Source organism: Oppia nitens, unplaced genomic scaffold (genome assembly GCF_028296485.1).
Source record: "Oppia nitens isolate AA-2021 unplaced genomic scaffold, nextdenovo-longstitch-racon4-pilon3 scaffold1_pilon_pilon_pilon, whole genome shotgun sequence".
Taxonomy (NCBI): Eukaryota; Metazoa; Arthropoda; class Arachnida; order Sarcoptiformes; family Oppiidae; genus Oppia; species Oppia nitens.
In genome coordinates this window covers 583,170-655,258 of record NW_026533199.1, presented here as the reverse complement: position 1 = coordinate 655,258, position 72,089 = coordinate 583,170, and the positions used below count along the sequence as shown (strand labels likewise).

At 25.6% G+C, this 72,089-nt stretch overlaps 7 protein-coding genes across 10 annotated transcripts; 4 read left to right on the top strand and 3 right to left on the bottom strand.

Annotated features, from left to right (window-relative positions):
• Nucleotides 1-25,547: 25,547 nt before the first annotated feature.
• Nucleotides 25,548-27,292, bottom strand: LOC128952602 (pantetheinase-like; the record flags this gene model as incomplete). Its single annotated transcript, XM_054298020.1, has 3 exons — nucleotides 25,548-26,367; nucleotides 26,434-27,043; nucleotides 27,143-27,292. Coding segments are annotated over 3 exons (1,491 nt in total), but the record flags the coding sequence as incomplete, so codon positions are not given.
• Nucleotides 27,293-28,285: 993 nt separating this feature from the next.
• LOC128952457 (myelin gene regulatory factor-like A) lies at nucleotides 28,286-29,789 on the top strand. The gene is made up of 3 exons (XM_054297858.1): nucleotides 28,286-28,383; nucleotides 28,509-28,859; nucleotides 29,725-29,789. Exons 1-3 carry the CDS (start codon nucleotides 28,311-28,313, stop codon nucleotides 29,766-29,768), a joined length of 468 nt encoding a protein of 155 aa, XP_054153833.1. The 5' UTR covers nucleotides 28,286-28,310; the 3' UTR covers nucleotides 29,769-29,789.
• A 5,405-nt stretch (nucleotides 29,790-35,194) lies between these two features.
• LOC128952338 (3'(2'),5'-bisphosphate nucleotidase 1-like) lies at nucleotides 35,195-38,050 on the bottom strand. Its single transcript, XM_054297720.1, has 6 exons — nucleotides 37,635-38,050; nucleotides 37,435-37,536; nucleotides 36,205-36,321; nucleotides 36,017-36,059; nucleotides 35,802-35,893; nucleotides 35,195-35,718 (listed from the first exon to the last, which is right to left on the bottom strand). The coding sequence occupies exons 1-6, from the start codon at nucleotides 37,761-37,763 to the stop codon at nucleotides 35,230-35,232; spliced, it is 972 nt and encodes a 323-aa protein (XP_054153695.1). The 5' UTR covers nucleotides 37,764-38,050; the 3' UTR covers nucleotides 35,195-35,229.
• A 1,266-nt stretch (nucleotides 38,051-39,316) lies between these two features.
• On the top strand, nucleotides 39,317-43,006 carry LOC128952335 (N-terminal kinase-like protein). The gene is made up of 11 exons (XM_054297715.1): nucleotides 39,317-39,544; nucleotides 39,620-39,766; nucleotides 39,893-40,018; nucleotides 40,152-40,384; nucleotides 40,481-40,571; nucleotides 40,640-40,795; nucleotides 40,877-41,035; nucleotides 41,168-41,275; nucleotides 41,393-41,506; nucleotides 41,575-41,995; nucleotides 42,101-43,006. Exons 1-11 carry the CDS (start codon nucleotides 39,434-39,436, stop codon nucleotides 42,949-42,951), a joined length of 2,517 nt encoding a protein of 838 aa, XP_054153690.1. The 5' UTR covers nucleotides 39,317-39,433; the 3' UTR covers nucleotides 42,952-43,006.
• Nucleotides 43,007-44,590: 1,584 nt separating this feature from the next.
• LOC128952334 (pyruvate carboxylase, mitochondrial-like) lies at nucleotides 44,591-51,200 on the top strand. Its single transcript, XM_054297714.1, has 6 exons — nucleotides 44,591-44,795; nucleotides 47,015-47,303; nucleotides 47,395-47,865; nucleotides 47,975-50,541; nucleotides 50,607-50,750; nucleotides 50,809-51,200. Exons 2-6 carry the CDS (start codon nucleotides 47,144-47,146, stop codon nucleotides 51,061-51,063), a joined length of 3,597 nt encoding a protein of 1,198 aa, XP_054153689.1. The 5' UTR covers nucleotides 44,591-44,795; nucleotides 47,015-47,143; the 3' UTR covers nucleotides 51,064-51,200.
• Nucleotides 51,201-54,334: 3,134 nt separating this feature from the next.
• On the bottom strand, nucleotides 54,335-55,906 carry LOC128952339 (replication termination factor 2-like). The gene is made up of 3 exons (XM_054297721.1): nucleotides 55,748-55,906; nucleotides 55,016-55,662; nucleotides 54,335-54,915 (listed from the first exon to the last, which is right to left on the bottom strand). Exons 2-3 carry the CDS (start codon nucleotides 55,395-55,397, stop codon nucleotides 54,335-54,337), a joined length of 963 nt encoding a protein of 320 aa, XP_054153696.1. The 5' UTR covers nucleotides 55,398-55,662; nucleotides 55,748-55,906.
• A 3,821-nt stretch (nucleotides 55,907-59,727) lies between these two features.
• On the top strand, nucleotides 59,728-68,074 carry LOC128952336 (RNA-binding protein Pasilla-like). 4 transcript variants are annotated; one of them, XM_054297718.1, is made up of 7 exons: nucleotides 59,728-59,835; nucleotides 60,521-60,697; nucleotides 60,835-61,617; nucleotides 64,929-64,991; nucleotides 65,818-65,970; nucleotides 66,061-66,215; nucleotides 66,315-68,074. In XM_054297718.1, the coding sequence occupies exons 3-7, from the start codon at nucleotides 61,227-61,229 to the stop codon at nucleotides 67,743-67,745; spliced, it is 2,193 nt and encodes a 730-aa protein (XP_054153693.1). In that variant the 5' UTR covers nucleotides 59,728-59,835; nucleotides 60,521-60,697; nucleotides 60,835-61,226; the 3' UTR covers nucleotides 67,746-68,074. The 4 variants fall into 4 exon arrangements, with proteins under 4 accessions (XP_054153693.1, XP_054153692.1, XP_054153694.1 ...); XM_054297717.1 differs by having other exon boundaries at nucleotides 59,728-59,859; XM_054297719.1 differs by lacking the exon at nucleotides 59,728-59,835 and having other exon boundaries at nucleotides 60,436-60,697; nucleotides 60,838-61,617.
• The last annotated feature ends 4,015 nt before the right edge of the window (nucleotides 68,075-72,089 follow it).

Below are 72,089 nucleotides of genomic sequence, written 5' to 3'. Positions count from 1 at the left end.
TATTTAACGATAATAATAATAATAATAATAAGATATACTTTAAAGCGTGTCCGACAGTTAATATCCAACGTTCATTGAGTATAATACCAGTGCCACGACTACCACTTGAATCATATATTAATATATATATAAAAAATTAATTAATTTTTTCCCAACAATAACAACAACAACAAAATCAGTTAAATAATAAATATAAGAAAAACCAACTAATTTCCGATTTGTATAAATGCAATGAACGGCACTTCACCCGGTTGTGCGTTACGACCCAAATGTATATCCATTGTTGTTGTATTGGATAACCATTTAAAGCACTTTCCACTCGACATCAGTGACTGCCGTCCGATACCACATCCCTTGAGTGTTACATTTGGATAGTGTTTATGGTATAAATGGGACAGACATATAATCGACAAACTGTTGAGACCTATTTGGTTTATATTTATTAATAATAATATTTTATTTAATTATTATTAATTATTATTTAACTTACTTATTAACACAATAATTTTATAATACATTTTAAACAATTTATATTTTAGTAATTATATAAATTATTTTTTTTAATAAAAATATACAGTATTATTTATTTAATAAAATATATTAGCAATTTTGTTGTAATAATACGGTATATTATTACAAAATTTTGTATTACATAATCTTAAATTACATAAGATTTTTTGTTTTTGTGAAAAATAAGTGATTTATGGAAATTATATTTTAATAATATATTTTTTAAATAATTTATTTGTCATCAAATGCAATAAAAAACCAAATTAAACAAATCTTAAAATTTATATATGTTTTAATAATTATTGTAAAATTATTTTTTAAAATAAATTAATTTAAAATAAACTAAAATTGTTGAGTTTGGATAAGTTATGCTTATATGAATTAATTTATTTTTTACCTCAAATATTTATTACTAAATTTTTTATCTATTCATATAATTAATTATATTATTTTTTATAATTAATTATGATTAATTTGTAACATATAATTGATAACAATAAACAAAAAAAAAACAATATATTTTATTTTCATCAACATAAATTAAATTATTATTATTATTATTTACGGCTTAATGTGTTTAAAATTTAATAAATATATAAATAATAAAAAATACTACTGATCATACTTTAATAAGTTTAATAACATTAAATTTTTTTTGCTGTATAAATTATCAAAATTACAAATAACAATAAATTAAAATTAATAATAAAAATAGTACTATTTTTTATTAATATTTATTTTATAAATATATTTCGCAAAAACAAAAAAATTATCATAATTAATGTATTAATAATAGAAAATTAATGAAATAATAAAATTTATTACCATGATAATTATAAAAAAATAAATAAATAGTCTATTAAATTGTCAATGTGTAAATAAACTTATTAATCTCTAACAACATTAATATATATATATATATATAATATAACAATTAAATGTAAAGTTATTGAATTAACATGTTTCCCTTGTAATTAAATAAATTAATAATTAAATAATTTATTAAATTATAAATTTCTAATTTGATTTTTTTAAATGTTTAAAAAATATAAAAATTTATACACGTAACATTTATAGACATGTAAACTTTAGTACCCTTATATAAATATATATTTTAAAAAAAATCTAATTTACAGTTTAAAACTCATAAATCGGTGAGCCTAGATTTTCATAGAATTTTAATTTATTAATAAAAAAAAATGTATAAATATTGCTGCAATTTTCAATTTTTATAGCAATTAGTTAGTTATTACTAATAATATTATATTGAATTAAAAATAAAGTAATTTTATAGTTTTTAGCAAATTTAAAAAAAATACAATTACAAGTTTACAACAATGAGTTCAATTTCGGTAACTATAATGTTTGCATTAGCTATATTGACCATAATTATGACCATGGTTAATTTAAGTGAAGCTATTACTACTGATCAACTATTAAATAATTTTTGCAGTAAGTTATTTTTATTTAAAATATTATATTAAAATTTTAATAAACATTATTATTATTATTGATATATTACTGTATATATATATATATATTAGATAGAAAAAATGATTCACCATGTATACGTGATGAACTTAGTAGAAAAAAGTGTCTGGCTCCATTAAAATTAAATACAAAAATCAACCATGCTATTGATCAACTATTTATTATAATGATTGTTAGAGAAGCTGAACTAACTGGATCAGTTATTAAATGCAGAAAATTGTTTGATTATGTTAAAACTAGCGATAAACAACAACAAAACAATGAACTATCAAAAATTACCAATACAATCAATAGTTTAAATGATCATGGTAAATTGAACAAAATTAGCAACTGTATGAAATGTTTAGCTAGCTAATAAAAATTAAATAAAAAATTTTAATTATTTGGTTGTTGAAATTTAAAAAAAAAATATATTTACTGTATTAATATTTTTTTACAAATTATGATTAAAATCTAATTAAAATATTTTTTATGTTTGCAAATAAACTTATCTATTATTAAAAATTCAATAAGAAAAAAGTGTCTGGGTGTTCTTTATTCTAAATGATAATAGTAACCAATGCTATCAGAAAAAAAAACAAACCAATAATTATTTTTTCTAACTATATTTTGTCATTAATTATAGTTAATTAGTTATTTAAAAAAAATGTTTAGTCAAATATTTATATAGTAAATAAAATATAAATATATTAACTAATAATAATATTAACTATTGCATTTGTAAATAAATTATTGGGGGTCAGTGATAATTTTAATGGCAAATCATACAATAGTAGTATTTTTAATACATATTGTGTTATATATGTACAAATAGTTGTATTTGCTTCAAACATTGTATAGTTACCCTGGTACAATAGTGTTATACATTGTGTTTACCCGTATAAGTATAGCGCAGATAGTTTTTTATTATAAAATTTATTACACAATCGGGAATTTAGTTCACATTTAAATATATGTTTAAAACGGATCATTACTTTCAGATAACCAACTGATCCACTGATGATCACTAGTAGTAAAACACAGTGTTATCGATGGCATAGCTTTCACATCAAACATATCATCAGATTTATTGAAATATAATTCACTATTTGTTTCATAACTTAAATATTTAATTGTATGCAAAACTATTGTATAGATAAATAATATCCACAATAATAATAATAATATTATGATATTAGCTTTGATTTTCATTATTATTTTCTAGTAGTTGCCATAATATAATAACCAATCTTATTTATCAAATGATATATATATATATATATATATATATATATATATATATATATATATATATATATATATATATATATATGAAATAATAACTATAAATATATATATACATATATATATATTAGATTTTTTAGATTTTGTAAAAAATTATTTAGTTATTAAAATCAATTATGTTGTATATTTATTTTTGTTTAAACTATTTTTTAGTACTTATCAATTGAATTACACTACCTTTTAATAATTAAAACTTTATACTTATTATATAATAAATATTTATACAAATATATAACTTTTAAGTATTAATTATTTTTATCTAAATTATATTGTATGTATATATACACTATGTATGTATGTATACTATATATAAGTATTATAAGACAGTTAACATACATTTAGTAATACTATAATTAAGATATAGTTATTTATTAATAAAAAAAAGAAAAAAAGATGTTATTAACAAAAATATTATAATAATATATAATAATTAATTTTTACTAATTAATAATAAAATATATTATAGAAGCTTAATAAATATCATTAAATAGTTTTATTAATGTATATTTTAATTAGATATATTCTATAATAACAAAATATATCATTAATAATTAATTAATACTTGAATTATAAATACAATAGGAACAATTTTTTCCAATCACAAATTGTACCTGGTACAAAAAATAATTATAATATATTTTAATACCAGTAATTAATTATACTATAAAATAATATCTACTAAACAGTTATTACAGTAGATGTTTTGTTTTGTTGTAAAAATATGTTTTAATATTATTTTTAAAAAAAAATTGTTACCATTAGTAACTAAATGAACAACAATATTGTAATTATATAAATGTTGAAACAATTAAAGTTGTCAGGGTCTGTAGTATAGATTTTTTTATTATTGATATATTGATTGAAAACATTTAATATTATTTAGATTTTTTTTTATATTTTATATGTTAGTAAAAAGTAGTTTTTTTTAATTTGTTACCAATAGCTACGAAATTTTATTAAATTTCAATTTATTAGTATTTCAATAAATATATCTGAAAATACATTATATATATATATATATATATATATACTGTATTATATTAAAAGTTATTATTTTATGCGATTAAGATATATATCTTTAATTTTGTTAAATGCTCTATAACTGTGGTTTTATTATTATTATTATTATTATTATTATTATTATTATTATTATTATTATTATTATTATTATTATTATTATTATTATTATTATTAATAAAAGAAAAATATGTATTTTCGACAACAAAAAATATTTCGTACAAAATATTTAAAAATAATTTTCATACTAATAGTATTGATTGTCTTATTAATGAATTTAGTGTTAAATATTTGGTGGCTATTATTTGATTGTAAATATTGTTTGGGTAATACCTGTGGCCATAGTTTATGCTCAAATCATTATCATAGATATCATCGTCAGCCATGTATTAGTCAATGTTTTACAGATGATCTGATTGATAATAAAGTGATAAAACTTCATCAAAAAATCATCGCTAGTGTTTCATCATCATCTCAAACACCTGTAGATAAAGTGGACAAAAGTTATGTACCACCTGTTTGGCAACAATTATCATTAAAACCATATCATCCACCGCTATATGTCTATACGGCTTATGTATGGCAACAACAACAACAGTCACCGAACAGTCGCCAATCGATCGATATTTTGGCCAAATCTATGAACAACTATTGGTATCAAAACAACTATCAGTTTGTATGTCTGTTCCCGAATAATACAAACATAATCGTTGATAAAAGTGATATAAAATTTATAAATACTGCAAATTTTGATGACAATAGTCCAGCAGCAGATTATGTAGTCGTACGGCTCAGATGTTGGCTACCGGTGTCGTCGGCTAGTAGTAGTAGTGGTAAACAGTGGCGGCCCAGTCGGGTAATAGTTGGCCATAAATTTAATAATAACAATAATAATAAACAATTTCAACGACTGTCACATCCAATTGATATACAATACAAACTAAATGATAGTAAAACAAAACAATCGGGTAATTCATCGTCGATTGTAATATGTGTCCGACCGATGTTCGGGCCGTACATAACTGTCCGTACGTTAATTGAATTTATAGCCTACTATCGTATCAATGGTATCGATAGATTTGTTTTCTACTACAATAGTCGGTTAGTATCGGCCAAAGTTGACCAACTGTTACGATCAATGTCCCCATTTGTTGATGTAATACCGTGGCTAACATTGACTAACTATAGGGTACTTGAGGACAGTTATGTCAATCAGTTGGCAATGACTGACGATTGTTGGCACCGGTATTCCAGCGATAATATACTAATATTTATAGATATCGACGAATTTATTGTAACATTTCGTCCAAATCAATGGACATTACGGGACTATATTATCGATGAATTAAATAGGGATCCATTTATAGCTACACTATCTGTACAACACGTACTGGTTTGTTGTGAATCTAATACCGTAACCAAACATCAGTTTCCCCGTATATTTCGACACCAACGCCGACAATCGCATATCTGGGGTAAAGGTATGCGTCCGAAACAGATTGTATTGCGTGCCCAGTATGTCGAGGCAATGGGTGTCCATAATATACAAACGCTAACCGCCGACGCACTGGCCGACGGTAAGCCATACGTCAAACTGACCGATTCGGACGATCTGCTTATGTATCACTACAGAAGCTGTTGCGATATAAGCCGTACACCGTTGTTGTGGTCAATGCTATCGGTAGAGTCGGTATATGATAGCTATGTATTGGACACAAGAATCGGTAGATTTGAAAATGAAACCATAATTTTCATTAAACAATATATTGATTATTGAATTTCAATTTAATTAATTAATTAATTAATTTTATTAATTAATAATGAAATTATTATTGTGTTTTAAAATATAATTAGTTAATTACATATTAGTTTATTATAATAAGTATTAAATTTTTTTTAAATAGTAAATACTCTATGTTAATAAATTGATTAATTATAATTATTATATTTTGTATTGTAAATTATAAATTGTTTTTTTTGTTATCTACTATTAAAACTAACAATAATTTTGTTTTCAAATGTTTAAAACAATATTTAGACTTATATATACAGAATAATTTTTTTCTATAATTTTTAATATATTATAATTACTGTATATTGTACTTTTTTTAAAAAAAACATTTAAAATTTCATTATATAGTTTAGTTGCATTATTTTTTAATTTAAAATTTATTATATAATATTTTATTTTTAAACAAAAAGTAAATCTCTGTAAATATAAATTGAAAAATATTATGAATTAAAATATGAACAAAACATTAATTTAAAAAAAAAATTATATCACAAATCATTTGATAATTTATTTGCCGTCGAATGTAATAAAACTTATCAAACAATTGATTTAGATTTATATGTTAAAACTTATCGTGATATATATTTATATATTAAAATAAACTATTATATATATATTGTATAAATAAATTATAATCTAATTAATAGTGAAAATAACTAATATTATTAAAGATTTGTTTATTGATTGAAATGTTTATTGTTATCATTGATAATATTATACATGTACTGAATATAAACTGTATAAGCTTTATATATACTGTATATATATATATATATATATATAATACATCATAAATGTGTTTGTATTATTTATAGACACCATTTTATACCACTAAAATATAATTATCTATTATATCATGAATTTTAATATTGCAATTCATTATTCAAATATAATTCAATTTTAATGATATATTCAACAAATGAATATTAAATAAACGAATATTAATTATATTAATATTAATAATATTGAAATTGAATAATAATAAAGTTTTTAATAATTGAATAAAGTTGATTATTAATATATTCAACACTATTAATAGACTTATATATTATAAAAATACATCATTAAATACATCATTACACCAACAACAAAAAAAATTGTATAGTATTCATAAGATATTTAAATACAGTACTAATGAAAATAATATTAGATAAATGTTGTAAATAATAGCTATTAATGTAATAATACAATTACATTAAATAATAATATAAAAATCTAAATAACAAAATAAATATATTGTTATGTTTTCAATATATAAAATGTTTAATACAGTTTAGTCTATGTTTTTTTATATTATGAATTAACTAATTTTTGTGTAACTACTGGAAACATATAAAAATCTAATTCATATAATAAATTTTGTAAAAAACATAAATTTATATATAAGTTAAAAGTTTATATAATATTGTGTGATATTATTAAATATTAAATTTTATTTAATAATTATGTTATAAATATACTACAATTTTATTTTTTAAATCTGATAAAATATTTAAACAATTATTTTAATATATTTATACTAATAAATTGATAATAATTATAATTAACTAATTTTTTTTATCAAAAATTATGAAAATTAATATTATTATAAGTTTATTGTGGATATTATTTATCTATAAAATACTAATTCATACAACAGTGTACTTGAAATACCAGACAAACAGTGAATTATATTTCAATAAATCGGATGATGTGTTTGATATAAAATCTATACCATCGATAACAATGTGTTTTGATAAACAATGGATGAATAGATTATCCAAAAATAATAATACATTTAAGCATTTGTTTAAATGTTTAATAGACGGAACATTATGTCATAAACGTTATGATAAAAACTATCTGCGCTATACCTATACGGGTAAACAATGTTTAACTTTATTTTACCATGGTAATTTTACAAATTTCAAAATAAATACCAATAGATTAAATACTGTATTAAATATACGTTTCAACAATACTTTACCAGTAAAAATAGCATTAACCACTAGTAATACACCCACACATTTCCAACACCGTATGGATAATGTTAATGAAAACAATATATATGTTTATACTATAGAAACAAATCTTCAACAATACCTACCGTTTCCCTATCAGACTGATTGCTATAACTATGATATCGATGGCAATAGACAATCATCTGATGGACTACTAATTCAACCAAATTCCCGAATTGAATGCATGTTAAATATAATGACTGATAGAGAGTATAGAAAATGTAATTATAATTACTATTGGACTCAATATCGCATACATAATAAATCATCAATTTTATCAGTTAATAGACATAATAATAAATTGATTAAAAATTATATTATTAATGATTGTAATATTGTTTATAATATTTCTGAATTATACACAAAATGCAAACCCGATTGCAATCATTATACGTACGATATTTCACTTTTGGTAATTAACAATGAAATCAATGAAAATAAATATAAACAAGTTTTTTTAATTAACATTAAACGACAATTAAAATTACATATAATATATTCACCGGTGATGTCGTCAATAGCTTATTGGTGTGAATTGGGAGGACTTATTAATATGTTTTGGGGATATAGTTGTTATTCATTTATAATATCAATAATCAAAATGTTTTCATTGAAAAAATTGTTAACTAAATTATCCACAAAAATTAATTTAATCATTCAATTAAGATATTTTAAATATACTAAACAAATAATTAGTTATTTAATATTTCTAATATGTTTTCTAATAATGTGTTGGCATTTATTGTCGATTTATTCAATTTATAAAACATATCAAACAATAACACAAATAAAATTTGCAAACAATATTAGACTACCAATGATTACTATTTCTATAGTGTTTTTTAATCCAATATTTAGAAATTTATCTATTGATGACATCGATAAAGATTTTGACTATATTTACAAACATATTAATAGTTATGCGGAAGTGATTAATACGGATAATAGACGCCAATTAAAAAAAATATTTTATAAAGCAATTGATTGTCGTTTTTGGTTTACTGATGGTTCACATATTGATTGTAATGAAAAGCAATTATACATAAAATTTTATAATTCAAAAAAATTGTCAACAAATTTCTATTTTTATTATAAGATAATTTATAAGCTTTCGTTTAATTTGACATATAAAACAATCAATTATATACGAAAAAATAAATTAAAAAATATATGTATTAAATTGAAAAAATTTAAAAATACATTAATTTTATTAAAGACACAATTTGATGATTTTGGTGTCGGAAATATTTTTGAAATAAAACCAAATAGTTTTAGAAATATTTATTATACGACTAAAGCCGTCAAACTATTGCCAACAATGATCAGTGTTTGGATTCAATCGACAATCCATTTGATCGTTTAGTTTATGAAAATAAAAAACTACTGAAATTAAAAAATTGTTTAGAAAATCAATATTTAAAAACCAATAGTTGTTTTCCATTTACATTCTATGAAATAAATTTATCTAAAAATACTGAAATAACTAATTGTCAGAGCAATGAAAACCCATTTGATTTATATGAAAAATTTTATATAAAATGTTGGAAACAATCAATGGTTCGGTGTTTTCGTATAATACCGGATATGAGTTCAACAACAGTCGGGTTGTCGTCGACGACGGGATTCACGAACTATACGGAGATTAATATAATACCGAAACACACATTAGAGCCACAAATCACTGAACAGTTATCAATGGATATCTATTCACTTGTCTATGAAATCGGTGGTACTATTGGTATGTGGATCGGCATATCTATCCTAACTAGTAGTCAATTATTTTTATATATATATTATATTATCATAAAATTATATAACATTTATATAAATTATAAAAATCGTGTAATTCTAATACAATTAATTTACCAAGTTTAATTAAATCAATATAATATTTAATATAAACTACTTGTATTATTTATAGATTTACAAATCTATAAATCAGTAGAAATAATCAATTATTATTTGATAACTTATGTAACAGTATTTACTACTATGTGTAGTATATATATACAGACAGGCACTGCCCTACCCGTCACTACCCTATACTGATATAGCGGTTCACCTGAATCGCCATATTTTTTTAATAGTATTTTTTTATGTCATTAACATTTTTTTAATTTTAAGGGGGGGTGGGAGTTATAGGGTAGGGAGGATAGGATCAATAATAATATTATATATATATATATTCTAATAAAGATTATTAAATAAGTTTATAATTAATAAAGTATATTAAATTTTTTTTCAATTGATAATAAATATATTATTCAATATTATAAATATTGAATACATATTATATAGATATTTAAATTTATTATTATACAAAATATTGTATTGTATTCAGTAGATAATAAAATTTAAATAATAATAAAAAAAATAATGTTATGAATGTCGTAAATAAAACTTATTATTGTAATACTACAATTAATTAAATAATAAAGTTTTTTTTAACTATTATAATAAAAAATCTATTATAACGTTTACAATTTATAAAATGTTAAATACAATTGTCTGTTTTTATTATTAATTAAATAATTTTTGTGTAACTATTGGAAACATATATATATAAATTTATTTAATATATATATATATATATATATAGTTATATTGTTAACTAAGTTTTATTTTAAAAATTATGTTTAACCTAATATAGCAATATAATATTATTTTAATAATTATTTTTAAATATTTATACTTATAAAATTGATAATTATAATTAACTAATTTTGTTGTTGTTGTTAATACTTATGGCAATTAATATTATTATAAGTTTATTGTGGATATTATTTATCTATAAAATATTAATTCATACGACAGAGTACTTGAAATACCAGACAAACAATGAATTATATTTCAATAAATCGGATGATGTGTTTGATATGAAAGCTATACCATCGATAACACTGTGTTTTGATAAACAATGGATGAATAGATTATCCAAAAAAAATAATACGTTTAAGCATTTGTTTAAATGTTTAATAGACAGAACATTATGTTATAAACTTTATGATAAAAACTATCTGAGATATACCTATACGGGTAAACAGTGTTTAACTTTATTTTACCAGGGTAATTTTACAAATTTAATAATCAATAGTAATAAATTATTAATAGAAATACATTTTATCAATTTTTCGGCAATAAAAATAGGACTGACCACTAGTAATACGCCCACACATTTTCAACACATGGATATTATTAATGAAAACAAGATATATGTTTATACTTTAGAAACAAATCTTCAACAATATCTGCCGTTTCCCTATCAGACTGATTGCCAATACTATGATATCATTGATGGCGACAAACAATCAACTGATGGACGACTAATACTTCAACCAAAATCCCGAACTGAATGCATGTTAAATGTAATGACTGATAGAGAGTATAGAAAATGTAATTATAATTACTATTGGACTCAATATCGCATACATAATAAATCATCAATTTTATCAGTTAATAGACATTCAAACAAAATGATAAACAATAATATGATTAATGATTGTAATATTGTTTATAAAACTTCTGAATTATACAAAAAATGCAAACCTGTTTGCAATCATTATACGTACGATATTTCACTTTTGGTAATTAACAATGAAATCAATGAAAATAAATATAAACAAATCATTTTTATTAATATTAATCGACATTTAAAACTAATAGTAATATATTCGCCATCGATTTCAGCCATAGCTTATTGGTGTGAATTGGGAGGACTTATGAGTATGTTTTGGGGATACAGTTGTTATTCATTAATAATATCAGTAATAGAAATATTTTCATTGAAAAAATTATTAACTAATTTGCCGACAAAAATCAAGTTCATTATTAAATTAAGATATTTTAAATATACTAAACAAATAATCAGTTATTTAATATTTCTAATATGTTTTCTACTAATGTGTTGGCATTTATTGTCGATAATTACAATTTATAAATCATATCAAACAATAACACAAATAAAATTTGAACACAATATTAGAATTCCGATGATTTCTATAACTATACTATTATTTAAATCAATATTTAGAAATTTGTCTATTGATGACATCGATAAAGATTTTGACTATATATACAAACATATTAATAGTTATGCGGAAGTGATTAATACGGATAATAGACGCCTATTACACAAAATTTATTATAATTTAATTGATTGTCAATTTTCGTTTACTGATGGTTCACATGTTGCTGACATATGTCATGAAAAACAATTATATATAAAATATAATAAATTAAAAAAATCGTCTACAAAATTATATTTTCCTTATGAGATAAGATATAATCTATTATTCAATCAGACAGACGAATCAATCAATTATATTAGAAAACATAAATTAAAGAATTTATGTATTAAATTGAAAAAAATTAAAAATTCATTAATTAAATTAAGGACACAATTTGATGATTGGAGTTATGGAAATATATTTGAAATAAAACCAAATAGTTTTAGAAATATTTATTATACGACTAAAGCCGTCAAACTATTGCCAACCAATGATCAGTGTTTGGATTCAATCGAAAATCCATTTGATAATATATTTTATGAAAATAAAAGACAACAAAAACGTAAAAATTGTATCGAAAATCAATATTTAAAAACCAATAGTTGTTTTCCATTTACATTCTATGAAATAAATTTATCTAAAAATACTGAAATAACTAATTGTCAGAGCAATGATGAAAATCCATTTGATTTATACAATAGATATTATAGAAAATGTTGGAAACAATCAATGGTTCGGTGTTTCCGAATACTACCGGATATGAGTTCAACAATAGTCGGGTCGTCGACGGGACTAAACTATACTGAAATCAATATAATACCGAAACACACATTAGAGCCACAAATCACTGAACAGTTATCAATGGATATCTATTCACTTGTCTATGAAATCGGTGGTACTATTGGTATGTGGATCGGCATATCTGTCCTAACTAGTAGTCAATTATTTTTGTATATATATTATATTATCATAAAATTATATAACATTTATATAAATTATAAGAATCGTGTAATTTTAATATAATTTACGAATTTAAACAATATATATATATAATTTAATTGTTTTTACATTTTATTAATTATAATTTGTATATTTTTTAAAAAAAAAATTTAGCACTTAAATATTAATTTCATAAAAATAATTAGTACATTAGCCGAATTATTACAACTATCGTAATCACCATTTACGTAATAATAATTACGAATGTAAATTTTTATATAACACTAATTTATAAATATATAATGTATATACTATTTAAACAATTTTTTTATTATATATTATTTAAACAATTTTGTAATTATATATTATTTAAACAATTTTTTAATTATATATTCTTCTACATAATAATCATAAAGAAAATATTTAAAAAAAACAATTGTATAACTTATATTAAAATCTAAAATTATATACTAAACTGTACATGTGTATTATCAATTTAAAAAAATTGTAAATACATATTTATTTGTTTTTTTTGTTTAAAAAATATAACTCAATTATTATTGATTGGGAAATTACTCAAAATTGGCAAAAATTGTCGTTTAAAAATGCAATAAAGAATGTTCATCCCCTATACCCCCAAACTTTATCAATTTTTTTGCCATTTTCATCCCCAATACCCTCCTGAAATAGAAAACCTTTAGCAACCCTGATATATAAAGTATATTAAAATATAAGTACTGTATATAACATTACTGGACAACACATAGAACCGGTAGTTTTTGGATATCTGAAACCCCAAATCATACGACTGTTTTCATCTCTTGAATCGTTTAGCGATCGATAGATTGTTGTATAACTTATTTGCAATCTATTGGTCAATGTTTTGTCGCCTTCATCTATATAACCGTAACCGGCATACAGTCCCAGTTCATAGACGCTATTGACTGACAGCTCACGGGGCAAACATATGCCATTGAGTGGTGTCCGATAGCCGGCACCCATATGTCCAGCATTTGTTGATGAAGTTTAATGAGTCCGATATCGACTGACGGATTAATTAATTTGTTTTGTTGTCTATAAATTGGATGAATAAATGTTTGTTCAACTCTGTAGCTATCGGTTCGTTGATCAGTGTCTAAGACTCCGGGATATACTAACAGATCATTGATTGGTGAACTGTTTTTTTTTAGATAAAATGGTTAAGATTTCATATATATATACAGTATATATAATATATATATATATAATTTTAAATATCATACTCTAACACGTGTCCGGCAGTCAATATCCAACGCTCATTAAGTATAATACCAGTGCCGCGTCCACCACTGGGTATTATTGTTTTAATTTAACTAAAATTATTGATTGTTTTAATTTTAATACATACTAATTGTCGATTTTAATAAACACAATGAACGGCACTTCACCCGGTTGTGCGTTACGACCCAAATGTATATCCATTTGTGTTGTTGTTGTTGTTGTTGTATTGGATAACCATTTAAAGCACTTTCCACTCGACATCAGTGACTGCCGTCCGATACCACATCCCTTGAGTGTTACATTGGGATTTTCATATATATATATATATATATATATATATTATATTATATTATCATAAAATTATATAACATTTATATAAATTATAAGAATCGTGTAATTCTAATATAATTTAACAGTTTATTTAATATAATGTAAAATAAAAGAAATTGTTTATATATACTGTATATTCATTCAATTTCATTGTTAATTTTGCCTAAAGTTAAATATTGTAAGTTTAATAATTACAATCGGATTTGCATTCTGTGTATAATTTAGAAATTTTATAAACAAGATTACAATTATTATTAATAATATTATTATTTTTGATTGATTTATAAATTTTATTTTATTAACTTATAAAATATATGTCAATTAGATAATATATGTTATCAATAAAAATTGATTGATTGATTATTATTACTAGTTGTTGTTGTCGTTAATTGTTAACTAATAATAATGTAATAGTTAATATTAAATATAATATTCAAATTAAAATTAAAAGTCAATTTTTTTTGAATAACTTATATGATATGTAATACTAGTAATATTAGTTATACTGTATTATTTTTGGTTAATTAAATATTTTTTATGCAACTACTATACAGTACACTATAATGTAATATAATATAAAGTATAAAGTATATTGTTAATATTTACAGTAATATATTAAATAACATACAATATATATATATTAATACATACATGTATTTAAATGCAAATTTTAATACAAATGTAGTAAGTATAACATTTTTTATTTAGTTAAAAATCTACTATTTTTCATGTAAAGTGACTATAATATCTAAATTTTGTGCAAAATTTTTATTATCTATTATACTTTTTATTACGATGATATTAATAAGTAAGTTATACATCACAAAAATATTTAAAACAAAATAATCAATTAATTAAACAAAACAATTTCAAAAAAGTAATTAATTTTTTTAATTATATAATTATTTTGACAAATATGTAATTATATTTAGCATTAATAGTAAGTCTAAAGTTTCTATCGATTGTATGTCAGTCCCATTCATCCCACAAACACTATCCCAATGTAACACTCAAGGGATGTGGTATCGGACGGCAGTCACTGATGTCGAGTGGAAAGTGCTTTAAATGGTTATCCAATACAACAACAACACCAATGGATATACATTTGGGTCGTAACGCACAACCGGGTGAAGTGCCGTTCATTGTGTTTATTAAAATCGGCAATTAGTATGTATTAAAATTAAAACAATCAATAATTTTAGTTAAATTAAAAATTTTAATACAGTGGTGGCCGCGGCACTGGTATTATACTTAATGAGCGTTGGATATTGACAGCAGCACACGTGTTAGAGTACGATACTTAAAATTATATATACTGTATACTGTATACTGTATACTGTATACTGTATACTGTATACTGTATACTGTATACTGTATACTGTATACTGTATACTGTATACTGTATACTGTATACTGTATACTGTATACTGTATACTGTATACATATATATATATATATATATGAAATCTTATCCATTTTATCTAAAAAACAGTTCACCAATCAATGATCTGTTAGTATATCCCGGAGTCTTAGACACTGATCAGCTAACTAATAGCTACAGAGTTGAACAAACATTTATTCATCCAATTTATAGACAACAAAACAAAATAATTAACCCGTCAGTCGATATCGGACTCATTAAACTTCAGCTACAATTGCCGATAATGGCTGGACATATGGGTGCCGGCTATCGGACACTCAATGGCATATGTTTGCCCCGTGAGCTGTCAGTCAATAGCGGCTATGAACTGGGACTGTATGCCGGTTACGGTTATATACACGAAGGCGACAAAACATTGACCAATAGATTGCAAATAAGTTATACAGCAATCTATCGATCGCTGAACGATTCAAGAGATGAAAACAGTCGTATGATTTGGGGTTTCAGATATCCAAAAACTACCGGTTCTATGGGTTGTCCAGTAATGTTATATACAATACTTGTATACTAATATACATTATATGATAATTATTATTGTAATTTTAAGGGTGATTCGGGTGCACCGCTATTTCAGTATAGCAATGGTAGGGCAGTGCTCGTTGGTGTCTATTCTACACGTAGTAGTAGTGAATGTCAACTAATAGACACTAAAGATACTATTAATACACATCTATTGTATTCACGTATATCAATGCATATCGATTGGCTAAAACAAATTATCAATAATAATTAAGTTATATTTATTTAAACAAAATTGAACATAAATATATATGTAATTACAATTTTTTATTGATAATATACAGATACAGTTTATTTTATATATATATATATATATAATTTTACGTTTTATTATAATTTATATAATTGTTTTTTTTATTATTATTAAATAGATTAATATTTAATCAAATTGTTAATACAATTATAAAAGTGTTATAATATTTTTAATACATTGTCAATATGTAATGGTGATTACGATGGATGTAATAATTCGCTGAAAGTACTGATCCAATGGCTGACACGTCTATTATTATTGATTTGATGCCTGTATTTGAAAGTCAAACCAATTGCCAGACAAACCATAATAAATGCCATAAATCCCATAATAGATACACACAATGAATCTGATTCACAATTTCCCGGACAATCAGTTGTTATTTTGTTAATACTATAATTATTTGCAGTCATATTGAGTGAGTTATCATCTGCTAATGTAAAATTCATATTATTATTATTAATATACACTTTAATAAAGTTTTTTAAATTTATTAAAAAATAAATAAAAATACTTTTAGTATAGTAATTACAAATACTAATGAATGCAAAAATAGATAATTCAATAACTTGTAAAATATAATAATACATGTACAAAAACATACAATAATTACTAATGTATTTTTTTGATGAAGATATACAAATTACATGTCCTGTTATTGTTTACTATATAAATACAAAAACGATATTTTATATATAAATATTTCATTTGAAATGATAAATTAATATAAACAATTTATCGACATCTAAATATAATATTTCGCAAAAAAAAAATAATATTTCAAAATAGCAAATCAATTGATATGAAATCAAATGTAACAATAAATTTTTTAGAAAACAAAAATACATTTATATTAATATATATATATATATACAAAGAAAAATTAATTAGAAAAAAAATATTTTATAAAATATCAAATTAATATATTAACATATTTTTTATTTCTATTACTGATATTATTAATGAATAACAACTGTATCCCCAAAACATACTCATAAGTCCTCCCAATTCACACCAATAAGCTATGGCTGAAATCGATGGCGAATATATTACTATTAGTTTTAAATGTCGATTAATATTAATAAAAATGATTTGTTTATATTTATTTTCATTGATTTTATTGGTAATTATCAAAAGTGAAATATCGTACGTATAATGATTGCAAACAGGTTTGCATTTTGTGTATAATTCAGAAGTTTTATAAACAATATTACAATCATTAATCATATTATTGTTTATCATTTTGTTTGAATGTCTATTAACTGATAAAATTGATGATTTATTTTCTATACGATATTGAGTCCAATAGTAATTATAATTACATTTTCTATACTCTCTATCAGTCATTACATTTAACATGCATTCAGTTCGGGATTTTGGTTGAAATAGTCGTCCATTAGATGATTGTTTGTCGCCATAGATATCATAGTTATAGCAATCAGTGTGATAGGGAAACGGTAGGTATTGTTGAAGATTTGTTTCTATAGTATAAACATATATATATTGTTTTCATTAACATTATCCATACGGTGTTTGAAATGTATGGGTGTATTACTAGTGGTTAATGCTATTTTTACTGGTAAAGTATTGTTGAAACGTATATTTAATACAGTATTTAATCTATTGGTATTTATTTTTAAATTTGTAAAATTACCATGGTAAAATAAAGTTAAACATTGTTTACCCGTATAGGTATAGCGCAGATACAGTAGTTTTTATCATTATGTTTATGACATAATTTTCTGTCTATTAAACATTTAAACAAATCATTAAATGTATTATTATTTTTGGATAATCTATTCATCCATTGTTTATCAAAACACATTGTTATCGATGGAATAGATTTGATATCAAACACATTATCCGATTTATTAAAATATAATTCATTGTTTGTCTGGTATTTCAAATACTCTGTCGTATGAATTAATATTTTATAGATAAATAATATCCACAATAAACTTATAATAAAGGCATTAATTGCCATAATAATCAAAAATATTTGTTAAAAGTTATAATTATTGATATGTTAAAATAATTATTAAACTGAAGTTATTAAAATTATTTATTGTAATTTTTAATACACAAAAAAACTTTAATTTCTAAATTATTAGCTAACTATAAATCTTCAATTGATAACTAAAATCAATTGATAAAAACTTAATAACTTGTTAGTATAAATATTTATATTAGTTATTATTTTTTAAAATTACACTAGAAAATTTGTTACCAATAGTTACAAAAAAATTATTTAATTCATAATAAAAATATAGTTCATAGTTTATTGTATTAAACATTTTATATTTTTAAATATTAAAAATAGATTATTAATTGTCTAATTGTTTTATTATTATTACAATAACAACTTTTAAAATATCTATATAATGTGTATATAATATATTATAAAATATTTTTTTTTAATATAATGGTATAATCATTTTAGGTATTTTATTTTAATTAAATACATCTACAAATATATCAATTATTTAATACATGAATATAATAAAAATAATAATACCAAATGTTAACAATAAAATATAGAAACAATTATAAAACTAATCGATTTGTTAGTTACAACTGTTTTATATAATAATAATAACCAGAATTATTATTATTATTATTATTATTATTATTATTATTATTATTATTATAATAATTAAATGTCCTAATTATCAATACAAAAAAAACATTATTTTGCTTTCTTTTAATGGTTTGAATTTTTTTTAAAAAAATAATATTATATTATTACAGTAAAAAGTACGAAAATTTTGAACAAAAAAATAAAATACTTAAATACTTAAAAAATATTTAGCTAGTCTATTTCTCAAACTTATAAATTCTTTTAGATAAAGTTAATTATTTTTATATATTAGCATATTTTTTTAGAGATATTATTGATTTATATGATATTCAATCACTTTATACCGTATAAATTAGAATATTATCTGGATGTATTTAAACATTGTGAAATTGAAAATAGTAAATTGAAAATTGTTTAAAATAATTATTAATTTTTAAAAAATTTAAACAATTAAGAAACTATATTTATTATTATTGTGATTGTGATTTATGACTTTTACAATTAAACATGTTTAAATAGAAATTACCTGGGTAATTAAAATAGTTTATAGTACAGTACTACACTAACAATTAATTATTGATTAGGTTAATGTCAGGGTTAAGTAAGGGGGTAGGAAACTTATGGAAACTTTATCGAATTTTCATGGGAATATTCGGGAATTTAAGGAATTTTTAGGTAATTTTATTTTGACACCCCCTTCCTAAAATCCAAAAACCTTGCTTAACCCTGATATATATACCGTATATTATTACAATATTATATATAATAGTTACATAAAACATATTTATTATCTAAAGATTATAAGTAAATACATAATAGTATTACATATTTAAGTTGAATATTATAAATATATTTAATATTATAACTATATGTAGTATTAATTATAAATGTATAAAAAATATAATCACTCAATCAATTATTATTGATAACATTGATTATCCAATCGATATTCATGGAGACCCGGGTATAAACTGATAATGTTTTATTACTAATTACGTGACAATCTTTACCACGACGTGAAGTATATATACCGATAAGCACTGCCCTACCGTCACTAGTATACTGATATAGTGGTCCACCTGAATCACCCTATTTTTATTAATTAAAAAATAAATTTAATTAGCATTCAATTTAAGCGTTGAAAGGGTTGGGTGGATAATGGGAATTATAGGGTAGGGATGAGATATAGGGGTAGGAGTGAGATATAGGGTAGGGATGAGATATAGGGGTAGGAGTGAGATATAGGGTAGGGATGAGTTATATGGTAAGGATTAGATATAGGATAGGGATGAGATATAGGGTAGGGATGAGATATAGGGTAGGGATTAGATATAGGGGTAGGAGTGAGATATAGGGTAGGGATTAGATATAGAGTAGAGATGAGATATATGGGTAGGAGTGAGATATAGGGTAGGGATGAGTTATACGGTAAGGATTAGATATAGGGTAGGGATGAGATATAGGGTAGGGATTAGATATAGGGGTAGGAGTGAGATATAGGGTAGGGATTAGATATAGAGTAGAGATGAGATATAGGGGTAGGAGTGAGATATAGGGTAGGGATGAGTTATATGGTAAGGATTAGATATAGGGTAGGGATGAGATATAGGGTAGGGATGAGATATAGGGTAGGGATGAGATATAGGGTAGGGATTAGATATAGGGGTAGGAGTGAGATATAGGGTAGGGATTAGATATAGAGTAGAGATGAGATATAGGGTAGGGATGAGATATAGGGGTAGGGATGAGATATAGGGGTAGGAGTGAGATATAGGGGTGGGTGAGTAATACATACAGGACAACCCAGAGAACCGTTACTAAATGGATATCTAAAGCCAAAAATCAAACGATTATATTTGTTAAACCAATTATTGGCTGCCGGCATAATCATTGTATAACTTAATTGTAATCTATTGCTGGATGTACGGTTAGCACCGATATAACCGTAACCGGCATACAATCCTAGTTCATAGTCGGTATTGATTGTCTGATTTCGTGGCAAACATATACCATTGAGTGCCCGGTATGTTGTTGTGGTTGTTTGATCCAATCCTTGGTCGATAAACGGTAAATTTGATTGCAATTTAATGAGTCCTAAATCCACTGATGGATTAACCGTTTTATTTTCTTGTTCATAGATTGGATGTATAAAACGTTTATCCACTCTATAGCCATCACCGTTGTCTATATCGTGGTCTAGTAGTCCCGTATAGACTAACAGATCATTGATAGGAAAACTGTAATAATTTTATATCAATAGTTATATTTTTTTTAGTTAATAATAGTTATTTTGTAAATAATATAAAATAAATTATTATACTTTATCGCATGTGCGACTGTCAATATCCAACGTTTATTAATTATAATACCAGTGCCGCGTTGACCACTTTTTTTTATAAAAAATTATAAATATATATTTTTAAAAATTATAAAAATATTAATTTATAGCTAAATACAAACTCATTTCCGATTTTAATTTTAACAGCAAACGGCACTTCACCCGGTTGTGCGTTACGACCCAAATGTATATCCATTGTTGTTGTTGTTGTTGTATTGGATAACCATTTAAAGCACTTTCCACTGGATATCAGTGACTGCCGTCCGATACCACATCCCTTGAGCGTTACATTGGGATAGTGTTTGATGGATGAGTGAAACAGATATACAAGCGATAGACAATTGAAACCTACTATTAAATTATTATTTAATTTTTATTAAATTATTATTTAATTTTTATTAAATTATAAAAATTTAAATTAACTATTTTTTATTTTTGAATTTTTAAAAAATAAAATTTTTAGCTTATTTATATGTATGATAATAATTTATCTACTTACTTATTAATATTAGTTTAAAGTACATAATTAAATCGCAATTAATATTTGTTTGTTTGAATTACATTTATAATTAATATATAAATAATACAATATTTTCTATAGAATATTATACATAAATTAATTAAAATATCTAATTTTATTTTATATATTTAATATTATATTTTTTTAATATTTTAACAATATCTATACTACAATTACATTTATTTGATTGAAATTTTATACTATGATATTTAATATCCAATTTTTTAGAAACTAAAATTTTTAAAATACAATATAATAATAAAATACAATTTGTTTTAAATTTTATATTAATATAAATCATATAATTTATTTAATAATTCTTTTTCAATAAAAATACATTTAAATAAAATAAAAATTTTAATTATATCATAATTAGCTAATTAAATGTTTATTGTTTTTGTTGTTAATATTAATATAATTACTATTAAATTATATAAACATATTTATAAAAATCAATTAGTGATTAAATACTAAACAATAATTGTGTAAAATATTTATTTAATATTAAAAATAATTGTTATAATTATTTTTGTATAATTGCAATAATTAATAGCTAATAAAATATATTGTTAATAATACCTATATATTATGCAACAATACATACTTTTAATTTTATTATACTTTTATAATTATTTTTTTTAAATAAAGATAAATGATTTATACATTTAACATGTTTTTATTATAACTTTATAAATATATTAAAATTTTTTTACTATTTACCGCCATTAATAATTAGATAATTAGAAAAAATATAGAAATTTAAATAAGATTTTTTATTTTTAAATTTTCATATTTTCAAAACCATATGTTCAATAATGAATAGAAGTGCCAAATAAAAAATTAACAAAAAAAATTGTACTTTCAATAAATTAAAGATTTTTTTAATTTTTTTTTAATTTAAAAATATTAAAAAAGTATTTTAATACATAATTTTATAAATTTAAAACATAAATTAGCTTAGCCACATAATACAGCTTATAATTTAAATCAGGCGTTATCAAATGATTACATAAACAAAATCAATTTAATAATGTAATTTATTATATATTATATATATTTTTTTTAAAAAATAATAATATTATAAATTATTATATAATGTCAATGTTTTGAACTGTCCTTGACACTTTTAAAAAAATCAAGATTAAAACCCTTTGGCAACCCTTTAACAAAAAATTATAATAATATTAACCTAAAATAATAATTATAAAAATTATTATAATCTAAAAATAACAAATATAAAACATATGTATTATACTATTTACTAATTAAATTCAAAAATTTTCTATTTTTATACTGTAACAAAAAGCTATAGTATAGTTAAAGTTAATTTATTTGTTATTTTATTTTTCTTAAATAAAAAACCATATAATAAATAATCATAAGATTTATGATTGATTTTTTTTTCAAATTAAAATAAAATTATGATGATGATGATGGTGGTAGTGATGGTAAGTGATTAAAAAAAAATAATCTAATTTTAAAAAAATATACTAAAATATACTAAAATTGTGATTTTATTTTCTCACATTATTTTATTTTACCATTAGTTTGTTTGTCATTTATTTTTTTAAAAAAATTATTTCTATGTCTGTCTCTCTTATGATATTAAATGTTCACTTGTAATATTCCCAGTTTACTAGGAATTTCCAGGGAATTTCCTAGTTTCTTGTACTGCCATCTATGAAAGCCCACCCATATTTTTGTTGATTTAAAATTTATTTATTATTTTTTTTTTAAATATTTCAATTTAATTTTTTTTTTCAAAATAATTAAGTTTTAGTATTATTTATTTTTTTTTAAATTATATAAATTATATTTTCACTTTCTAATAAAATAGTAATAGAAACTAAAGTATTTTCCATATTTTCCTGGAAAATTGATGGGACCTTGATTAGGGAATTTCCCTTCCTTTTTTTTGAATCATAATAAACCCCTAAACGTATCTAATAAATAAATATATTATAATTGGCTATATAAAATAAATTTCAATTGTTTTTATTATTTTATTATTATTACAAACAGATGATACATCTAAGCATGGTAAGTAATTTATTATTATAATTAATATAAATTCAATTTATTTATCTTTATATGTCTGTCTGTATACATGTCTGTCTGTATATATCTGTCTGTCTGTATATACCTGTCTGTCTGTATATATATGTCTGTCTGTATATATCTGTCTGTCTGTATATATCTGTCTGTATGTATATATCTGTCTGTATGTATATATCTGTCTGTCTGTATATATCTGTCTGTCTGTATATATCTGTCTGTCTGTATATATCTGTCTGTCTGTTTATATTAATATCTGTCTTATATATTATATATAAGACAGATATTAATATAAACAGACAGACAGATATATACAGACAGACAGATATATACAGACAGACAGATATATACAGACAGACAGATATATACAGACAGACAGATATATACAGACAGACAGATATATACAGACAGACAGATATATACAGACAGACAGATATATACATATAATATAATATATATATAGAGACCGAGACAACCACTTTACATGCTTTGAGACATAAGCCGACTGAGTGGCCAAAAACAGACTACTTTACGACTCCGTTCACTGGTTTAGAGAATCCAGTCTATAAACAACCGGCTTTTAATCCGGCTTTAGGTTAGGATTATATATATATATATCGAGACGACAACAATACAAGAATAAAAATATATTAGATTTATATTAATGTTATTTTTTTCTCAAATAAATTTATATTTTGTTTTAAAATTGTATGAAATAAATATTTTACAATAATTTTTTTAGTTGTTATTGTCGTAGTGAATATACAATATTTCTATAGACACTAGGGTTGGAAAAATACAATTTGACTTTGTATATTTATCTCAGCCAACCCTAGTATATATATATATATTTATAAATAACATTTATTTCACAAATTTTATATATAACATAATATTGTGACCAGATTTGCAAGTTGTAGCAATACAATTGACGTTAAAGGAAATCATACACACATGTATAGACACATATATACACACATACATACACACACATACACATACACATACACATACACACATATACAGATACACAAAATGCAAAAATCATTTTATAGGCTTAATAATGTTGGCTAATAAAAATAGATATATATTAAATAATTAATTAAATACATATTTTATAATTATAATTTTATTTATTTATATATATTGTATTATAATTTTCAATAGACATTTTGACAGAGATATTGCATAAAACTATACAAAACAAACAAATTAATTAATTAATTCAATAGTTTATAAATTAATAATATTCTGTAATTTTTTTTAAAAAATGTTTTGTGATATAAACGGTTGTCCTAATTATTAATTGCCATCAACAACGAGAAACGGTAGGTCACGTTGAAAGCATCGACCAAACAGACTCATACCGAGCAATGGTTGCCGAAAATCGGTAACCGATAGACTGACTTTGGTTCCCACTTTACGCTGGCTATCGTATGTCCAGTACTTGTTCGGTACAATCGACAAATCGTTGGCCATTGCAGACGGATAGGTATAGTTAGTTGTAAACCGGTCGGCAGTCAATTTGATTGACTTGAATACTGTTTGAGCTGATCCAGTGGCATATGTGGCACAGGTATTATCCGTACACTTTATAAGTGCACAAACTTCCTGACACATACCTACTATACTAAATGTTGTTGGCTGAGCACTGGCCGACCAATTGGCCACCAAAAACCAATAGGATTCGTTGGCCAGGGATGGCTGGGCTGCCATCACCGATGATGTTGAATATGTCAATTGACAGCACAGGCCATTGTTGCACAGGTTTAGCGTATCGTTGGCGGCCGTCAACTGTGCCAATGATGTGCCAGCTATTGATTTCGGGTGCAGTGACTTATAGTTGCCGACAACTTTTGTCTGGCCAATGATTATTGTTTTGTTGTAGCGATTGTTTGGTAATAAACACGACGACCGGGTGTTGTCACTGTCGACTGGTATGTCGGCAATCAGTAATTTTGATTGTCTATCGGTTAGATCGGTAGATATTAGTGAACCGCTAATACCGGCATATATACCACTACCGGTTGAACCTATTTTTTTGTTGTTGAAAAAAATTATAAATATATATACTGTATATAACATTATCAATACATTACCAGTTTCCGGGACAAGTATAGTGGCAGCCAATAGGTTGGCCCTATTGTTCACCGACCAGCCCTGTTGGATATGTTTGGCCGTACGGACGGGCAACTCATCGAACCAATAGGTCGGAAATGCCATTGTTTTGACACCATAACGGGCCACCAGACCGGTTCCCGGATCACCAAAATTGGCATCAAAACAGATGAACAGTCCTATCCGACCGAACGGTGTATCAAAATAGCTAAACTCGGTAACTACCGGTGTATTGTATTCGTGTTCGCCGCCCGACCACAGATGCCGCTTATGATATTTGGCTACCAGTGCTCCCCGTGGATCAAAAGCAACGGCCGTATTGTACAAATAGTAGCCATCAGTTGGACAATGTTTATCCGTACCGATTGTACAGTCCTGTCGATCGCCATAATCGGCAACAATATACATACCGTTATCTCTGGCCAGACAGCTCAGGGCTACGGTTATCGGTAGCAGTGGATCGGGTTTTTCGCACAAATTATGGACACCTTTCAGCGGATCGGGTATACGTTCGGCAAATGTTGATACAATTGGGCGCGTATAGGACGGATCAATGATGCCGTCCTCGGGAAACACCAGTATATTTGAGCCCTAATTATAAATATATATATATTTTTAAAAAAATTTAATTTTAATATAAATTTATTATTATCTAAATATTTATTTATTGTTTCGGTAATTGTCTCTTACATATTGTTTGGCTTTATTGGCCACCTGTTTGTAGACCAATAGATTTTTTTGGATAATATCGTTAGGTTTGTCTACCGATTTGTTTCCCAGATACTGGTGCTCATAGACGGCCGCCCGAAAACAGTCCGAACCCTTGATTTGTTCTACATTTATCACATAATTAATATTTATTAGTATTATTATTATTATTATATTTAATAGATTAATATTAAACATAATTTTCTCAATTATTATTATTATTGTTTTTATTATTATAATAGATTTATAATATATAATTAAAATGTAATAAAAAAACTAAATTAAAACTAAATAAGTTTAAAAATAAATAGCAGTAAAAAAATAATTGTTTTTTAATTGAAAGTTATATTTTTTTAGATATTATTAGATATATGTAAAATTAAAATGCATTAAAAATACTATAATATATATGATAGTTATATATACTGTAATATATTGATTATATAAATGTCAATTTATAAAATAATTAGATAATTTGTTATCATTTTTATTTATTTAATTAATCAATTATAATTGCATTTATCATATTTAATGTGTGTGTGTGCTAGTTAATTTTAATTACAATAAATATATGTAATAATAATAGTTATATACTTAACATTTAATGTACAGTATTATTACCATTTTCTAAATGTCATCAACTTTTACTATATATAATATTATATTATAAAAAATTATTATTTTTGATAATATTTATAAATATAAATCTATATATAAATCATTCTATAGACTTAATAATAGTAATAGTAATAGTAATAGTAATAGTAATAGTAATAGTAATAGTAATAGTAATAGTAATAGTAATAGTAATAGTAATAGTAATAGTAATAGTAATAGTAATAGTAATAGTAATAGTAATAGTAATAGTAATAGTAATAGTAATAGTAATAGTAATTTTTAGAATATTATCAATAGTTATGAAATTAAGTTATTTTTTTCAAATGTTTTTTTTTAATTTTTAAAAGTATCAATTACAGGAAACAATGGCAGTTTTTAAGGCACGTCATATAAAAATATATAAAAATTAATAAGGACATATAATTTATTTAGTGAAAAACTAAAAATTTATATTTGATTATTCTATAAAAAAAATTTATTATATATACTACCAGTAATTAGAAGCTATATATTATTTATTTAGTTTAACAAAATGAAATCAACAATGGTCATTTATTATTATAGTTGTATACTGTTAATATTAATTATTTCCACTGTTCAAAATGGTTAGATAATGATAATAATTACAACAACCAAAAAAAAACTTAAATAAAACCACAAAAAATCTTTAAAAATTTATTAATTATTATTTAAACTATTATTATTTTACTTTAAATTTTTTTGTTGTTAGAACAATATAGTCAAGATTCGGAAGCTGTTGGAGAATCTGATATTCATAATAATCATGGTTCGGATGAAACAGTAACTGATAATACTAATCATGGTTCGGGTGATACTGATAGTCATGTTGATCATGGTTTGATTGATATGGATGACCCTAATTATGGTTCAGGCGATACTGATGGCCACAATCATAATAATCAAGGTTCGGGTGATAGTGATGGCCATAATACTAATCATGATTCGGAAAACCATAGTACAACAACTGAACCTGATGATAATACTGCAATGAAACGTATTGGTAAATTTTTTAAAGGATTAGGTCACGACATAAAAGAGGGTTTACTGCGTCCAATGGATTGTATGATATAATAACGTTTTTTTTAATTATTATTATTATTACTTTTTATAAGTTAAAATTATATATTCACGAACTCCTGAAAGGAGTACGTATATGCATTCTAAAAGTCTGTCTGTCTGTCTGTCTGTCTGTGTGTCTATCTGTGTGTCTGTGTGTCTGTCTGTCTGTCTGTCTGTCTGTCTGTCTGTGTGTCTGTCTGTCTGTGTGTCTGTCTGTGTGTCTATCTGTCTGTCTGTTTGTCTGTCTGTCTGTCTGTCTGTCTGTCTGTGTGTCTGTCTGTCTGTGTGTCTGTGTGTCTGTTTGTCTGTCTGTCTGTGTGTCTGTCTGTCTGTGTGTCTGTCTGTGTGTCTGTATGTTTTATTTTTTTTTTGATTTTTTTCATTTTAAGTTAAGGAGTTCGTATGGAAATGCTTTTAAAGTATTCTCAACTGGTTTTATTTTATTTTTTAAATTAGATATATTTAAATAATTATGAGTATTTTTATGTTAATTATATATATTGTTATATTATAATATATGCCCTGTCGTAGCCAAATGTTTAGTTTCATAAGTAAATGGTTAGATAAGGCTTAGATACCCGTATTACAGATTTTTCCCTACAATATATATATATATTATTTATAAATTATTTAATGCACTTTAAAATTAGTTTTTAAAAAATTTAGTAATATTAGCTGATCTAGATCAACTGATCATTTTTTTATACAAATTTATGCTATTTTACTTTCTTGATAAATTTAAAAACAAAATCAATCAAAAATTTAATTAATAATAATTAATTATTTTTTAAATGTTATATTATATATATATCTTTTTATTTAAATTTTGTATTTTTATTTATTTTTTCTTAAATACTTCAAAATAGATACAAAAAGAGAGTTTATTCAGGAATCTAGAGGTAAAAAATAATAATAATAAAGCATTCATCAAACATATAAACATGGTAACTTATAATTTTATAAATAATTATTTAAAATATACTATTAAATTAATTTTATTATTATTATTATATACTATATAGTACTATAGTATATAATATTATATATTTTTTAATTATATAATAATGTTATGATTATTATTATTATATTTACATGTTAAAATTTAATATAAATGTTTTATTTTATTTAATTAAATAAATATATAAAATTTTATAGTTAATAATTTTTATGTTTACGATAGATATGATATATGTTTTTTACTTGTTTTTAATTTTAAATTTGTAAAAAATAATATTTTAGACATTTACTATAGATAATTTTAAATCAATATTTTTTGAATATAATAAATACATCAAAAAATACAGCATAATTATATATAAAATTTATTTATAATTATGAATTATATATTTTTTGTTTTTTTTTTTGAAACAAAAATGTTTATATAATTTATATTATTCTATATTTAAAATTTTTTAATAAAAAATAAATAATAAAATTCTAATATATATATATATATAATCACTTACATCGCAATGCGCATTCATTTACAGGAATCAAAATTTTAATAAAACTTCATATTATATATAATTAAAAAAAAAAAATAAATAAGCAATTTATTTGGTGATAAAAATAAAAATTTGTATTTTAATTAGAAACTATATTATTAAATTAAACAAAAAAAATAAATGAAATCAACAATGGTCTTTTTTAATTATAGTTGTATAATATTAATGTTAATAATTTATTTATCAAAACATTTAATTATGGCCAATACTGATGATAATAATGGTTAGATTGTTAATTATTAACAACAACAACAAAATATAATTAAAATTTATTATTAAATATTATTATTAAAATGACATAATTTGCTTATTTTAATATTTGACTAATTAAAAAAAAATTTAAATTATATATAAACAATAGATTCGGATGGCGGTAATCATGGTTCGGATAATGATAATAATAATCATGGTTCGGATAATAATAATAATAATCATGGTTCGGATAATAATAATAATAATCATGGTTCGGATAATAATAATAATAATCATGGTTCGGATAATAATAATAATAATCATGGTTCGGATAATAATAATAATAATCATGGTTCGGATAATAATAATAATAATCATGGTTCGGATAATAATAATAATAATCATGGTTCGGATAATAATAATAATAATCATGGTTCGGATAATAATAATAATAATCATGGTTCGGATAATAATAATAATAATCATGGTTCGGATAATAATAATAATAATCATGGTTCGGATAATAATAATAATAATCATGATTCGGATAATAATAATAATAATCATGGTTCGGATAATAATAATAATAATCATGGTTCGGATAATAATAATAATAATCATGGTTCGGATAATAATAATAATAATCATGGTTCGGATAATAATAATAATAATCATGGTTCGGATAATAATAATAATAATCATGGTTCGGATAATAATAATAATAATCATGATTCGGATAATAATAATAATAATCATGGTTCGGATAATAATAATAATAATCATGGTTCGGATAATAATAATAATAATCATGGTTCGGATAATAATAATAATAATCATGGTTCGGATAATAATAATAATAATCATGATTCGGATAATAATAATAATCAAGGTTCGGATAATAATAATCATGGTTCGGATAATAATAATAATAATCATGGTTCGGATAATAATAATAATAATCATGGTTCGGATAATAATAATAATCATGGTTCGGATAATAATAATTATGGTTCGGATAATAATAATAATCATGGTTCGGATAATAATAATAATAATCATGGTTCGGATAATAATAATAATCATGGTTCGGATAATAATAATTATGGTTCGGATAATAATAATAATCATGGTTCGGATAATAATAGTCATGGTTCGGATAATATTAATCATGGTTCGGATAATAATAATAATGATGGTTCGGATGATGATACGATTGTATATGATAAACGTGGAAGGGATGATACTGTATATGATGATGGTTCGGATGATACTGTAACTGATAATAATACTAATCATAGTACAACTGAACCTGATGATAATACTGCAATGAAACGTATTGGTAAATTTTTTAAAGGATTAGGTCACGACATTAAAGAGGGTTTACTGCGTCCAATGGATTGTATGATATAATAACGTTTTTTTTAATTATAATTACTTTTTATAAGTTAAAATTATATATATACACCCCGCAAATTAACTATCTTATACTGGGAAAATGTTAATATCTTTTTAAATAATAGACGGATTTTGATAATGTTTGTTTTAAAATAAAGCTTAGCTCCCCCGATTGATAAATCAATTAAAAAATTTTACAAAAAAAATTATAAATTTAAATTAAGTGAAAATTGACAAAAAAAATTTATAGAATTAGACATTTATTTCTTATGTCTCATCTTTTCCATAGCATTTGCTGGAAATCGCAACTTTTACTTAAAATTATTTTAAAAATAAAAATTATAATTTTTTTGTTGTCATTTTTTAATTGTTTTATCAATCGGGGAAGTTAAGCTTTATTTTAAAACAAACATTATCAAAATCCTATTAAAATTATTTAATCTACTTTAAAATTAGTTCTTAAAAAATTAGTATTATTAGCTTATCTAGATCAACAGATCATTTTATTACAAATTTATGATATTTTACTTTTTGATAAATTTTAAACAAAATCAATCAAAAGTTTAATTAATAATAATTAATTATTTTTAAAATGTTATATATCTTTTATTTAAATTTTATATTTTTATTTATTTTTATTAAATACTTCAAAATAGATACAAAAAGAGAGTTTATTCAGGAATCTAGAGGTAAAAAATAATAATAATAAAGCATTCATCAAACATATAAACATGGTAACTTATAATTTTTACAAATAATTAATTAAAATATACTATTAAATTAATTTTATTATTATTATATACTATATAATACTATAGTTATATATAATTATACTATAGTATATAATTTTTTTTAATAATGTAATAATATAATAATGTTATGATTATGAACATTATTATTATATTTACATTTTAAAATTTAATATAAATGTTTTATTTTATTTAATTAAATAAATAAATAAAATTTTATAGTTAATAATTTTTATGTTTACGATAGATATGATATATGTTTTTTACTTGTTTTTAATTTTAAATTTGTAAAAAATAATATTTTAGACATTTAATATAGATAATTTTAAATCAATATTTTTTGAATATAATAAATACATCAAAAAATACAGTATAATTATATATAAAAAATTTTTATAATTATGAATTATATATTCTTTTATTTTTTTTTTTGAAACAAAAATGTTTATATACTTTATATTATTCTATATTTAAAATTTTTTAATAAAAAATAAATAATAAAATTATAGTATATATATATATATATAATCTTAATTAATTAGTTTCGTATACAATCTATATATATATATATATATATATATATATATATATATATATATATATATATATATATGACAGCCGGGTCAATTATAGGTAAAAAGCAATCTCAGCCAATAGTACTATCAATCGGTTCCCAATCAAACACCAATGGACAGTAATGTATAATTAAATATAATATTTTTTTTAAAAAAAATATTTATAATTAATATAACTTTTCAAATATTTTTAGTAAATATAATTTATTTTAATTAACTGCATAGTACAATTATATATAATAATAATGTTATTTATATCTATCATATAAAACAATTACCAATATCAAATAAGATTATTAAATAATCTAACCATGATCAAATTATAACTAGTACTAGATTATTTTTAATATAATATTTAATTATTATATTTTAATAGTTTTTTTGTGCAATAGAATTTTTTTTAACAAAATTTTCAATAGTATAATAAATAAGTTATATTTTCAAATTTTTTTTTAAAAATAAAATAAGTATCAATTACAGGAAAAATTTTTAGTTACGTTATATTATATATAAATATATATATATTTATTTATAGCACATATGATTTATTTAGTGAAAAACAAAAATAATTAAATTCACTATAATTTTAATTATTAATCTAATCAGAAGCAAATAAAAATTTTTCTATCAATTATTACTAATAAATAATTTAAATATAATATTAACTATATATATATATTTAAAAATGAAATCAACAATGTATTCTTATAGTTGGTTATTAATGTTAATAATTTTGTCGATACATTTAATTGTTATCACTAGTGCTAATCAATATGATTAGATATTAATTTTTTTAAAAAAATAATAAAAATAACAAAATTATTACAATTTAATTATTTATTATTTTTAAATATTTTTTTTTTAAAAATTAATAATTCTAATGATTCTAATTCTTAAAATATTTATTTTTTTAAATTATTCAGATTATAGATCAGTTGTATAAACAATTTTTATTTTAATTTTTTAACTTATTATTTAATTTAGAAATTTATTTATTTTTTTATATAAAAAAGTTTAATTTATTTTTTAGAAAATTATTAGTATTTTTATATCAGGGTTTTTAAGCAATGGGAAATAGATAGGTGGGGTGATTCTTAATGACCGTCTCCACCATCCTAAGGTTTAGATATTTTTTTGTTTAACCCCCCCCCTCCTCCCCATAGACTTTTTGACCAATTAGATATTATTTGGGGAATATTATAGATTTTAAAGGTATTTACATGTAAATTTTGGGGATTTTTTTACCCCCACCCCTAGACTCCACTAAAAATTTTTTAAAAAAAAACCTTGCTTAATCCTGTCTTTATATATATATATATATGACTTTATACGTATATATATTTATATCTTTTAAATTATCTAATGTATTATAAATTTAGTTTTATATTATAAAAAAATGCCGGTTAAAAATATAATAAAAGCCTATACCCGTCCCAGACCCCCCCCCCTCCTTCATATAATCCATAAAAATCTTGCTTAATCCTAATATACACATAACTTAATAATAAATAATATTCAAATCAACATAAACATAATTTTTTTAATTTTAATTTATGTATTAAATTTTGTTGTAAAACAATTACAAGATAAAATAGTATTATGTACTGTATATAACATTTTTAAAAAAATTACAATTAAACAATTATATAGCAAAAAAAAATTTGATTTTAAACAATTAATGAACATATATATTAATAATTATTATAAATAATATTTAATTTTGTAATAAAAATTTACTAATTTAATATAATAAATGAACAACATTGATTAAATAATTAATTAATTAATTAATACATACTGTATATACTGTAATAGATTGACATTGTTTATGATATTAATTATTACTAAAACTAAATATATATAACTAATAATAATTATAGTAATAATAATTAACAATAAAAAATTAATAAAAAAAACAAATTAAATTGTCTCTAAAAATCTATTTTAAAAATAAGTCAATTATTTCGCTTCATCTGCGATGAAGACAATAGTGAAGCTTTGATATCATCGGAAAATTTGGCCAAAAAATACGGATGACTCGTACGGGCGCAATGTGTGGCCAAAACGCCCAATTCGTTTGTATGTTCAACATTGCGATCGTATCTCAGCTGATTACCGAAAACATCGGTCAACCGTCCGCCCAGGCTTTCCAGTACGGCTTCCGGTGCACAGGTATCCCATTTTTTGCAGCCCCGACTCGGAAATACGTAGGCATGAGCCTGACCTTCGATAACCAGCAGTACCTTATGGCCGGCACCGCCCACACGTATTACTTCGTCCGGATTGATATGTTCGATGGCAGCGTTGATTGTCGGCGAACTATGCGATCGGGTAGTCGTTACTATAACTTTCCCTACTGGTGGCTGCCTGTGCTGGAAGCCGTAGGCACCCAGACCTACCAATCCCCATATGGTTCGACCTAATTTCGTACTATCATTTTCTTTCTATATGTATAACATAATTATTATTATATATATATATAGGAAATATATTTTGAGGAATATATTGTTTATAAGGAGGGACTGACATCAAAATTATAAAATGGTTGATGAATGACACCGCCAATTGCCCGCCCCTTTACCGATAGGCCGATGAGGACAGTAACGTGATCGAGAAGTCCTGTATGTGTGTGTGTGTGTGTCAATCAAATTTTGATTATTAGGATTTACGGTTAGATTTAATTGCATACATATATTAAGATAATAATAATATCAAATCAAACAGTTTTTTTTATATACAAACCTTGTGTGTATTCGGAAGTACCATCCAATGGGTCGACCCATACCTACCAAACAATAACAAACAAACAAAAAAGTCGAAACAAACAAAACAATCAAAAAAATCAATTAAATTTTGTTAATTATAACATAAATGTCAACCAATAATAATAATAATAATAATAATCAATTGAATTAAACAATAAGCCGTACGACTATATCTTCATCGGTAACATTCAGCCATTCTTCTGGACACTTATGGCTCAACACTGACTCGTCAAATGAGCTGACAATCCATTTGTCGTCGATCTTATCATTTGGATCTAATGTCTTCATGAGTAATAGACAGACAGACAAACAAAAATTAATGGTTAGATAAAAAATAAAATAATAGTTAAGACATAAGTACTGGATCTTTAGGGAAGACATCCAATAGACAGACAGACAAACAGATAGACAGACAAACAGATAAATAGATAGACAGACAAATAGATAGACAGACAAATAGATAGACAGACAAACAGATAGACAGACAAATAGATAGACAGACAAACAGATAGACAGACAAATAGATAGACAGACAAACAGATAGACAGACAAATAGATAGACAGACAAACAGATAGACAGACAAATAGATAGACAGACAAATAGATAGACAGACAGACAAACAGATAGATAGACAGAAAGACAAACAGATAGACAGACAAACAGATAGACAGACAAACAGATAGACAGACAAACAGATAGACAGACAAACAGATAGACAGACAAATAGATAGACAGACAAATAGATAGACAGACAGACAAACAGATAGATAGACAGAAAGACAAACAGATAGACAGACAAACAGATAGACAGACAAACAGATAGACAGACAAACAGATAGACAGACAAACAGATAGACAGACAAATAGATAGACAGACAAATAGATAGACAGACAAACAGATAGACAGACAGACAAACAGATAGATAGACAGAAAGACAAACAGATAGACAGACAAACAGATAGACAGACAAACAGATAGACAGACAAACAGATAGACAGACAAATAGATAGACAGACAAATAGATAGACAGACAAACAGATAGACAGACAAACAGATAGATAGACAGACAAACAGATAGATAGACAGACAAACAGATAGACAGACAAACAGATAGATAGACAGACAGACAAACAGATAAATAGACAGACAAACAGATAGACAGACAGACAAACAAACAGACAGACAAACAGACAGACAAACAGACAGACAAACAGACAGACAAACAGACAGACAAACAGACAGACAAACAGACAGACAAACAGACAGACAAACAGACAGACAAACAGACAGACAAACAGACAGACAAACAGACAGACAAACAGACAGACAAACAGACAGACAAACAGACAGACAAACAGACAGACAAACAGACAGACAGAAAACACTAACAAACCTCTTCGCCAATAATAGCAATCTTCGGGAACTGTTTCGACAGTGAAGTAATGATACAGTTTTGCGCCCGTCGGTCGGCTTCGGTCTGCAGATCGTTGACTCCCTTTCGGTGGTATCGAAGAAGAAAAAATTAAATATATCATAAGATCAGTCAGTCATCTTAAAAGCTGATCCATAGGTTTTGAAACCTGAAACACTTACTTTGTCGACGACGGCCAGTTCGCCCGTTTTCATTACATCCCTGACTATAGAGCCGGCTTTGGCCGATATGTTTACCGACGACGACAATATTCTCAGTACTAGATTGTTGGACATTGTTTTCCAGATCATCCGATTGGTTGGTCACTGCCAGTCAATGGATCAGTTGGTCGGTCGGTCGGTCGGTCGGTCGGTCGGTCGGTCGGTCGGTCGGTTGGGTGAGTTTGTGGCCAAACACACACACAGACACTACTACTAGTGGTTACACTATCGGTAAATCGGTGGCCAATAAAAAAAATAAATTATTTATTGAATCGCTTTTTTTATTGTTTTAGTAATCATATGATTGACTGATATTTAACTACTATTACTACTACTACTACTGTGTATTGTATTGATTGTTGAAATACCGATAGATTTTATTTATTTATTTTATTTTATTTTTTTTGAATAGAGAGGAAAATTATAACCAAAAATATTTTGTTTACTTATATAAAACCCGGGAACCAAACCCAATTATTTATAATTATTTTTAAAAATTATAGTATAAAATAAGTGTAAATTTACAATTTTATAAAAAAAAATAAAATCATAAATATTTTATAATTATTAATATATATTTTTTTGTCAACTAATTTAAACACATTTTTTTAAATAATAAATAAAATAAATAAATAATATAAAACCAACATGATAAAATCAGTAGAGAGAAAAAAAATACAATTTATTAATATTATTATAGTTTTTTTGTCAACTAATTTAAACACATTTTTTTATTAAAAATTATAATAATAATAAAACCAACATGATAAAATCATTAGAGAGAAAAAATACAATTTATTAGTAATATTACAATATTTAAAAAAAAAACATTTTTATTCTAACCCTAAACCATGTATTGCTTCCCTCCCGGAGCTAAACCCGTATTGTATGTTAAACTCTAGTATTTAAACTATTGATATGTTTAGGAAATATACAGTATATTACCCGACAATAGGTGGTATCACTAGTAATATAATAGTAGTGCAAATGTTTTTTTTTTAATTATTTTTTTTTTTTGGTAACAAATATTATTATTTACTGACAACTCATATATATAAAAGTCTATATGTTTTTTACTTAACAAAAAAAATAATAAATATTTTTTTAACATTAAAATTGTGTTTACATTCACATACTGTACATATAGTACAGTCATAGTGTGTATATAAAACATAAATAACATAAACAGTACATCAACTGTTTCATTATAAACAAAACCAAAACACCAATGGCCGCCACGCTATGATACTCTTATTTAATTTTTTTTTTGACACTACACTTAAATTACGTTTACATATTTATTGCATACACAATAATGCAATAATAGCATAATAATAGCATTAAAACGTAATTTAAGGGTAGTGTCCAAAATAAAACATTAAAATAAGGGTATCATAGCGTGTGGCTGTCATAATTGTTTTGGTTTTGTTTATAATGAAACAGTTTTTATTATTATTATTATTACAGTATTGAATACACGTATTATTAATACATTAATATAACATTAACTCTCTCTCTCTGTGTATGTGTTTATAGCTATTGAAACATAAAATGTTTTATATATTTATTTGTATTAATAATTATTATTAATGAATGATATGTTAAATAAATAATAAATAATTTTTATTATTATTATTATTACATTCAAGTATTGACATCGGGTTTGTGTCAATAAACCTGATTTGATTGAAGACTGAACTGACTGACTGACTGTCATCCACAACAAGAAGAAGAAGAAGAAGTGATTGAATCGTCTGAAGATGTGGTCGTTTTGGTCGAGAGATCCGACAAAAGATTTCGGTTACGATATACAAGATTTGTTGGCCACGGATGACAAATGTATTTGGGTTTTACATAAAGCTAAGAAAAAGGTCTGTCTGTGTTGTTGATCACCAGCAGCTGATCCACACAAATGTCTATCAACTAAGACTCTCTTACTTTTCCAGTCGACCGGTGAGTTGGTCTCTGTGTTTCGCTACGAACAGAAGCCCGGCGGCAGTGGTGACAATCATACGGACAGAGCCAAGAATGCTGTCAAACGTTTGAAGACATTAAGACATCCATCTATTCTAACTTATGTCGACTCACTAGAAGTATTTGATATTATTATATGATATCTGTTGCTATGTCTCGATGATGAACGATGAAGAAGTAGAAGACAATGTGTCCTAATATAACTAATTATTGTTTTTTTTTGTTTTGTTTATCACTTTAATTAGTCCGATAAATATGTTTATGTGGTCACCGAATATGTTATACCATTGGAACAGTATTTGCAATCGATATCCGATTATACACAACAACAGAAACAATTGGCCATATCTTGGGGCTTATATCAGGTGGCGGTAAGTGTTTTATGGGAGAGGACTATATATATATATATATATATAGAGAGAGAGAGAGGATTGATGTAGCCATCGATGTCTACCTAATATCTCACTCATAACTGATTCCCCTTAAAAACTACTGATAAAACAGAAAGGACTCGGTTTTCTGATCAATGATTGCAATCTATCGCATAATAACATATGTATGCCATCGATATATGTGAATTCGGGTGGCGTCTGGCGGATAGCCGGTCTCGAGTATGTCAGCAGCAATACGACCGCAGCCGACACCGATACGTATCCGACAAAAGCCTTAGCATTTCAAAGCAAATACACGCCACCGGAACGAGTGGATCAAACTAAACGATATAACGGTTCTAAATGGTTAGTCTTAAAAATATAGGTTTTACCGGTATATATATATATATTTAAGAGACAATGATTTAATCAAAAAAAAAAATTTTATGTTATGTATATTAGGGGCGCCGATAGTTGGGGTCTCGGATGTCTAATATGGGAATCGTTTAACGGTTTATTACCCGAAACTAATAAACTAAGATCTCTTGGAAGAGTAAGTTATGAATTATTTAGTGTATTTTGCTAATGATTTTAATGATTTTAATGATTTACCCAAATTAGATACCGAAGCTATTGTCGACGCCATACATGGAACTGATTAGCAATAATGCCAACAATAGGTTAAGTCCATCCGATTTCATCACAAAATGTCGTTCGGCTAATGGTTTTCTTAAAAATAATTTTATCGATTCGATGCTATTCCTCGAAGAGATACAGGTATTTGATTTTTGGATTTAATTTTTTTGTTGTTTGTTTGACAACAAAACAAAAAAATTTCATTTATTATCAATTTAATAGATCAAAGACGCCATCGAGAAGAATAGATTTTTCACAAATCTTGATAACCATTTGGATTCGTTTCCGAAGGATATTTGCAAGAATAAGATTTTACCACAACTGGTAACCGCCTTTGAGTTTAGTGCCGTCGGATCAGCTATTTTAGGTCCATTGTTTAAAGTAAGTATCGATGCAATTATTGTTGTCTTTCCAAATAATTATAACTATACTGTTGTTATTATATTTTAAAAAAATAAAATTGATTTTATAATTATTATTATTATTATCTGATTTGATTGATGTGACAAATAGATTGGCAAATCGCTAGATGAGGACGAGTTCCAGAAAAAGATAGTTCCCTGTGTTGTCAAACTGTTTGCCTGTAAGGATAGGGCTACAAGAGCTAAACTATTGCAACAGGTTTTGTATTACAATTAAAAAAATAACCATTTTTTTCAAAAATAATCATTGGATTAGATTGTAATTGTTTTTTTTTTTGTTGACAATTGATTCAATGTTTGTTTGATTGTGGAACAGATGGACACATTCATCAATTATATACAACCAAATGTAGTCAACGATAGTGTATTTCCTAATGTTTGTCAAGGATTTCTTGATTCAAATCCAGTCATCAGAGAGCAGACCGTTAAAGTAATTTATTTTTTTAAATTGATTAATTTATTGTTATATATATATAATTTATATTATTGTTATTGTAGTGTATGTTACATATGGCACCCAAACTAAACTATCATAACCTGAATGAAGAGTTGATCAAAAATTTTGTTAGACTACAGACCCGTGACGAAGAGGGAGGTATTAGGACTAATACAACCGTTTGTCTCGGAAAGGTTGCCAGTTATTTGCATCCGCAGATACGTCAGACAGTACTGATACCGGCATTTTTGAGGTCAATGCGCGACCCATTTCCGCCGGCACGTATAGCCGGTATACTAGCCCTGTCGGCTACGCAAAACTTTTATTCGCTAAAAGAGTGTTCCACTCGTGTAATGTCTGCCTTATGTCATCTGATTATGGATCCGGAAAAACAGGTCCGCGATCAGGCCTTCAAAGCGCTCAAAGGTTTTATCGGTAAAATGGAAAAAGTATCGGAAGATCCGTCGCTAGCGGAACAAATGGGTTTGTTTTTTGTTGTTGTGTTTAATCTGTTATTTATTTATTAAATCGGTAATTATCGGGTAAATATTTTTTGTCTATAATTGTTTTTATCATCCAATCAAATAGAGGCTGACTTGAACGCCGCCGGTAGTAATGTTTCGTCAACACTGGCCGCCAGTTGGGCCGGTTGGGCAGTTTCGTCGCTGGCATCTAAGTTCTACCGAAGCAAATCGTTGTCGGCCGACTTGAAGACAACAAACAACAGCACAACTCAGTCATCATCATCGGCGGCGACGACGACGATGGCCAACAAAGACAGCAAAGACAAGGACGCCGATAGACCGCATACGCCACAAACGCCTGGTATTCAAAAGTCAGAGTCGGGTGATTCGCAACAGGACTTCGAGGAAGAAGTTTGGGGTTCTATTGACGCCGATAACAGCAATAGTCAGTCGACGAATGCCGCCAGAAAATCGTTGGACGGCTGGGATGAAGACTGGAATAATGAAGACCACAATGAAGATAATGACGAAGAATTCGATGATAAAGAGGAGTCGTCGTCGTCGACAACAACAACAAGAAAATCAGCGAATCATTCGGTTAGAAAAGAAGATGGCGACGACTTCTTCGATCAGTTTACTACATCGGGTAATAGCAATAAAAGTAAATCAGCTAAGAATTGGGAAAAGTCGTCGTCATCGTCGACAACGACCACAACAACAACCAAAGCTACTGATGAGTTCAACAGTGGTGACGACGATATCAGTAGTTTCGGTGTTGGCGGCGGCGGCAAACAACATGATGTCACCAATAGTAGTACTACTGGTAGTGATGAACCACAACAACAACAACAACAGAATAAAGTGGTACAACAAAGACGACTGAACAGAACTAAAGATTTAGAGGAAAGAAGAGCTAATCAGAAGAAGTCGACGACCAAAGGTCCGATGAAATTAGGCGCTCAACGTATCACTTGATCCCCTTTGAAGAGGCGACCACCCGGAAGAAGATGTTTTATTACCACTTTTTATTAGCAGTTTTTTATTATTATTATTAATTAATTAATTAATAATTATTGTCAATACTTTAATAGTAATAATAATAATATCGGAAACAAATCGATTTCATTACAGTTTATTTATTTTATAGGTTTATTGATAATAATAATAATAATATTAATATTATATAAAAACAAAATATTTATTTTTTTTAAATTAATGTATTTTTTTAATTTAATATTAATTATATTAATAATTTTTCATTAATTTTTAAAAATAATTTATTAATAATTTATTATTATTTCTCACTCTTTTTCTACAAGAAAATCTTGGTTAAGAATTTCATTTTATTTAAATTATTATTATTTTTTTGAAAATTACGTAAATATATATTTATGTTTTTTTTTTATTTAATTATCTCTTAAATTATTGAAAACACTTATTAGAGTAAATAAGTTTTTTTTTTTAAATAGTGAAACTGTTTTTTTTATCATTCAAATGTAAAATGTTAGCTAAAATAATATATATTTTGTATATATATATATATATATATAATGAACGAAACAATAAATTGTGATAAACTTATAGCCTATAATATAGTATCAATCAATAAATTAATTTTTAATTTTTTAAGATATCATACCCTTTAACATACCTATCCATATGGTAATACATATATTTAAGTATAGCCATCACCACTACATAACTCCCCCCCCACTATCAATAGTATTATTTATTTAATAATTTTACAATAATTATAACTATAAATACAGTATATATATTTATAGAGAAAAATTTTAAACAATTTAAAAAATTTTGATTATTAACCATAATTTTAAAATATATATTTACAGTAAATATATATAATTATGTATAAATTTAAACATTAGACTAATTAAAAAAAATACATTTTAATGTTTTATGTATTTATTACATGTAATTATTTTAATTTGTAAAACTTTTTGAACAAATAAAACAAAAAGTAATTGAAAGTTGTCTATCATATGAAAATAAAATAAATAATAATTTTTAATAAAAACATAAATAATATACATATAAATAATAACATTTTACTTTAATTTATAGTTTTATTGTTTTATATATTATAATATTAGCTAAAAAAAATTTACAGAATATTTGCTATAAAAAAGGGATGTCTATAACAACAACAACACTTAAAGTATAGGGGAATGGGATGGGGGAGTCATATTAGACAGACCCCCTCCCCATACACATGACTGTGCGCTGGTGTTACGCAATAGTTTGTTGTGTAGACAACACACATATACACTGTTTGATTGACAGACTCTCTCTCTCTCTCTCTCTTTCTTAGACATTGAAAAAATAACACATGAATTACATATACAATAGACTGTATATATATTAATATCAATAATACTAATAATATCAATAGTGGAAAATATATTTATGTATTTTATTTTTTATTGTTGTTATTGTGTCCATCAATACAATTCAATACTATACTACAGTAATATCATAAGTGTATTGTAATATTATTGTGTAAATACAAAAAAAAAAATAGATATTTAAAAAAAATATTAATAAATCAATTGTGTTTAACAGTATATATATAACATATATGTTATAACTAAATAATAATTTTTGTTTAAATTTGTTTTAAAATAAATTAAAATCAAATAAATTTATTATTTTTTTAAAAATGGGAATAATATGATAAACAAAACTATAGTTTTTAAGCGCTTATAAATCAAAATTTTTTTTTTAATTTTTAAAAATTCAGCATACTCCAATTATTATTATTATTTATTGATTTGAATTAAATTAATAATAAATCATCCAAGGTAAATTACTATATCATTTTTTATAATTTATATATATTTATATTGTATATTTAGTATTTATACATACTAATAATAATAATAATAATAATAATAATAATAATAAGTAAACACCATGTTGTTTTTATTTATTTTGTATAACAAATTGTTTGTACTAGGTGGGTTTAACAAATTTATGATCAATAATAATAATAATAATTTTAATTAATTTTAATATTATGGATAATATAAATGATAAATATAAAGTATAATATTCAATGTTTGATTAAAACTCTAAATTGATATTTTTAATTACTAAAAATTTTATAAATTAATTAATAATTATAACTTTATAAATTGATTTATTGTGTAGTGTGGTGTAGTGTAGTTTATTTTATTTATTAAATAGAAATTACCTCGGTAATTAAAAATAATTTATAGTACAGTAATTTATACTAACAATTAATTATTGATTATTAGGTTAATATATATATATTGAATTTAGTTTATCTAAAAAAAAATGTTTATAATAAATACTGTTACTATTTAAATATTTTTTTAAAAATATATTTTTCAACAATAAAAATAAAATCAAATGCCAACAGTTATTGTTGTTGTTATATATATATGTTATATATTATATATATATATTAATATAAAAAAAAACATTATTTGTTTGTTTGATTGTTAGATATTTAAAATTTTTTAAAAAAAATTAAGTACAAAAATCTAATAATAATTATAATACTTATTAGTATTAGTATTGATAGACATATAATAATAATAATAATAATAATAATAATAATATCAAATCTGAAGGACAGTTGTGTTTGTGTGTTGTTGTTGTTGAAGAAAATCTATGATAAAAGTGAAGAGTATTTTTGAGTATATCTATAATAAATATATATTTAATTTATATATATATTTGAATAACTTATATATTATATATAAAATATACTGTATGTATGTGTGTTATTATAGTACTGTATGGGTACTTAATATAAGTATATTATAAAAACTTTGATACTTATAAAACATTTATTATCAATTATTATCAAATAAATAAATAAAAAAAAATTAGTTTATTAGGTATACTATACTGTATGTGTATGTGTCTAACAATTTTATTTTTTTTTTAAGTGACAAAAGTCCATCAAAAAAAAATATTTGATAAATAAATATATATCGATATATATATATATAGATAGATAACATTATGTATATAATGTTTTTTAAAAAATAGATAAATATATTTTTTTTATGAAATGATATTTATTTTTAATAATTGATTTTTTTAGCACACATTCCGTATATGATATCAATGATATCATATCATCAAATATTTTCCTAATAATTATTTTAAATTATTAAAATTAACAATCACTTAATTATCGATATATATATATATAAAATATATATTATCAGCTGATATTTAGATTAAAAAAAAATTTGGTAAACATTTATTAATTAAAAAAATAAAATTATTGAAAACACTTATTTAATAATAATATATTTATCAATAATCATTGATTACATTTGATTCAAATCATTTACCCCTCATATAATGATTAATCAAAAAAATTAAATAATTATCAGTTTATTGATAGCTAAAAATAAAACTATTTTTTTCTAACAAAATAATTTATAACTATTTTTTTAAAAAATTATATTAAAATATATAAGAGGAAAACTTTATATAATATATAAATATTTATTTTTAACTAAAATATAATATTATTATTACATAATAATTTTTTTTTAAAAAATTTATGTGTCCACTCATCTATTATAAAAATTTTCCGGTTAATGATTATAGTTAGGTATTGAAATTAAAGTATATTTATTTATTATTGATATTTTTTTAAAAAGTCAAACATTGTGTTTATATGATAAACAGATTATTTTGTTAATAAAAAAATTAAATATCAATCATTGATAAGTATATCTCATTAGATGTTTTTAAACAACATAATATCGCAATAATCATTGCATATGAATATATAATTAATTAATTTACGATATAATGTTTTTTATATATTGTATATAAATTACTTTTAATAATAATAATAATAATTATTATTATTATTATTATTATTATTATGCAAAATAGCTATTAAAATTCCTTACAATTACTTAAAATTGGTTATAAAAAGTTATATAAAAATTTTATTACTACTACTACTACTACTATTGATAATAATAATAATTTTAATTGTTTTTTTTGAACAAAATAACATTTTTAGGTAATTTTCATACAACACATCAAATTTGGAAATTATTATTAAAAGTTATAATTTGATAACTAAATGAAAAATTTGAATTAAATAAAACAAATACAATACATTATTATTATTATCAAATCATCCATCAATATGACTATAATTACCCGACTAATAACTGGCCATAGAAATGGCAAAACTGCTTTACAACAACTATTGCCGATTACTTGCCGATCGGTAAACATTGCCAACCGTCGGTATGATTCGTCCTATGAGGTGAAGCCAATCAAAAAAGTATTGGTCGCTAATAGAGGTATTATTTATTTTTTTTGATTATTTTCATTACCCGGTAATTGTTTACTAATACCCCCCCCCACCCCACTCTCTATTACCCGATTATTCAGGCGAGATAGCTATCCGGGTGTTCAGGGCGTGTACAGAGCTAGGGATCCGATCGGTGGCCCTGTACTCTGAACAGGATAAGATGCATATGCATCGGCTAAAAGCCGACGAAGCCTATCTGGTCGGTAAAGGTTTGCCGCCGGTTCAGGCCTATCTGAACATTCCCGAAATCATACGTATCGCTCAAGAATCGGAAGTCGACGCCATTCATCCGGGCTACGGGTTTCTATCCGAGCGATCGGATTTTGCCCGATCGTGTCTCGACAATGACATACGATTTATCGGGCCGTCGCCCGATGTTATGGCCCGTATGGGCGATAAAGTCGAGGCCCGTAAAGCGGCCATCGAAGCCGGCGTACGTGTAGTACCCGGTACCGATCGCCCTGTTATCAATGTCAACGATGCCAAAGTGTTTGTCGAAAAACATGGACTACCCGTCATATTCAAGGCTGCCTACGGTGGCGGCGGTCGAGGTAATGGTGTCGGAGTTTTTTAGTTGTTGTTATTGTGATAATTACCGATATTTATACTGTATATACAAAACAAATTATTGATACCCTGTTGTTGTTTGGGTGGGGACAGGTATGCGTGTGGTCAGAAATATGGCCGAATTGGAGGAAAACTTCGAGAGGGCTACCTCGGAGGCGCTGTCCGCTTTCGGTAACGGTGCTATGTTTATCGAACGATTCATTGAACATCCGCGACATATTGAAGTACAAATACTGGGCGACTCGTACGGCAATGTTGTCCATCTGTACGAACGTGACTGTACTGTCCAGCGTAGACATCAGAAAATCATTGAGATTGCACCGTCACCCAATCTGGATCCGGTAATCAGGGACAAGATATTGGCCGACGCTGTCAAACTGGCCAGACATGTCGGCTACCAGAATGCCGGTACTGTCGAGTTTCTGTTGGATTCGGACGGTACCTACTATTTCATTGAAGTCAATGCCCGACTTCAAGTCGAGCATACGGTTACCGAAGAGATAACGGGTGTCGATTTGGTACAGAAACAGATACGTATATCGGAAGGTCAATCGCTGGCCAATTTGAATCTCACCCAGGACAACATTCGTGTCCAGGGAACAGCCCTACAGTGTCGGGTGACTACCGAGGATCCGGCCAAAAATTTCCAGCCCGATACCGGCCGTATCGAAGTATTTCGTTCGGGCGAAGGTTTCGGTATCCGATTGGACGGTGCGTCGGCATTTGCCGGCGCTATCATATCGCCCTACTATGACTCGCTGTTGGTCAAAGTTATAGCCCATGCCAGCAACATTGGATCGGCATCGGCCAAAATGAATCGGGCGCTCAGAGAGTTCAGGGTCAGGGGTGTCAAAACTAACATACCGTTCCTATTGAATGTATTGGAAAATGAAAAATTTCTAAAATCATCGTACGATACAAACTTTATTGACACACATCCGGAACTGTTTAAGTTTGAGGCCTCACAGAATAGGGCCCAAAAATTGCTATACTATTTGGCCAATTTGATGGTCAACGGCCCGTCGACACCGTTGGCTACCAAACTTAAACCATCGGATATTATACCGGCAGTTCCGGCCACGACTACCACCACCACCGCCGAATCGACGACGACGACAACGACACCGAACGGCTGGAAACTAGTACTGGATCGCGAAGGTCCCGAAGCTTTTGCCAAAGCCGTACGCCAGCACAAGGGCCTACTGTTGATGGACACGACCTATCGGGACGCCCATCAGTCACTGTTGGCCACCAGAGTTCGTTCATACGATTTGCTTAGGATATCGCCCTATGTATCGCAAAACTTTAGCAACCTATTCAGTCTGGAAAACTGGGGCGGCGCCACCTTTGACGTGGCCATGCGTTTCTTGCACGAAGATCCGTGGGAACGGCTATCGGAAATGCGTACACTAATACCGAACATACCCTTCCAGATGCTCCTACGCGGTGCCAACGCTGTCGGCTATACATCCTATCCGGATAATGTTGTATTCAAATTTTGCGAACTGGCCAAACAAGCCGGAATGGACATATTTCGGGTGTTTGATTCGCTTAACTATTTACCAAATATATTGGTCGGTATGGAAGCCGCTGGCCAGGCTGGCGGTGTAGTCGAAGGTGCCATCAGCTATACGGGCGATGTATCGGATCCGAAACGTACAAAATATAATCTGGACTATTATGTCGATTTAGCCGATAAATTGGTAGCCGCCGGTACTCACATATTGTGCATCAAAGATATGGCCGGCCTATTAAAGCCGAGAGCAGCGAAAATGTTGATCGAAGCCCTCAGGTCGAGACATCCGGATGTTCCCATACATATACATACGCACGATACGGCCGGTGCCGGAGTAGCCTCAATGATCTACTGTGCCGAAGCCGGTGCCGATATTGTCGATGTTGCCGCCGATTCAATGTCCGGTATGACTTCGCAGCCGAGTATGGGTGCACTGGTAGCGGCACTGGCCGGTACCGAGCACGACACTGGCCTAAAATTACCGCACATATCCGACTATTCGGCCTATTGGGAACAAACCCGGACACTGTACGCACCGTTCGAGTGTACGACAACCATGAAAAGCGGTAACGCCGATGTCTATCTGAATGAAATACCCGGCGGCCAGTATACTAACCTACAGTTTCAGGCCTATTCACTCGGTCTGGAAAAACAATTTGAACAAATCAAGAAAGCCTACGCCGAAGCCAACAAACTATTAGGCGATCTAATCAAAGTGACGCCATCGTCGAAAGTTGTCGGCGATTTAGCCCAGTTTATGGTACAAAACAACTTATCGGCCAAAGATGTCGAAGATCGGGCCGAAGAGCTAAGTTTCCCGTCGTCGGTGGTCGAGTTTATGCAAGGTTTTATTGGCGAGCCGTACGGCGGTTTTCCCGAACCGCTGCGCAGTAAAATACTGAAAGGTTTGGCACCGATTCGCGGCCGGCCTGGCCAGCACTTGCCGCCCATGAATTTCATTCAACTGAAAGACGAATTGGTTGAAAAACATGGCGAACCAGTTAGCGATACGGATGTCATGAGTTCGGCAATGTATCCGAAAGTTTGCGACGATTTCATACAATTTCGCCACGAGTTCGGACCGGTTAGTCTGTTTGATACCCGAATATTTTTGACCGGACCTAAAGTTGGCGAAGAATTTGAGGTAAATTTTTGTTGTTGTTGTTATTGACATTTATCGGGTAATTATTATTTGTTTGGTTTTTTTAGGTAACACTCGAAAAAGGAAAGGTATTGCATATAAAAACTTTGGCCGTTTCCGAGACCCGAACCAATACCGGCGAACAGGAAGTGTTTTTTGAACTTAACGGCCAATTGAGAAGTTTTCTGGTCAAAGACAAATCGGTTACTAAAGTATGTATTAATTTAGTTTTAATTAATTAATTAATAATTTTATTTAATATTGAAAAAGGAAATTAAATCAAATCCGAAAGCACTGAAAGGTGTTAAGGGATCGGTTGGTGCGCCGATGCCGGGAACTGTCATCGAAGTTCGGGTACAGGAGGGCGACAAAGTCGATAAGGGACAGCCGCTGATTGTGTTGAGTGCCATGAAAATGGAAATGATTGTCCAGTCGCCGATCGGCGGAACTGTTAAGAAGATTTTTGTCAACAAAGACATGAAACTCGAGGGCGACGACTTACTTATGGACATTGATGTCGATTAAAATACTAATAATAATAATAATAATAAATAATAAAACTATTGTTATATAACACACACACACACACACACATAATTGTTGTGATAGTTAAAAAACATGATTTTATTATTTTGAGGGCATAATTACCGGTAATATTATATATATATATAACATTTGTAAAACTGACTGTTTGTTTGTTTGTTTGATTAGAAATATTAATAATAGTTTTGTTTGTTTGAATTGTTGTCATAATATTTTTTTTTTAAAAATATATATATATATATTTAAAAAAAACATTTTATTGAATTAAAAAAAAGTTTTGCAGATATTATCACCAAAAAAACCAAAAACAATCAATCAATCAATCAAAGAGCAGATCTGAACAAACAAACAAACAATTATATCAATCAATCAGTGATTTTTTCGGTTATCCATAACATATAATATATATATAAACACATCATGTCTTTCAGGAAAATAATAATTACCGGTATATTAAATATACATTAAATTTGTTTTTCTTAATTGTAAATGTAATTAATTATAAATAATACATTATTTTTAAAAAGAAAAAATTATAAAATGAATTTTAACAAAAAATTTAATTGTATAAAAATGTATACATAAATATTTTTTAGAAATATAAATATCTATAGGTTTTTAAAGATAATAGTTAATAAAAAAAATTATAATTTGCAATCAAAATGAACAATATTTACTGTAAATTAGATTATTATTATTATTTATTGATTTGTATATCGATAAATAATTTTTAGACAATTTTTTATTAAATCAATTAAATTTGTTTAAATATTTTTTTTAAATGTGTGATATATATACAGTATATATAATATTGTATACTTTAGTATATTAATTATTACATAATATATGATTATTATAAAAGTTTCAATTAATAATAAATGAAAATACTAATAATTGATGATAATTGATGATAATTTTTTTAAATGATTAAACGATATTATTGGTTAACGATATTTTTAAAAATTTACAATACATGTATTTTTTTTAAAAAATCTATAATAATAATTACCTAAATAATTAAATAATTAAAAGAAAATAAAATTGTGTGTATGTCTAATAAAGTTTAATTTAATTATCTAATAGTCAATAATTGCAAACAAAATATTTTACTAATATTATAATAGACTAATGAATATATAGTACTGTATATATTATATACTGTACATGAATAGTCATCAAATTAATTATTATATTTTTTTAAAAATTTTTAGAGAGAGAGAGAGAGAGAGAGAGAGAGAGAGAGAGAGAGAGAGAGTAGATATTTTGAATGTTATTTGAATGATAAATTGCAGATAAATTTTAGTTGATTTATTATATAGCCAACAGTATTTAATAATTATAATACTACTAATAATAATAATTTAATTTTCAATTATTTATTTTTGACGATAATTAGCATTCAAGGTTAGCCAATAAACTGAAATAAACATTTTGATATTTTGATAAATAAATAAGTTATATAAAAATAAAAATTTATATTAAAGTGACAACAATATAATAGATTGTAATTATAAATTATATACTGTATATTGAATAAAAAATAATTTTAAATTATATATATATTTAAAAAATGTTGACATTGCTATGAAAAATAATTTTATTTAAAATAAATAAATAAAAAATGCATTGACAAGGTGCTAAATAATAATAATAAAAAATGTGTATAATTTGTGTATAAGTTAAATAAATAAATAAATAAATAAAAATATGTTGACATTAATTTCAAAGTTTTATTATTAGTTAGTCTTTCAAAAAAAAAAAATAAATAAATATTTCAGGTTTTATTTTTGCAATGCTATCATAAATAGTTGTAATTTAATTCAAAAAAATTAAAATAAAATTAATATATAGTATTTAATTTATATAAATAATGTCTTCCTTATTGACCGATTAACTTTTTTTGCTGCAAATTTATTAATAAATTAATAAAACATTGGGTTATATTTATAAAAATAATGTCATTTAAAAAATTTAAAATATACAATTTGTTTCAACAATTGTATATAATTTAATCATCAATTGATAAAATCATTTATTTATTTATTTTTTTCAAAAAAAGAAGAAACAAATGAATCAATTTAATAAGGAAATGATTTTTTAAAAATAAAAATATCAAATTATAATACATAGTATTGAATATATACCGGTAATAGGTATTTTAAACTATAAATATAATATTAATTGATATTATTATTATTATTATTATTATTATTGATAATGAAATTTTATATGCAGTGTAGTATAATAAGGCAAAAATAATTTAAATAGTTTTATTTTTTTTAAAATGATAATTAATTAATTTGCATTTAATTCATATTATTATTATTATTCAAAATTTTACTACACTGTATTGAAATTTAATCGGGGTTTTTTGTATAGTAAATTAAATTGATATTCAATACCTTGAATAACCTGAATATTATTAATAATTAAGTGAGATATAGTGATATATATATAAATAATATATAAAATTTTATATATAACTATATATAAATTATATATGTGATAGTAACTTATATTAATATTATTATTATTTGATATTTGATATTTTACTATATAAAAAAAAAATAAAATAAAAATTTTTATAGTAAATGTCATTCAAAATTTCCCAACACTTATCGTGTGTATATATTATATATATGATTTGATGAGTATAGGTATCTATAAGTATAAAATGACTACCCATTTGTTGGTTGAATTTTAAATAATAATAATATATATACTGTATATATTTATAATAAATATGTGTGATTTTAAAAGCAATTGATTTTTTTTACTTTTTTGAATATTATATTTTTTTTATAAAAAAAATACTAACTATTAAAAGTTGTTAACATTGCATCTATACTTAATTGTCCTTGATTGATTATAAGTAAAATACAGTAACTTTTAATGTCTACCCTCCCCCCCTCAAAAAATTTACAGTAATACAAAATATTAATTATATTTAACGGTACTATTAATATGAAAATAATATAATTAGTTAATAGTAGTTTAACAACAATAATGATTGTTAAAAAAAAAAATTTTTCAATACTATTGTCAATATATATATATATTTATTAATCAATAAACAGTAGTTATTAACTATACAATTGAATTGATTGATTGATTAGTGGTTTTTTTTTGTTGTTGAAAAAACACAACAAACAATAATATAATGATTTATAAAAAAAAGTGTATTTATTATCTAAATACTAATAATAATAATAATCAATGTATTTCAAAAAAAAAAAAAAATTATTAATAATAATTAATAATAGCACGGATTGAATGTAACCCAATGGGCTTTCGGCTGTTTTCTGGCCGTTTCGTGCGACGTAAACAACGATTTATATGTTTCGCTAGCTTTCGGATCGTTGGCCACTGAATACAGTTTCGACGATTTATCGACCAGTTTGCTTGATGTCGATGTCGTCGCCGATGATGTAGAAGCAGCGGCAGCAGCTGATGGTTGTGGTCGAGTAGTAGTAGTAGTACCGGATGTACTGCTCTGGACAAAGACAATACTGGCAGACACTTTGGTGGTAATGGTCTCTGGTTTGTCGCCGTTTTCAATCACTGTTTCATCGGCGACGGCGGCGGCTTCGGCAGCAGCAATGGCAGTGGCCTTTCGTTTGCGGCTCTTTTTCATCGATTTTTCCTTATCTCTCAGATCGATCATACGTTTTCTTAACTGTTCCACTTCTTCATCGGTACCATTGATAACAATAATATCGTTGTCAGCCGAAAACTCTTTGTTACATTTGTGACAATTATCTGATTTGACTTCTTTGAGTGCCCGGTCAGACATTACACAACCGCAGGTCGCTATATAACAGAACTTGTAATTGCCTTTTGTTTGTTTTGGGTGACCATTAAAAGAGATTAACAAAAAAAAACGGGAGATATTATTACCGATAAAATCATGAAAAAAACCTAAAGTGAATCTAACCGTTCATTTCGATGCCGACTACTGGACAAACAAACTCCGAGTCTTGGGTATCAACGTATTGGCCGTCGACTTCCGATTTCTTATCCGAATAACCCGTCTTCGATGTCAACCCGAGCTGACGAATGTCTTTCATCGATCGGATGTGTTCGCAAACCGCGGAATTCGGTGCCGACGACTTGTCCAACAAATACTCGATGACCGCCTGTTTATTATAGAGTCGGCCCAACGGACAGCTGACAATCGGTTCGTGAAGTCTGGTGGAACTGATGGCACAGTATTGCCATTTGGCGGCCAATTCAACCGATCTGTCCAGTCGTTGTTGTTTTTGTTTCGTACGGACCAGTTCGTCGCGTTTCGGTATTGTTCCGCCGTCGCAACCCATTATCTATCGGTAGGATCGGTCGATCGGGTGAATCGGATGTACACGACTACTATCGGGTGAATCGGATGAACACGACTACTATCGGGTGAATCGGATGAATACGACTACTATCGGGTGAATCGGATGAATACGACTACTATCGGGTGAATCGGATGAATACGACTACTATCGGGTGAATCGGATGAATACGACTACTATCGGGTGAATCGGATGAATACGACTACTATCGGGTGGTGGCCGATATGGAGGACAAAATCGTTATTTTCTAATCACCAATTGATCCCAAATAATAAACAAACAAATTGTTAGTCAATATATAGTTATAACTGATGGCCGCGATTGTGCCTTACCGTTAATAACAGTAGTATAGACAGTGATTATAATGACTGCAATATAACAATCAATCAGTCAATCAATTTTGTTGTTGTTTTGGTTGACCACTAAATACAATAGTAATACTACTAATACTGTAAACACAATAAATTGTAACTAAAAAAAATGTCAATAATATTATTATTAGTATTATTATTATAACTACAATAATGTAAATAAATAGTCAGCCATTGTGTGTGTCAGTTATTGTAAATAAAAAAAAATAAAGGGTTATTCATAGACTACAGTACACATAGTTTTTATTAAATAAAAAACCACACTTAAAAATCTATAGCACTATGGAAACGGTCCCCTCATTTTCGACAAAAATGATGATGAGGCAATACCTGATAGTGTGGCCACACCTACAGTAGGCGGGACCCATATAAGCGGGTGTCACGTGTAGTATACACGCACACACACACACACAGTGAGAGAGAGAGAGAGAGAGAGAGAGAGAGAGAGAGAGAGAGAGAGAGAGAGAGAGAGAGAGAGAGAGAGAGAGAGAGAGAGAGAGAGAGAGAGAGAGAGAGAGAGAGAGAGAGAGAGAGAGAGAGAGAGAGAGAGAGAGAGAGAGAGAGAGAGAGAGAGAGAGAGAGAGAGAGAGAGAGAGAGAGAGAGAGAGAGAGAGAGAGAGAGAGAGAGAGAGAGAGAGAGAGATAAAACAGTGACTTATTTTTTGATAAATAAATAAAATCAAAATTTTTTTAATCAAAAAAATTAATAAAATAAATAATTTTAGAGATTAATTTAGATTATTGATATTAATATATATGATTAAAGAAAAATGTTATTACCCCCACCTCCACCTCCACCCCCACCCCCCAAATTACAGCCTAAAAACCTAGTGTACATTATTATTAGGTCACAATGCAATACATTGTTTATGTGTGTGTGTGTGTGTTTGCAATGAAAATAATTTAGAAAAATATACATGGTTAAATATGTATGTAACTTAATTTTATATATCATATTATATACAATTACTGTATATATATTGATATAAACAATATTTTTTTTTATTGTTAGACTGTATTTATGTTTGTTAATACTTTTTTTAAATTTTGTTGTTTGTATTATTTAATATATATGTATGAAAGTTAAATAACTTATTATATACGATATACTGTATATATATATATATATATATATATATATATATATATATATATATATATATATATATATAGTTTTTTGCCGGAAAATATCATTGATAAATAACTTTTGAAATATAAATTTTAAACACGAAAAAAATCAAACAAACAAAAAGTTGAGTCAATTTTCCGCTTTGAATATAAAGTTATTAGATTTTTTTGTTACATAAATTATATTTATTAGATTTTATTTCATTTTTATAAAAAAAAATTATATAATTGTTTGTATTATTTATATTAATAATAATAATAATCTAAAAAGCACTTTAAAAAAAACATTCCTGTAATTCATGTATTATTTAAATCTTTTTTAAATATATGTTTTGCTTAAATAAACTTTTAGCAAAAATATATACTTTTATAAATATTGACTGCAAATAAAAAAAACATTTTTTTTAAATTCAATATTTACAAGACCTTTAATATTATTTTTTTTTGTATATGTTTTATAACTCTACTAAAACTTAAAAGATTTGTCTATAAGTTTGTTAGTAATCATTACTTAAAAAAAATAATTTTTTGTTTGTTGGTAACGATAAATAAATTTCTAAATAAAAATAATTATTAATATTAAATAATTGAATTAGTAGTCCCAATAGTTTCCAATAAAATCCAAATCAATAGTATTATTAAATAGTAATTAAATCGGATTTTCAATTAATTAATTTATGATATCTTATGATACAGTAGTTTGTAATGTCTATATAAAAATCATGAATAAATAAAATGTATTTTTTATTTATTATATTATTGATTGTTTTTATTGTAATTGACACACATATACGGTATATATCTTAAAAAACAAAAATAATGATTTATTATTTTTTTTTGTTAACTAATTTATTTATTTACAAAAATTTATTTATCCCAGACCTATCCAATTTAATGTTTATATTGTTGATGTAATTTATAAATTATATACAGTATTATAATTAGCAATAATACAATTTATTATAGTGTATATTATACATTATATATATATTATATTGTATATAAATATCTAAATATTAAATTTCCAATAATAATAATATTAGCTAGAAAAAAAACTATTTGTCAAAAATCAATGGGAATTTTTTCAAACCAAAGTCTAACATTACATCAATAGTATTATAAACTATAATATACTATACTGTATATTATATTAGTATTGTTGTTACCAATCAATGGTATTATTATAATACTGTAATAAATGATATTGAATTCTAGTCCCAAAGTTTTTTTTTGAAATACTTTATATATATATATGATAATAATTAATAGTAAATAAATGAGTTTTTGACAAAAATTTTTGTTGGCTTAGAAATATTGGATACAAAATATTTCCTAAATTTATATATATATTTAGTACTAATATATTACTAATAAACAATTTATATATGTATAGAAACTGTCTAATTATATATATATATATATACATTATATTCTCCAATAAATAACATTGACTTTTATATATATATATATGTATATACACTATATATACAATATATACTGGTATATAAATATAACTACATTGTGAATCATACATACAAATATTATTTATAAATACTACTATTAAAAACTTATATATCAAAAATCATATGATATATGAATATTTTTGTTAGTGATAATCATACACTTTAATTACTTATATATATATATATATATAAGGAATATATCTAATATTTTATTTTCAGATAAAAATTAATTAAATGCAATCGATTCATAGGACTGGTAGTTGTTAATAGTGTAGTCATTCAAAACTATTTATTATTATTATTATTATTACTATTTATTTGTCTATACTGTATAATATCTATTACAATAAATTTACAGTACACAACTGGTAATATACATTATATTACCGATAATATAATGTGTGTGTTTTTTTGTATTAAATAATAATTTACTAGAAAAAAATTAACCAAAAAAAAAACTATATAATTACACATAAAATTATTTTTAACAACAAAAAAAACATTAGATATTTTCACTGTATATTTCACTGTCACTAACAAACACATACATACATACAGTCAGTCACTGAACAGTATATATATATATATATATATATTAGAGTTTATTTATTTAAATAAAAAAAACTTTTTTTTTCAGTACACTTTTGGCACTGGTATTACATGACTCCGGTTTTCAGGGGGAAAGGTATGTATGTGTGTGTCGATAAATACCCTAACTGTGTGTAACTAACTAATGTATTTGCTGTATAAACGCCGGGTATATATATTAATACTATATGTGTGAAACTATACCCATCAACAACAAAAAATGTGTTGCAATAGTTTAGTATCTATTTAGGTAATAATAATAATTATAATTATTATTATTATTATTAGTAGTAGTACTATAATATCATATACAGAAACTATTGGTTGTATATATCATATATTGTATTTGCAAATTGCAATTTGCAAATACCACTTGTATTATTCACATATATACATATACCAGTAAAACAGTAATTATTTTTTTATATTAGTTATATACAGTAGTTATAAGTTATATTAAATTAAAATAATTTTTAATACATTAATTTTGTTAACTAAATATACTGTAAGTTTCTCACTGAATAGACAGTGATTTTCTAGGGTTTTTATTATCAATGCATTTCAGGGGGGAGGGGATGGGAGGGGTGACACACACACATACACAGTTGGGGAGGAAAGTTATGTAGACACACACATACACACACACACACACACACACACACACACACACACACACACACACACACAACTTTCCTCTATAAAATATATAACTAATAAAAATCAGTGTGATTTCCCTGTGTTTAGTAGTCGTCTCATAATAATAATATATACAGTACTGTATTTCATACCACATACACCATACCATACCATACCATACCATACATTACACACACCAAACATACTGTACATTTGAGTGGTGTCTCTCATTTGGTTAATAACTAACTATTATTACTTGTATTTTATATTTAATTATTATTATTATTATTATTATTATTAATCAATTCATTTGTGATCGTCATCGACGAAAACATACTGTGTTTTTGTCTCTCTCTATATATCTTTATATATGATATTAAAAAAAAATTATTATTAATTTTTTTTCTTCTCATTTCATTCATTATAATTTTTTTTCTCATTTTATATATATATATAAAATCAATCGTTTTATATATATATATATATATTATTTTCATACCATTCATACTCATATAACATATATAATAGTAGTAGTAATTAATAGTTATTTAATTTAAAAAAAAAAATTACCGACAAATTAATAATAATAATAATAATAAAAATCATTTCAATAATTATTTAGTCGTTTACTAGTTTTATATATTATTATAATTTAAATTTAAAAAAATACTGTATTTAAAAACCCATTTGAAAATACCATTTATATACTATATATATATATGAAAACATCCATTTTATTGATAGTTTAGTTTTTTTATTTAAAAAAAAATTTATAATCAAAATTAAAAAATTGTTTTAATTTTTTTTTTAATAATAATAATAATATTAATTTTGTTTGCATTGAAAAATTGCGTCTCAAAACTGCTGCTGTTTTATGTATGTGTATATGTATTGTCGCCCGTTGTTGTTGATGTCATAGTCTACTACTACTACAACTACTACACCCAACCAAACCAACCAATTGATTGAGAAAAAAAAAATTGTCACCACATTTGATCCGACAAACAACAAAAAAAGTTATTAAAATATTTTTATTTGTCTCATTATAAGCCATTCAAACACAACACAACAAATCTAGTCAACTATAAATCAAAATGTAAGTCAAAATTTTATTTTAAAAAATTATAATTAAATGTTTAATTGTATGCATTGTTTGTACGTTTGTGTGTGTGTGATTACTATGAATGCTATAAAACTCTATGAATTGTCTCCTTTATCTATGTCTTTCGGCAGCAGTTAGTCTGGCCAGTCGTGTGGTGTCCGCCCGTAATCACCAACAAAAAAAACAGTCAGTCAGTCAGTCAGTCGTGTAGGAGTAGTCGCCGGTTTTGTGTTGAAAAAGTTGGCCACCAGTGGTGCTCGTGTAGTATATGCTCTGTCGACCTAATCAAACACACCGACACACATAGTCGACAGCCCCACCTATCATAAGGTGATAACAACAGGAAAGTCGTCTGCAAAAAGAGAGAGAGAGACAGTCAGTCAATAGGTATAGCTATAACCAGTACACACACATACATACTGTATACATACCGTCACCTCCTTTCTGCTAAAAAAACTGATACGCTATATACTGTCTGGTTCTGGTGCTCTGGTGTTGGTGTGTGTGTGGGAACCACCCCATTATGTTAATGTCATATGACGTCAGCCGATCGTCTTATTGTGGCGAAACGTACGCTACATTGACTACCATTGCCGACAATATGGCCGCTATGTCGCCGCAGCAGCAGCAGCATCACCATCAACAGCAACAACAAGTGGTCAATGGTCACCCCTCTCATGAGCACCATCAACAGCACCACCATCACCATCATCAACAACAACAACAGCACGACCAGCACATACACCATCAACAGCAACAACACCACCACCAACAGCACCGACACCAACAACATCATCAGCAACAGCAACACCAACAGCTGGTGGCCGCAGCCGACGGCAGTGTCGGTGTGGCTGCCGTTGTGGTCGATGGTGGCCACGAGCTCAGCCCGAATAAGCGGGCCATACATCACCCGGGTATGTGTGAGCCCTCTATAATATATCTCTATCTTTAATAGTAATTAATTTATACCTAATTATAAAATAGGGGGAAAAAATTTTTTTATATCATATTATTAATACTGTAATAGTAAGCAATACTATTACTACTACTACTAGTAGTTGTAATAATAATAATAATGTTTATCATTGATTCAGACATTTTCTGTACAAACACTTAAAAATATATATAAAATTATTGTATAAAATAAATGTATGTTTTATATACATATCATATATTTATTTTATAATTTAAATAATTTTAATTATAATAATTAGTATCAATACTTTTAGATTAATTATTTTATTAAAAGATTTTATTTTAACATTTTTTTTATTGACAACAAATATTTTCATTAAATCTATCCATACGTTTCTCAATATATATATAGTGTATTGATTTTGGTTAACAATATATATTGGATGTAATGTTAGACATATTTATTATAATAATATACAGTATATATAACATTAGATTTTGTTGTTGTAATTGTAATGTTTTCTGGTTGTTTGACATCTAATTTAGATCAACAAAAAAAATCATATATATATAGTTTCAAGAAATTTGATACATATATATATGTAAATATATGTGTTTTTTTTAAAAATAATATACGATTAGCTAACTAAACGAAACTATAATATTAAAAAAAAAATAGATAAAATCAAATTGATTTTACTTTATATATTTAGATTTATAATGCAAAAAAAATGTATGAATGAAATTGAATTTTATTTATTTAAAAAAAATAAGACAATATCATTGATTAAGACAACTATAATAATAATAATTGATTTATTAATTTTTCTCGGAAATGTCTAGTAGTAGTAGTAGTGATTATTACCTAATTATTAGATTGTTTTTTTAAATAAGTTTTTTTTCAGTCAATTTTATTTATTAGACTCAAAAAAAATTATATAAAAAGTAATAAATTTTTAAAATAGTGTTTTTTTAGTAATAATATTAGTATACTAGTAGTAGTAGTACTACTAATAATATATACAATTAAAAAGTAATGGAAATAAATCTAATAAATAATTGATGTCATATAATAATAATAATACTAATAATAATAAAATAATCGATTTATTCAATGAGGATAATTGACTGAAACTTTATATATAATATATATATTATTTTATTAGTTAGTTATTTCTCTCTATTACTGTTTGTTTGTTTTTTATCTATATATTTTTCAAAACGTATGGTTATGGTTACAAAATTGGTTACAATTATTATTATTAGTAGTATTATATATATATATGATGACTTTAAAATAATATAAAAAAAATCATAACACAACTAATATAATACTATATATATATATATATATTTTTTGTTGATGAAAATCAATCAATTGTATAGTCCGTTACTAATGTAATTTAAAATGAGAGAGAAAAAAAATAGTATATATATATTATATGAAAAATGATATATTATATAATATATTAGTTAGTAATGACTTTTTTTAAAAATAATAAAAAAACAAATATTTATTTTTATTGTGTGTGTGTTTGATCGGTTTGGATAGGATATTGAAATTAGTAAGTTTCCTCTGAAAAGTTGCTTAATTTTTTTTTAAAAATTATTTTTTTTGTGTGTCTGTGCATGCTGATTTTATACCTAGATAACTTTTTTGTTAGTTGAGATAATTTTTAGTGATATACATATATGTTTAGATACTAGTATTTTAGTAGTTACTAAAAAAAAATATTATCTATTTTTTGTTTGTTTAATAATTTATATCAAAATTATAATATTTATAAAATTTACATAGTTTTACAAAAATTAAAAATTATTTTTAGACGTAAATTATGAATATATTTTTTGTTATGCTATTTAGTTATATATATATAAATATTTATTATCTATCTAGATCAATTAGTTTCAATAGTCGGGTATAAATTATAAATAATTTGTAAAGCCATAGATAAATAGTTAGATAGATAGATGGTGGTCCAATAGCTCCCGTTCCTCACTATATGTGTAGAAATATATAATTTTTTTTTTTTTGAAAAGTTAGAAAACCGGAAAAAGTGATATCATATATATATACTGCATATATAAAGTTAAAAATATTTATTTAAAAAAAACTACTTTTAAAATATATAAAATTACTACTGTGTATATGTGCTAATATTATAACTACATGTTTTCATATGTGTGAATAATTATTTTTTAATTTTTTAAAAAAAAATAGTTATCGCATTTTTGTTAATACTAAATTTTTTTATAATGATAAAAAAATTGCAATTGTTTTCAAAATATACACACAAATTAATCTTTTACATTATTAGTAGTATTATTGTCTATATATCAATAAATTGCAATCAAATAGTTTTAAAAAAAAAATTATTTTTTTTGCATTTCTCAATAAAAAAAAACTTGAGTACAAAAATTAACTATAGATTTGTTTCACTGTCACTGCAATAAAAATACTACTACTACTTAGCAAGTTTTGAACTGGCATTTAAATACATGTATATATATATATATACTGTATATGTTTTTATTAAAAAAACCTACATGAGCTGTGTGCCGGGGGTAAATACTCTGATCTATTACTACATATGTTGGGGGGTTAGCACTAAATGCCGGTCTTATAACTAGAAAAATGTGTAATATTTGTAGTGTAATTTCTCTACTATGTGTATGTATGTATGTGTGTGTGTGTGTGTGTGTGTGTGTGTGTGTGTGTGTGTGTGTGTGTGTGTGTGTATGTATGTGTGTTGTATGTAATGTGTGTGTGTATGTATGTATGTATGTGTGTGTGTATGTGTGTGTGTGTGTATGTATGTGTGTGTGTGTGTATGTATGTGTGTGTGTGTGTATGTATGTGTGTGTGTATGTGTAATGTTGTGGTTCACGTAATATATATATATATCTGGGGTATTGCTCTCTATCTCTCTCTCAGGTTTTAATAATGTCTATGTGTTCAGCGCATAGACACAACTATTCTGGGGCTAAAAAAGATGTTTTTAGACGACTTTCCTCGTAATTCCAGTGATTTCAATGTATACAGAGAGTCCCCTTCACACAACTGAGTCTATCCTATCTATCTCTAGCTTTTTTGGCTACACATAGTGGTGTGTGTGTGTATGGAGTCTCCAATCAATGGAGTCCAACTATATTGACAGTGATTAAGAAACTTTAAATTTTTAATAATCGCTGGCCAACCTAACCCCAGCACCCAGTGATATAGCACACTATATATATATATATATATAGTTGATTGGACTGACCATATTTTTTCTCTCTTTCTCTCTCTCTCTGTTAACTCTCATTGCAGATGGTGTACAACAGTTCTGGTTGAGTAGTGAGCAAATGAGCTATTCTCCAACATCACCGCCAGGTAAGCCCTACTACCAATCTACCTGTCCTCTAGATATCTATCGTATCTATCATAGCATATAGCCAACCGCCCGGACCCGTTAAGCATATCGGGTTTAAAACTATGTTTAAACTAAATTTAAAGGGCCGATCCCCACATACAGTACTACAGTACATACATACATAGCCATTATATTTTTTATTTAATAGGATGTATATGTATGTACAGCAATGAGATATACTGTATGTATATGTGTACAGTATATGTATGTATGTATGTATTATATACCAGACAGTTGTAGTCAAGCATATTGTAGTTGATTTAAGTGTGTGTTAATACATAATAATATCTCTCTAGTGATTGAATTATATATATATATATAAATATATATTAATATTATAAATCAGATTTAAATGACAGGACATGACCTTCAGCAGCAAACACACAAAAAAAAATAAAAAATAAAAAATAAATAAATATCACCTCAAATAGGTCTCTATGGTATGGTATGTATATATATGTGTGTGTATATGTATAGACACACTTATATATATACATATTATATATATAATTATAAATTATATTATGAAAGTAAAAAAAAAAACCTGAAATCCATTCGCCAATTAAGACATTTTCTGTTAAAAAATAATTTATTGAAACATATAGTCAGTCCATTAGAAACGCATCACCGATTCATTTACTTATTCATATATATATATTTATAAATAAATAAAACCGATTGATATATAGATAGATATGAATGGTATTAATATTTGTTTGTTGGCCTCTCTCTCTCTCTCTCATATATATATATATATATATATATCTAATGATGTCTTTATTATAGGTGTAAACAATGGTCAAAATTATCATTTTAAAATACTGGTGCCTGCAGTGGCCGCCGGAGCCATCATTGGCAAAGGCGGCGAAACTATAGCTCAACTACAGAAAGACACTAATGCCAGAGTAAAGATGTCAAAAGCCAACGACTTCTATCCGGGTATGTGTTGTCGTTGTTGTTGTCATCGATCGGATGGTTGGGTTGTTTTTGTTTTACTAATTAATTGCTTAATTACACAAACACTTGTAGGCACTACCGAACGGGTATGTCTGATATCTGGCTCAGTGGATGGAGTGCTTCGGATACACGAATTTATTATGGAAAAGATTAAGGAGAAGCCCGACCCGAACGCCAAGATAGCCATCGATTTTGATCACAAACAGCCCGCAGAACGAGAGAAACAAGTACTGTATTACCAACCTATTAGTAGTACCCGATGTCGACAATTGTGTCCTAATTATTAATCAAATGATTGATTGTCTCCCATATTAAAACAACTGTAGGTTAAGATACTGGTTCCTAATAGTACGGCCGGTATGATAATCGGAAAGGGCGGCAGTTTTATTAAACAAATCAAAGAAGATTCCGGTGCTTACGTACAGATCTCGCAAAAGTCAAGAGATCACGCACTGGCCGAACGATGTATAACAGTTATCGGCGAAATTGAAAACAATAAGAAGGCCTGTGCAATGATAATCGCCAAAATTGTTGAAGACCCCCAATCGGGTAGTTGCCTAAATGTTAGCTACGCCGATGTAACGGGTCCGGTAGCCAATTTCAATCCGACCGGCTCGCCCTATGCCAATGCCGGCAACAACAGCGGCGGCAATTCAGCCGTTACCAACAGTAATCCAAGTTATAGTTCAAACGGTAGTCTGAATAGTCTGAGTCCGACGCTGACCAACAGTTTTAATAGTCCACAGAATACGGGTACGCCCGGTATGATGGGCTTCAGTGTCAATCCGGCCGTTTCATCCGGTAATCCGGCGCAGATGATCGAAAGTTTGAGGGCAATGTTGCGAAGTTGCGGCTACAACGAGGACGCTGTACAAGAGATATGTTCGGCAATGAATACATTGGCCAACTACGGTATGCTGGGTCTCGGACTGGGACTCGGCGGCCAGTTGTTCAACTCGGTAAACGGTGCGCCAATGATCGGCAGTCTCAGTATGGGTATGACTGGCCAGCCGAACAACTGTGGCATTCAGATGGGCGGCGTTCAGCCCCAGCAAAGTGCAACTTTATATACGTCTCAGGCTACGGGAGTACCCGGTCTCGACCAGCAGGTGTCCTGCAACAGTGTTAATCAGCAGACGCCGGCCGGAAGCGGTAGCAATGGTATGTTCGGACCGGTCGGTTCGGTCGGCAGTAGCATATCAGGTATGGGATTGAGTCATACGGGTTTTGGTTCGCCAACTGGCGGCGGCGGCGGTAACCGACAGGATCGGCTGCAGATGCCGGACGGCGCTATATTCGATCCATTTCGTCGCTCATCGCCATCATTAGGTTCACCTGTAACCGGTCCGTCGCAGGTTGGCGTAGGAGTAGGAGTACCGACACCGTTGCCCATCAATAATAACTCATTCGGTTTGGGAACTGGCCTGCATAGTCCCGGTTCGCTGCGCAAGAGTCCCACACCGACCGATCAGTCAGAGGGTTCGGCCAAAATCGAAGTGGAAATCGGCGACAATATTGTCGGTGCAATACTGGGCCACGGTGGCAAATCGCTGGTCGAAATTCAGCGGCTATCGGGAGCCAACATACAGATATCGAAAAAGGGCATATTTGTTCCGGGCACCCGCAATCGTATTGTAACCATTACCGGATCGGCCAGTGCCGTCCAGACGGCCCAGTATCTGATTGAACAGCAGATTGGCGAAGAGGAAAACAAACGTGCCCGACAAAATACAACACTGGGCACTGTCCTACGCTAGTAGGTGTGTGTAGGTGTAGGGGCTGGACACCAACCAACCTATTGATGATGATGACGACGACGATGACACCATTACCACTCCATACACCTAACTTTTTTTTAGACTATATAACGACACATACATACATACATATAATTAAATCACACACACAATCGGATCATCTAATAATTTGAGAGTAAAATCTATTAGTATAGACACACACACACAAACACATAGACACACATACAATACATTTATAATTAAATTACGGTAAATTAAATACAGTTATTAAAAAAAGTACTTTTTAGCCGATATAAAATCAATTGAATCGATTTAAATATATATATATATATATACTCTATATATATATATATAAATTATTATATAACATAATTGTTTACATATATATATATATATATAAATATTATTGTTTGTTATCATTTTTAATGAGATGTAAAAAAAACTAATGAAATAATTGATTAATTAATTAATTATTTTAATTCAACTGATCTACAGATCTGTAGTGAGAGAGTGCCTCTGCATTACATTATAATTATTATATAATTATTATTAATATTATTAAAAAACACACATTATTATTATTATTATTATTGTCAAACAAACATACATTATATTGATATACACAATAGCCCACTCCTCCACCACTAACACCACCACCACAACAACCACCACCACTTCAAATAACCATAACTATCACACCATAAATAAGACATCTCTTTATAGGATATAATATATATATATATATATATATGACGACATTGTCTAACCATATGTTAATTTATATTATATATATATATATATATGTATAGAAAGAGAAATAGATAGAGAGACTGAGAGTGAGATAATATTATTATTATTATATATATATATATAGACATCAATTTTCAGCGACATTTTAACTATTAAACAAAAAATTTCTTATTATTCCTCTTTTTTAAAAAAAATAATTCAATCAAACAAACAATTCAAATCAGATTTTCAGATACCATATTTGATTCACACATTATTACTATTATTATTATAATAATAATTATTATTATTATAAAATATCGCAGGCATTTGTTGTTATCCCCACATTTTTTTTATAATAGACCACTTTAATCAATTGAAAGATAAAAAAAATACTTTAATTAATATTTATATATATATATATAACAACTACTACTCTGAACATTGTGTATAAAAAAAAATCTAAATATATATATATATATAACGAAACGATTTATCAATTTTCAACAAACAAACACAAAAATCACATCAAGTTTTTTTAAGTTTAATTCTATGAGAAAACATTTACATTATTAGATATATATATATATATATTTAAAAAAATATAGTTTAAATGAGAATCTAATTTAATTTAATTAAGTAAATGATGAATGCATTTGGTTGTCATTTGTCAACTAAACTATTATTATTATTAAGACAATGAAATTTATATATATATATATATGAAAAAAAATAAATAGGAATAATGGGATTATAATTATTAAAATTATATAAATTATTATTATTATTATTATGATTGACAAAAACAACAAAACTAAATCATGAAAAATTCTAGTAAATATTATTATTATTATTATATACATAAAAACAAAATAAAAAAATATAGTTTTAATTATTTATAGTTAAAAAAAATCAAATTACATTTTTGAAACAACAAAAATTATATATATATATATATATTTAAGGAAAGGGTTTTTAAAGAACTTCATTAATAGTTAAATTAATTAATTAATTAATTAATTAATTAATTAATTAATAATTATTATTATATATTAATTGGTATTTTTAAAAATCTATTTGCTTTTCGTGTGATTTAACTGCCGATCAATGGCTCAAACATACTGTTTTAATATGAAAAAAATTAATTGTTTTTTTCTGAATTTTAATTATTATTATTATTATGATTATTATTAATATAAATGATATTTACATTTAATTATTATGAAATTATTGTCAAAATATTTTAGAAACAAATTAATTTAAAATATATAATATTTATATATTATTATTATTATTATTATTATTAAATAATTATTGCTTAAATGATTATACTGTTATAAATCTTATGTTATAGTGTTTTCTGCTTTATATATATATATATATAAAAATAATTATATATATTATATATTTAATTATATCATGTAATAATATAATTAACTAATTGTGCAAAACTAATTTGTTTTTTAAAAATTTTTAACAAAAAAAATATATGAATTAATGCTTAAAAATCATTAATGAAATGGTATATTATAACAATACATATATATATATTAATTATATACACTGTATATTAGGGATGCTTTTTGTTGAATATAAGAGTAAATATATATATATAATGAAAAACACTACAAACAAAAAATTAATAATTAATTAATTATACATTTTTTCAATTTTTACATTATATACATTCAAAATTTGATTATTTAAATGATTAAAAAAATATGTTTTAAATTTTATATTATATTATAAGTATATATACAAACACACACACATTACATAACATTATTTTTAAATTTATAAATATTAAATAATTATTGCGACAACAAATTTGTAAAGTTAAACACATTGAGAACAATTACAACTATATTATTACTAATTAATTAATTAATTGATATTATTATTATTATAATTTATATATGAAATAATTTTCTGGGTATAAAAAACAATTATATATATATATATATATTATATAAATATACGTTACTGTGATATCCGTCAAAACACATTTAAATTTTTGTTTGTTTTTAATTTTTAAAAAATAATAATAACATAACATAACATTTTTCAATCATTTTATTATCGATTATATATATGAGTGGAAGGGATTGAATGATATAATTAATATATATATATATATAATTTGAAAAAAATAATAACATTATTAATAACGAACTTATAAAAAAAATTGTTTTATTATTTATTATTAATTAATATTAAGATTTTATTATTAACTAATTATTACTAACACTACTACTACTACTACTACCACTATTTAATTGATTGCATTTTTTTTTAAATTTCTTAATTATATATATATATAATTTTTTTAAAGCTGGAAATACATACAATAATATCAACAAAAAATACATTTAACATCAACTTGTGATTAAATTTTCAACAAAAAAAACATCATTTAATTCATTATTTTGTAATTTAAATTGTTTTTGTTTTGCTTGTTTTTGTCGTAATATATATATATATAGATATTAATAGTTATATTAAATTAATATTTAATTATTATTATTATTAGTACAGTAGTACTGTATGTATAGCCCATACATACACACCATTTAAAAAACATTTTAAATTTTTTTTAAATGCTTACATATTACCCCCGCCCCCAATGTCCTCCATTTTAAATCAACCTGGCAACCATCAGCACCAGTATCACCCATACCCACCCCCCCTGATCGACCCATTTAAAAAAATCGATATTTATTTGTATAATTTAAATAAATTTTTTATCATTATTATTATTATATTATAAAAGGCTATCAATATCTCGTAAAGGCTCATAAATATTGTGTTGAAACAAACAAACAAAAAATCAAATCAATTATAATAATGTAAACTTTGAAACATTGAAACAAATGGGGAAAAAAAATTTCAATTCAATTTTTTTTAAGGTAAATACTATCGAAATTGTTTCCGAGTTATTATATAAATTATAATATATATATATATATTATATAATGCATTAGTGATATTGTTGCACACACACACACACACACACATAATTTACACATACATACAAACATATTTTTAAAATTAAAATAATAATTGATTTAATTATTATCATTATGGTTGCGCTGGCAAACTTGAAAATTCATCGAAAATTTTAAAATAAAAATTTTAATTAATTAATTGAATAATAATAATTAATGTATTGTTTTTTTTAAATAATGTTTGTTTAAAGTTTCGTATGATTTCCTAAAAGTAAAGGTATTATATAATTGGCAAAAAAAATCAGTGATTTATTTATTTTCCCAAATAAATTGATTATTATTATTATTATTATAATTATATATAATAATAATCAATAAATGTTTAGTCATTTAAACACATAATAAATTATTTTTTTTATATATTTAAAGGCAAACCATATGCTTATACAGTGTATATATATAGGATAATCATTATTATAAGTTATATAACTGTATATTATTGATGAGCTAACTATTTATGTATGCAATTGACAAACAAACAGGCAATCAGTTTATCAAAGCAGCAGTTGTTGACTACAAATAATAATAATAATAATAATAATAATAATTTATTGAAAAGGATACATAAGCCCAGTAATACATGTATTTAGTAGTATATGTAGTGATGATC

Coding starts and splice junctions, on each gene's coding strand:
- LOC128952336 (XM_054297718.1), top strand. CDS start 61,227: ATGTTAATGTCATATGACGTCAGCCGATCGTCTTATTGTGGCGAAACG. Junction 64,992..65,817: donor TTCTCCAACATCACCGCCAG/GTAAGCCCTACT, acceptor TCTTTATTATAG/GTGTAAACAATGGTCAAAAT. Junction 66,216..66,314: donor CCGCAGAACGAGAGAAACAA/GTACTGTATTAC, acceptor AAACAACTGTAG/GTTAAGATACTGGTTCCTAA.
- LOC128952339 (XM_054297721.1), bottom strand. CDS start 55,397: ATGGGTTGCGACGGCGGAACAATACCGAAACGCGACGAACTGGTCCGT. Junction 54,916..55,015: donor AGTCGGCATCGAAATGAACG/GTTAGATTCACT, acceptor AACAAACAAAAG/GCAATTACAAGTTCTGTTAT.
- LOC128952457 (XM_054297858.1), top strand. CDS start 28,311: ATGAAATCAACAATGGTCATTTATTATTATAGTTGTATACTGTTAATA. Junction 28,384..28,508: donor TATTTCCACTGTTCAAAATG/GTTAGATAATGA, acceptor TTTTGTTGTTAG/AACAATATAGTCAAGATTCG. Junction 28,860..29,724: donor TTTACTGCGTCCAATGGATT/GTATGATATAAT, acceptor ACTTCAAAATAG/ATACAAAAAGAGAGTTTATT.
- LOC128952334 (XM_054297714.1), top strand. CDS start 47,144: ATGACTATAATTACCCGACTAATAACTGGCCATAGAAATGGCAAAACT. Junction 47,866..47,974: donor CTACGGTGGCGGCGGTCGAG/GTAATGGTGTCG, acceptor GGGTGGGGACAG/GTATGCGTGTGGTCAGAAAT. Junction 50,542..50,606: donor AAGTTGGCGAAGAATTTGAG/GTAAATTTTTGT, acceptor TGGTTTTTTTAG/GTAACACTCGAAAAAGGAAA.
- LOC128952335 (XM_054297715.1), top strand. CDS start 39,434: ATGTGGTCGTTTTGGTCGAGAGATCCGACAAAAGATTTCGGTTACGAT. Junction 40,572..40,639: donor AACTAAGATCTCTTGGAAGA/GTAAGTTATGAA, acceptor TACCCAAATTAG/ATACCGAAGCTATTGTCGAC. Junction 41,996..42,100: donor GTCGCTAGCGGAACAAATGG/GTTTGTTTTTTG, acceptor CCAATCAAATAG/AGGCTGACTTGAACGCCGCC.
- LOC128952338 (XM_054297720.1), bottom strand. CDS start 37,763: ATGATCTGGAAAACAATGTCCAACAATCTAGTACTGAGAATATTGTCG. Junction 37,537..37,634: donor AACTGGCCGTCGTCGACAAA/GTAAGTGTTTCA, acceptor TACCACCGAAAG/GGAGTCAACGATCTGCAGAC. Junction 35,894..36,016: donor TACTTCCGAATACACACAAG/GTTTGTATATAA, acceptor ACACACATACAG/GACTTCTCGATCACGTTACT.